This window comes from Rhinoderma darwinii, chromosome 13, assembly GCF_050947455.1.
Source record: "Rhinoderma darwinii isolate aRhiDar2 chromosome 13, aRhiDar2.hap1, whole genome shotgun sequence".
In the NCBI taxonomy this organism is placed as follows: Eukaryota; Metazoa; Chordata; class Amphibia; order Anura; family Rhinodermatidae; genus Rhinoderma; species Rhinoderma darwinii.
In genome coordinates this window covers 20255595-20327683 of record NC_134699.1, presented here as the reverse complement: position 1 = coordinate 20327683, position 72089 = coordinate 20255595, and the positions used below count along the sequence as shown (strand labels likewise).

Genomic DNA, 72089 nt, shown 5'->3' with positions numbered 1-72089 from the left:
TGGGTGGTGCCAGAAAGCCCTTTGGAATTTTACCGGTTCCTTCTTTACATGCCAAGTAACAGCAGAAATTTCTCATTGGTCTGCTGGAATGATCACTTTTCTTTATCTGCCCTCGAAATTACTTTTGACACTAAGCAAACAGACAACATTTTTCTCCTAAAAGTTCAGACAAAAGAGTTGATTCAGACCCAGGTGGGGATGGAGGGAGGGGGTGAGGCTGTAGGATCTGAGCAAATATCTCAGTGATTATGTATAGTGCAGATTTCACTTTCCACTTTAACCCTTTTATCCCCAGATTGCAATACAATGTGAACTTTACATGGTAAAGTAAGGTAACTACAGGATAGCACGATATAAAGACACGGGGACAAAAAAAAGTGTCTAATATAATAAAAATAAAAAAGTAATTATAATATAATAAAGACTACACTTGAAATGCCTGTTCCCAAAATCTGTAACAGAACTCCCCCCCCCCCCCCCCCACTAGCAGGTGCCATTTATAATACTGGTGTCTTCTCATGTAGCAGAGGGGTCTCTGAGCCCCCACAGGCAACAGTGGCCAAGTGTGGTGACTATCTATACACCCCCTATAGCTATCTGGGACACAGGTATCAGAGCTCACTCTTGTAGCAAGCTGTGAACCTGTATCACTTAATATTTTTATTCACTAACTGCAAGCAGAGATATTGAAAATGGTAAGAGATTGAAAAACAAGTAGAATAGAAAGTTGCAGGAATTTAAAGGGTAGCTAAACTTTCAAAAAACTTCTGACATGTCATAGGGAGATGTCAGAATTTTTGATCGATGGGGTCTGAGCACTGAGACCACCACCGATCGCTAAAACGAAGCGGCATAAGCGGTTAGGGGTATCGCTGAGCCGATAAGTTTCTGATCGTTTTTTCTCGGAAAGCCGAGCAATTGGTGCGCGGACTGAAAGACTTTCTATTGGGTCCGTACACTGATTCCTCTGCTTTCTAAGAAAAGTGGATCAGAAACTAAGTGGCTCACTCGAGCGCTTCTGCAGCTTCGTTTTAGCGATTGGTGAGGGTCTCAGTGCTCGGACCCCCACCGATCAAAACTTCTGACATGTCACTATGACATGTCAGAAGTTTTTTGATAGTTTAGTTGCCATTTCAATTATACAATGACTAAAGAGCATCTCTCACATGACAGTGCTCTATATTTTAAGGTATCTATACCCTAATAGAGGGGAGTCAGTGGGTACACCAGCACCCACTAAATGCCTCTCTCCATCAGGAGTAGCATATGTATATATGTGTGTGTATTGATAGATTATTGACCATGGGTTGTGTCTGGTATTGCAGATCAGTACCAGTCACGTGTTTTCCAATCTCTTACCTTTGAACTGTAACAATAAGAAGGTGTATCCCACTCCATTGTTTCCATTGTTCTACATTGTTTCTGTATATACATAGGCAGCTGACAGGATAAAAATTCTTATAGCAAATATCAATCCCATTCTTGCAGAGAAGCCGATAAGACGATAGTGTATCTTATCATGATCCAAGTGCACTTTTAATTACCTTTACTACAGATACTAAAGGCCCTTTTGATCTCATGAATCAATCCAACGCTCATACCCGATCATTGCCCTGTGTAAACAGGGCAAAGATCAGCCGATAAACGAGTAAATGATCGTTCATCGGCGGATCGCATGTTTTTTGCGGTTAAAAAACAGTCGCTAGTCGGCATCACATCTCTCTTTGTAAACAGGGAGATGTGCTGCCGACATGATGGAAATGAATAGGGACGACCGATCGAAGTAACGATCGTTCGTTCCCAAACATAACCGATCACTGTTCCGCTTGAAGGGAGCAAACGAGTGCCGATCGACAAGCTATATTGTGGATCAGTGCTTGTTGTATGTAGTAAACATGGGACATATGAAGAAATCTACCTGTATTAAATCACCTTTATTAATCTTTATGACATACTGGGTCTGGAAGGCTTAAAAAGTGTAAAGCTGTCCATAAAAATTTGTATAAAGTTGTCCAAACATGCCAATTTTGTCTGGGTGGGCCAATGATCTAATGTATATTTGGGTTTCCGGAATGTCCCCTCGAGATGTTAGGGTTAAAGGGCATTTCCAATCCTTTGTTTCTATAGGAGATAAGCCGCTTCGAGCAGGGTCTAATTAGGGACAATTGTACAAGAAATAAAATTTGTCTATTCCTATTATTGGGGGGTTTCTCTTCTAGCCCTATACTGCAATTGCAGGGGAAAAGATCAATGTCAGAGGAAATCATTTCACCCGTTTTCTTGGATACAATCATTTTGCACATTTCCAGATAGCAATTATTGCAATGATTAGTCATTCTTTATAAGATTTATCGAAAAAATCTCTGCGTGAGAAGTACCTGAGGGTTTCTTCAATGTTTTTTTTTCTCATAGAAGTGGGTACATGTGCTTTCCTAAGTGTCAGACCCATTCAACACCCGTGTATGAGCTACATGACTGGAGTAATACATGTATCTAAAATAGGTGCTATGTTGAATTTGACTCATGGAAACTTCATTCAACTCAAGGTCCAAGGGCGGGGACTTTACCATTCTGAATAGATTTTTTTAAGCGCAATTTCCCTTTAAATGGGGTTTTCCATCAGGGACATTTATGGCATATCCACAGGAAATGCCATAAATGTCAGATAGATGCGTGTCCCACCTCTGCGACCCGCACCTATCTCTAGAATGGGGCCCCCTAAACCCCCCTCTACCTTTCCGTATTCCCGCCGCAACCTGTGATTTCCGACCATGTAAGAAGAAAACAGTGTAACTCGCTAAGCTTCGCTGTTTCCGTAACTCACATAGTAGCGAATGGCAGTTATGGAAGCAGCGTAGCATGCGAGTTACACTGTTTTCTTCTAACATGGTCGGAAATCGCAACAGCAGCGGGAACACAGAAAGGTAGAGCGGGGCTTTGGGGGCCCCGTTCTAGAGATAGGTGCGGATCGCAGAGGTGGGACCCACATCTATCTGACATTTATGGCATATCCTGTGGATATGCCATAAATGTCCTTGATGGGAAAACCCATTTAAAAATTAACCCAGATAATATAAAAGCCAGACTAAAAAGCACATAGGGTAGTATGTAGAAAACGTGTATTGTACAATATGTACTCATTATTGGAGGGGGCATCTGATGCAAGAACTAGTCTGTGGAAAATGTAGACATAAGCTAATACAGCAATATCTATCACAAAAGTCAGGGAGTGGTATATCAGGGTTAGGAGAAGAAGATGGCAGCCAGGATTTACTGAGCAGCCAAGAGTGGGGCGTGAACCTATGAAATTATAATGTGACTATGAAAGCAGGAATAGGAGCTGCTAAAGGGCCCATGTCTAAGGGGGCTACCTTCTCTGGTAATGGACTGTTGGATGCAGGGGTGTAGCTGTAGGGCGGGCCAGAGGTAGCAGTCGCACCCAGGACCTGGTGCCTGAGGAGGCCCAAAGGCTCCTCTTTCACATAAGAAGACACCAATACTATAAAAGACACGTGATAGTTAGAGAAATCTGTTAAAGATTTTGCGTAGGAGGTCTGATATAGGTGTGTATTTGTTTAGGGATCTGGTCTGGAGTCTGTTTTAGTTTAGTGGCCAATGATATGTATCACCAAGCAAGGTGGCAAATCTTCCGTATCGAAGGTAAAGATTTCCTGTCAAAACCACCCCAGAGGAACCACATGCATGATTATAATCCCATGTGGATCCCTCCTAAGGGATCATTTACTTGCTCCCCAACAGGTTTAGATATCTCCTTCACAGCGGAAATGTCATTTAAACCAATAATCAGATTTTTTTTCTATAGCATTGAAGTTTATTCCGAAGCAAAGTTGGGTCTATGTGGAGGAAAAAGAGTCTAATGGTCTTTCTTATTCCAGAACTGCAAGGAACTGAATAGCCGGAGGAATAGTAATATCTTTATCTGTATCCCAGATGATGAAATTGTCATGTGAAATCTGTAGATCCATCAATTTGGTATCTAATGATATTCTTTACTTTTCGGATAGTCGATTAAAAGCCTGAAGAGAAACAACCATAAAGTTTAGCCTTGAGATGGCCTATTATTGCTTTTGGTAAATTCTTTTTGGAGAGTGAAGAACCAATGAGGGCTACACTCTGAAGCTCCTACATCAATGGTGGAGAAGTTGTTGAAATGTAGGTTGTTTTCTGTATTGTCATGTCAAATTCATGTGAAGTATGCTCTTCGAGCAGAGAAAGTCTCTTCAATGGTCCGTCTCATTGGTTACTGGCCATTACATTGAAATGTAATGAGCACTATATCAGAAAACGTCTATATTCTTCTTTCTGAGATAGAAAGTTGTGTCACTTCATAAATCCCATCCTCTCCTCAACCATTCACACCCGGACTCCTATCACACTAAAACGCAAACCAACACAATAATTACTGCAAGAGTTAAAGGACCCCTACACAAAAAGTCATGTCCCCTTTTGCATAGTCATCTAAGGGGTCTAGACCAGAAGTGGTGCACAAATATGTCAGGGGAATAGCTATAGAGGGTGCAGAGGCAGCAGTCGCACCCGGGCTCTGGTACCTGAGGGGGCCAAATACCACTCTGCCACAAGTATTATAAATAGTACATGGTAGGTGGCGGACTTTGTTACAGATTTTGCAATGGGCCCCCGGAGCCCATATTTACACCTCTGAAAGAGGTTATTGCAGTGATCCTCTAAATATATATTTTTATATATATATATATATATATATATATATATATATATATACACATGCATGCAGCACACAAGAAAAATAAAAAAACATCCCCAGATATATGTAGGCCCAGTCCCAGTTCTGGGTGTATGTGCAGAGTAGGTCCCCACCTATGGAGGTTGCCTTTTTTAAGTAGATTTAGCATGTAATGCATATTTATTTATATTTAGTGGTTTATGTTACATTAGTGTTCGCAGTGTGCTGTCGCCATTTTTTTGTGTGCTGTATATTTGCAGTCACAGGCGTTCTTGCACCTGCATGTACGTTTTGATTTATTTTGTTGGAATGTACCGTTCAAACTTTTGTGTTGTTTGTGTGATCTATATATATATATATAAAATCCAGACGTTCTGCTGATAGAGGTTATATTCAACACTATGCAGACATGTTTATATTTCATAGAGCAATAAGATATACAGACTCTTAAAGGGTCAGGACAGACCCTTTCTAAATACCCTATTAGGAGCGTAACCAGAGAACACTGCAGAGAGCAACTCCCACTCTAGTGGGCTGAATTCCACCATGTCTTACATGATCACCTATTCACTTGAATAGGCACCATGTAACCCTGCAGTGTTTTAGGAGCTGACCGCAAGGGGTTACAGAGGCTGGACCTTGTTCACCTTATTTCCAGGAAAGCCTAGTTCTAAGAAGGGGTTCTCCGAACTGGCAATTCTAAGTCTTCTGAATAAGACATATATTTATATTGATACTACATTCTATGGGCTACTGAAGGAAATATAAAATGCTACTCAAAGCAAAGTTTTCTATACTACATAATATTGAAGTACCCACAGAGAACCCTCTCTGACCGATTGTGGTTTTGTATTCTTCTACGAAGTTGATAGATGTCTGTGAATTCCTTACCCTCGGAGATGAGAGCCGTGGAGCTGAAATTATTAATTCTGCTTCCTGGAGTGAATCTGACACATAGGTGCGGGTTGAATATAGGCATGAGTTGCATGTGTCATGAATAGTCTTGGGCCTCATACCAGATTGTTCCATATCAGTTGGGCCACAAGCAGATTCTAATATCAGCATGGGCTTCCTAAGAAGGTGGAGATCTGAAGGACTTTCTCCTTGCAAGGTTGCACTGGGTAGATTTGTTGAGATTAGTGATGCTTCCCATTATCCTTTACCTGGAGACCGTGGGAGAAATGGGAATCTAAGGAGTGTGGGGTGTAATTTTTAGGGCTGTACTGGTAGAAATGCCAGCTTGGCACCCACTGAAACTCTACATAAACAGTATGGGCATCGTTGGATGGGGCAATGCCTCTGTTATGTCATGGCACGTGTAGATGGTAATGATGTCGCCTTCTGATGGTTTTTCTGCCATAGTGCAAGAGTCCATGTAGAGATGTGACTTGGTGGTAAGGTCAGATGCTAAGGGCAAAACTAGAATAAATAGAGTTTTAAGTGCTGGGGTTATTGGTTGCATAGCAGATTGATGTTATTGCTGGTCACAATTTGATTTTGAGAGCCATGGTGTTGAGGGTATGTTCACACGAGGGCGTCCGTCACGGCTGAAATTACGGGGATGTTTCAGCCTGAAAGCATCCCCGTAATTTCAGCCGTAACGGCATGTGCAGGCGCTTGAACGCCGCGTCCATTACGGACGTAATTGGCGCTGCTATTCATTGGAGTCAATGAATAACGGCTCCAATTACGGCCAAAGAAGTGACAGGTCACTTCTTTGACGCGGGTGTCTATTTACGCGCCGTCATTTGACAGCGGCGCGTAAATTACCCCTCGTGTGAAGACAAACGTCTGCCCATTGCTTTCAATGGGCAGATGTTTGTCAACGCTATTGAGGCGCTATTTTCGGACGTAAATCGGGGCAAAAACGCCCGAATTACGTCCGTAATTAGTGCGTGTAAACATACCCTAAATATGCCCTATGGCCGCCGCTGAGGTGGTGTCCTGGAGTTCAGGTGCCCTTGATGGTTTACCTGGTATAAATGGGGGTGGTATTTTAAGCTCTTCTGGTTTGCCCCATTTAATATCCTTGAAAAAAATGATGTCATCGTATGCAGCAGTCTTCCACTTTGTTCATCGGATATTCCTCAATGATGCCTTGAGCTAATGATGTTGAGTTAACAAATATTTTACCCTTGGAGCTGTGCAGTCGTGTTGTTAGGGGCTGTCACATCTGCGTCGGAGGCTCTGTTAGGGGCTTCCGTCACAGATTCCGTTGTTTTTGCCGGACAAAATAGTTCAGCTACTTTATTATGTCCGGCGCAATGACAGGCGCCATTGGTTTCTATCATGCAACGGATCCCGAGCTTTCGGTATTCTCGATGTTCTGCTCTTATGACATAGCAGAACAACGGAACCCGGGAACGCAGATGTGAACGAGCCCTTAATTTGGAAAATGACAACATCAAAAGAAAACTAGTCAGCGGCAACATTGTATTTATGCTCTGCAATTACTTCTGGGTGAATGTAACTAGGGGTCCCGGCATTCCCTTAAACTTCCTCTGTTTATAACCGCTAGTCCAAAATATGGAATTTTATGTGGCCAGCACTGCCAATGAGAATATTTGCTGGTTTAATATCTCGGTGGATGAAGCTCTTTGCATGGAGAAACTGAAGGCCTGATGTTATTTCTGCAGCATAGAGTGTGGCAGTGGCAATTGGTAGGCACCCTTGTTGCTTTAGATGGTAACGAAGATCTCACCAAGAGGCATCGTCCATTACTAAATACCATTGCTTCTTGGTCTGAAATGATAGGCAGCTATGGACTAAGACTGGTTTTACACGGACAGATATCGCCCGTGTTTACCACCTTTAAAACAAGCACCGATCAACAATACAGCTTGTTGACCGGCGCTCATTTGCTCCCTACAAACAGAGCAATGATTCCTTACTACGATCCCCATGCCTTTGCATCATGTCGGCAGCACATCTCCCTGTTTACACAAAGAAATGCGCTGTCGACGATCAGCCGATGAAGGAGCGTTTGCTCGTTCATCGGCTGATCTGTGCCCTGTTTACACAGGGGAACGAGTGTGTGTATGAACACTGCTTCACCCTTCATTGGTCCATTTAAAAGGACGTCCTGAAGTCAGTTGAAGGTTCCTATTTTCTAGATTTATCCTTTTCTAAAGGCCTTTTTACAATAGCCGACACTCGGCCGGTGCAGCGAGAGCCGATCAACGAGATATCGTAATCGGCGCTCGCTTGCTCCTGTCACACGGAGCTATGGATAGGGACGAGCGGTCGCTACTACGATAGCTCGACCCCATAAGTTATCGTGTCGGTAGGGTAGCGCGTCTCCCTGTTTACACACCAAGATGTGCTGCCGACAACGATAATATTTTACTTTTATAAAACGATATGAACAGCAAATAATCGAGCGTTTGCTCGTTCATCTGCTGATCGCTGCCCTTTTTACACAGGGCGATTATCGTCAATGAGTGTTATATGAATGCTTGTCTGCCCGATAATCGCCCAGTGTTAAACCCCCTTTGCTGAAGATCCTTTCATTACAATTTTTACTGCTAGAGCTTTCTCAGTGATGTTATCCTACACCTTTACCACCTTTCCATAGCTGCCCTGGCCTATGACATGCCCAAGTGTAATGGACATTGGGATTCCACTATCAGGGCGGCTCTGATAAGCATTGCTGGGTCCTGGTCTGGGCTCCTTATCTTCCTTTCACCCACACTTCCTAATCTTCTCAGGGCCATTCAAGTGTTTACTGATCTTTTTATCTTTTTTCGTCTTATTCTTCCTCATTGCCGTGCTCCATCTCAGGACATGGCTTCTCATTTAGCGGCTCTGATGATTCCTGTTTTCCTTTTTTTACCTCCTTTTGGTTTTAGGTCTTCATTATTTCTCTTGCATCACACTATAACTTACATTCACGTCTGATCATCGCAATCGCCACTGTAACAGTGAACGGCATTTTTGCCTGGATCAGAATCATATATAAAAAAAAGAACATGTTGATGCCAGTAGTCTTTGCTGGTAGACCAACATGGCCAATATGACAAGTTTGATGTCAACACATAAGGCCTCATTTATCAAAACTGTCTAACAGAAATAAAGGCCCTGTTTCCCATAGCAAACAATCAGAGTTCAGCTTACATTTCTTAAACTGCTCTGGAAAAATGAAAGCTGCTCTGGGATTTGCTGCTATGGGCAACAAGGCCAGGGCATGATTGTTCTTCCAGAAACCAGTATGGATATTAGCCTTTTTTCAACAGTTAACCTCATATCACTATATGATTTGTGTGTGAGATTTTGCTTCACCAGGAATTACGCCATAATATGTTCTCAGACCGTGCGCCTGTCCATCACCATCAATAGGACGAAACACTGTAGACCTCATTTATGAAAACTGTCTAACCTGAAAATTGGCCTTAGCAACCAATGACAGCACAGCTTTCATTACAACAGGCAAGTTTTAGAAATGAAAGCTGAGCTCTGATTGGTTGCTATGGACTGTTGGTTGTAAGGCCAGTTTTCAGTTAGTTTCTATAAATCTCCCTCATATTATTAATATTCTCCCAGTAATATAATGATGAATGCTGAACTACATGTATCTTCCTATACTACAGAAAGAGCGTATAACCGATACACCCGCTGAAAAGGAAAAATGCATTATGGGAATGGAAATTCATATTTGATATTCACTTACATGCTTCAAGTTAAATGCTGCGTTTTCAGACAACTAAAATAAAGCACACACAAAATGCAATAAAAACACCCTGCGAGAAGTTTAAAGGAACACCAGAGCAGCGCATGTCACAGAGAAATAAATTGTGTCATGCCCCGCCCCCTCAGGTTTTACACAAGGCATAAGGCCCCATGCACACGAGCGTATTTTTCATCCGTAAATATGGACCGTAATTATGGATCGTAATTACGGACCAATTAATTTCTATGGGCTACGGACACCTTTCCGTATTTTTGAGTATGGGTGTCCGTAAAATATAGAACATGTCCTATTCTTGTCCGTAATTATGGCACAGACTCCCCATAGAAGTCTATGGGAGCTTCCGTTATTACGGACGGCTACGGATGTGCACCCGCAGCTGTTCGTAATTATGGAAGCGTTGCTAAGCGATACCAGGTTTGGAGATGTTGCACATGATTTGTGGTTTTCTTCTTCTTTGGCGTGAACGAGAAAATTATCCTTGACTGGATTTATGTTATGGCAACGCCTCTCTCTACTATATACACCCCTTTCTATTTTCTATATACATTGTGGTGAAGAAGTGAATGTTGTATATGAGGAAATTACTTTTTTAGTTGCCCTAACAAAACATTTTACAGGACAAGTTCTCACGCTTTTGAAATAAAACAAAGTATTATATAGAGTGTTTATGTGAACTGACCAGGAAGGTTTATTGTACTGGACTATGTAACCAGATCCTAGGGGTTATCACATGAAGGGGAGGACGCATGACCTTTTTTTGCAACTTCAGAGGTTGGAAAACTGTTTATCCAAACTAATGAGCCATACTGAGAAGAATAGAGCGACATCGCACTATTTAATAGGTTTAACACTTCAATAAGGGTGGTCCTTGAATTCTCTAAAGAATCCATAGCCTTTCTGTGTTAACCTTCTCACTGCTGGAGAGCAGTGTGTGTGCTTGGGGTTGCCACCCTGCCAGTATACCACCGGTGCCGGTAAAAGTGCAGACGATCTACAGATGGCATTGTGTAGGGCACTGTCTATAGATGGCACTGTGTGGAGAACCATGTACAGATGGCACTGTGTGGAGCACTATCTACATATGGCACTGTGTGGAGAACTATGTTCAGATGGCACTATGTGTAGCACTATCTACATATGGCACTGTGTGTGGCACTATATACATGGGGCACTGTGTGGGCCACTATCTACAGATGGCACTATGATAGGCACTATCTACAGATGTCACTGTGTGTGGCACTGTCTACAAGGAGCACTGTGTGTGGCACTGTCTACAAGGAGCACTGTGTGTGGCACTGTCTACAGGGGGCACTGTGTGTGGCACTGTCTACAGGGTGCACTGTGTGTGGCAGGGTCTACAGAGTGCACCATGTGTGGCACTGTCTACAAAGGGCATTGTGTATGTCACTTTCTACAGGGTGTACTATTATTTGTATGAGGCACAGCCTTTAGCATTATTTTCATAGGGCACAGCATGTGGTGCTATTTTTCTGAGGCACTGTGTATGTGTGAGACGATTGTATTCAGGGGCACAGTGCGTGTGTGAGATGGGGGTTTGGCCGACAGTCATCTAATGTGTATGGCCGCCTTTAACAAAAAGGAATTTAATCTCCACGTATAACGCCACGCCCCCAAACCCTACACCCACTTTTCCACAAACTAGCTGGTATTTTTGGGTGGGAAAAGTGGCAGTCCTATGTGTGCTGGGGATTTTTCAACCCAGAATTCGGTAGGTGATGGCAGCAATTTGTGTATCTGGGTAGAAGATGACTGCAAGATTAATTGAGGGGAAATTGATTAACCCCTTGCGGTCGCACCCAGTGCTGTGAAGATGTGTACATGACAACTATCTTGGCAGTATATGGCAGTATGATCATATTCTACAAGCTGAAATTATGATAACTTCTACAAATGAAAAGCGGAGGGCCCTACTTTGCTTGTTGCTCAGGGCACCATTTTCCATAAAACCGGCCCTCAGGAGGTGGTCTGCTACGCCTCTGGGGACATTGCATTGTGCGCTGTATTACAATATGAAGCAGAGGACTCGTGTTTGACAGAATGCACTGGAACCCTATATGGGAATGATCTTCTCTGTGGAATAGGGCCAAATATTATTTGTCTATGGTCATGGTTCCCAGTAATCTCAGACTGTTCCACTGAACACAGAATGAATAAATGAACGCTATATTCATCTTTGACTATATTAAACAGGAACAAATTCTGAATTTCTGTAGTCGTCCACTGACAACATATAGATTTGTTTTGTATTTTTTGATCTTTTTCAGAGTGATGGGCTCTATGACAAGCACCTCGCTCTCATCAAGTAGTTAGAGTGTAAGGGCCCCATATACTGTTCCTGGGCTACCTATGGGGGCACCCAATCATAGACACATAGGGGCAGATTTACTAAGACTATCATTTCTTAGCTTTCTGCTCCGCTGGAGTAAGATGCAACAGATTTATTAGGAGGTCCATGCCTTTTAATAAATTTGTCGCATCTTTACGCTGGCCGTGCGCCACAAATGTGGCGTAACGACCGCTGCCGTATGCTAACCATTTCCCCTCCCCTCGGACATAAAATAAGAAAAAAATATTCTCACCTCAACGCTCCTCTTTGCTTCTTCCCTCTGGGTCCTATCAGCATCGTGCGTCACATACAACGCCCCGGCGCTGCCCGGTGTCAGTACGTTGTATGAGCCGTGGCATGCTGAAAATGTAGACTTTTGCTTCTTTTTGCACTATAGAAAACTGGGGTAGAAAGGTTAATAAATTGCCCCCATAGATTACAGAGGGGGCCTGGCCGTATTTAATAATGAGACTTTATTGATAGGTGACCTACAGTATATTATATTAAATAATGTAAATAAAACACAATCATTGTGTCGTGAAGAGATGATTTTGTATATACTTGGTTAAATTCTTCACTATTATCAAGATCTATGCTTGCTGTCAGTGGATGTAAACATCCGTGTTTACGGAAAATCTGCCTTAACCTAATACAGAGAGTGTGCTACGATAGTTTCTAGTTCAAACAATCCTATATGAGCTAAATGCATAAGCAGCATACTGTGCATCTTTATCTTGTCCTGATAGTTGGTTACAATGTATCGGTTTAGGTGAAATATATCAGTCTGGGGTCTCACAGAGGATGGTCTAGACTAGATAGAACTGTAGCAAACTGTCAGTTGTGATACATATTAGGTCTGTACAGGTTTTCAACATCTGTGTGTAAACAAGAATGTTCCTATTCACTGACAGCATGCAGAGATCTTGAAAATGGTGAGGAATTGAAGTACAAAGTATGTTAAAAAGTTGCAGAACCTTTCATTATAAAGGGATTAAGCTTCATGTACATAAAACTGGAAAATATGACGGTTCACAGTTGTGTGCCAGCCAGCCTGAGTCTCCCGATAAAGAAGCTGTTCCCTTTTATGGTTTCCCAAGATGTTAGGAAAAGTCCAAAGGTTTATTTTCGATCAGCAAGTCCCAAGGGATTCTGCTAAGCCGCCTGCAATCATGTAACTGGGATTTCCTAACTTACAGTGATAAACTGAAAATGTATTAGGGCTTGTCTACCACTTAACGGAATTGCTGCAGAAAATTTCTGCAGCAATTCCGTTGAAAGTAGCAGACATTCCGCTGCGGAAAAAACGGTTTTGATTGCAGTAAATTTGATACGTTTTTCTCAATGTTGGGGGATGGTGACATCTCCTCTGAAAAACGCAGCAATTCAGTCTATTTCCGCAGCAGGAATTGACATGCTGCAGTCCAAAAAATACGCACCGCAGGTCAATTTCCGATCAGAATATTTTACGCAGCGCGTGGATGACATTTGTTAAATCTCACCCACTTTGCTGCTACTGCATTCTGCTGTAGTTTTTCCGTCCGCAATTCCGGATGGAAAAAACGAAGCAATTCCGTTATGTGTGGACGAGCCCATACTGTACAACTGGTATATTGTGTAGCACAGAGTAAATGTACACCATAGTAAAGGAGTCCTCTAAGGGCGAAAAGGGTTTTCCGGAGAGAGAAAATATCTAATCGGTGGGGGTCCGTCTCTTGGCACCCCCGCTGATCAGCTATTTTGATTGGGCCGCGGCGCTCGGGCAAGAGCTGCTTTTCTTTCATTACATTTACTGCTCAAATACCAACACACTTGTAGTGTGTCTTTTACAGATGTAATTGGAGCTGTTCTTCATTGGAGTCAATGAAAAACGGCTCCAATTACGTCCCAAGAAGTGTCCTGCACTTCTGTGACGCGGGCGTAATTTTTTGACAGCGACGCGTAAAATTACAGCTCGTCTGCACAAAACATCGTAAAACCCATTGCAAGCAATGGGCAGATTTCCTGACGTATTGGAGCCGTCTTTTCAGGCGTAATTCGAGGCGTAAACCGCCTCCATTAAGTCTGAAAATAGGTCGTGTACACATACACTAATTGTCCAATGATATAATTTAAAAATGAAGTCCCTGAGCTAGGGGCTTGCTAAAAAACGTGCCACATAGCCCTTGGAATGTGGTCCTCATCAGCCAAGAGCACCACCAGTAGAAGGCCATGATTATGTGTTCTTCATAACCTCCTCTCTCAAATTTCTCTATCACCTGGATATGACCTGCCCACTAGAAGATCCTCTGAAGGACCCAAAATCTGACACAATAATAGGACCCAAAGGTCCAGCAGTAGACAACCCCATTTGGAGCCAATCGCTAGGGTCTATTTCTTAGGCTGGATTCACACATCGCGTATTTGTTTTTTCCGGATTTGTGGCAAATTTTTGAGCCACAGCCAGAAGTGGATCCAGGAGGAAGGAGATATATAAGTTCTATATAATATATATTTCTATGTACACAGCTCTCTTCATATACAACCCATGCACAAGCTGCCTGCACAGACATCTATGTATGTATGTAGGTCCATACAGCTTACCTCGCAACCGTCCCAGATCCAGCATTCCAGGTGCTGACCCGCTGTCCCGGCTGGCCAGAGGCATGTCCTGTTTTCAACTGCATCCTCAGGACGCAGATACAGTTGAAACCAATGGTGGAGAAGTGAGCCGTCAGCTCCCTGCTCCATCATTCACATGCCGAGGCCATGAGAGTCTCGGCACAGACCGGCGTGATCCAGTGACGTAATCGCAGGCATCATACAGTCAGATAATATAATCTCTTTCTTGATTCCTGATTCCTTCCTATGCGAGTTAAGCAGCTAGTGAAATAGGATGAATCATTTTATTTTCCCATAAATATTGATAGTGGACGGGATGGTTTGATTAAAGAGGTTTTCCGGTTTTATGTAAATATAGCTGAATCATTGTATAATAGATCTCTGCTTGCTGCCAGTGAATAGGAAGATTCATTGTTTACATTTAAAGAGGACCTGTCCCTAGGTCCTAAAAAGTGAAAAAACGGTCTCCCTTTACTACCGCTGTCTCCACACCTGCTTACCATATTTGGCACCCAAACAACCGGGAGAAATATCTCAGGAACAGGGGGCCTAGAAATAAAACTAAAGCACCGCTGGAGTCTAGGAGACAGCGGTAGTAAGGGTAGACTGATGGTTCCATTTTTAGGACCTAGTGATAGGTCTTCTTTAAAGCCTGATCATATCCAACTGACATAGCTGCAGGGCTAGTACATCTGTATTCCAATGCATTATAAAGAAAAAATAAAATGTAAAAGTAAGATATGTTCATACGCTGCGTAAAAGCACACCGTGTATCCGCCCTGGTCGCCGTAGGTAGGGAAAGCCGGCCGAAAAACCACACAAAATTGTGGTGCAGTCTTTCAGACGGAATTTCAGCTCGGAAAACCGCATGTAAAAAAATGTCATACCTACCCGTAACTTACATTTCAAGTTTCATACTTACCCGTAGCCATGGCGACGTGTCCCTCTGCCGTCCACCAGCCAGGCCACCTGGGATGAGGTTTCATCCCATGAGACCCCTGCAGCCAATCACAGAAGCACAGAATTCTGGGTAAGTACAAGATATTTTTGTCCCGCCACAAACATCTGCTATTTGTTGCTGGTTTTACCTCCCCTTTAAATTCACAGTATGCCGTACACCGCATAATAAGCAATAACATCCAGCTTATCGGTGCGGAGTCCGGGAGTCTGATCCGTACCGATGATATATTGATGACCTATCCGCTGGATAGGTCATCAGTTTTTCGGTAGTGGACAACCCATTTAAGGCAAAAACGGAAAAATGAGCTTCGTCCTGAAGGTCAAAATGATCCACGTCCTTAAGGGGTTAATGTGTACTGAAGTTCCCTCTTGTAAGGAGCTGTGGACATGTGACCCAGTTTCTGGCTGTTTCAGGGGGGTAGGGGGCACCAACAAGCCACTCTGCCTTGGCTTTGGTATTTAGATTGCAGGGTAGGGCAGTGAACTGAATCTTTGCCCCTCTCCAAATAAACAGAATAATAAACTCTGCATAGAAGACTAAAAAGCAGAAGGCAGTAAACTGGCTCAATCCCAAATCCTGTTCCACCCTTGTTCCTCCCCACGACCTCTGGTTCCCAGCATGGCTTGGTATGTGTTACCATAGAGAGGATTAGCCTGTTGAGATAAATACGTCTGTCACATCTAAGACGAGGCTGTGCTAGAAAACGTCAAGGCTTTATAGTGTTTTGTTCTTTTTGATTTGCGTTTGTGCATTTTTTCGTTTTCTCATAACAAAGTTGGTATTTCGAAAATCTGATGGTAACAATGTGAAAGCAGGTGGAACAGATGTAAACAGTTTCAGTATGTTTAACCCCTAAAGGACACGGGCTGGTTAAGGATGCTGCGGTTTTGTTTTTTCGTTTTTTCATTTCTGCATTCCAAAAGTCATAACTTTTTTATTTTTCCGTTATCCTGCCATTGCTTTTTTGGCTTTTGTTTTTACGGTGTTGACCGTGCGTTATAAATAACATGATAACTTTGTTCTCTGGGTGAGTGCCGCGATCACCATGCAGGATAAATGACGTGATCGTTCTATAGTTTGGGTTGTTACGGATGCGGCGTTACCAATTATGTGAATTTCTTTATTTTTTATTTACAAACTCTTCAGTCCGAATATGGGAATTGAAAATTGATCGCTTCAATAATACACTCCAATACCTAAGATTGCGTCGCAAGGGCACCGATGGGCTTACAAAGGGAGTATCTAAGGGGTTATACGGCCGTCCTTGATCCACATCTATGTTCAATGCAATTCATACAATGTGTACCTAATTCTGTCTGGCCATAGATTTCCTATGTTTACTTCTAGATAAGTGGTGTTGGTAGCATCTGGCAGCCCCTTATTCCCCTCCCTAGTGGGCGGAGCTTTGGTTTTCCGATATAGAGCTCCAAGAAGCTTACTGCATACTACTAAGGGTTCACACATAGCGTAAACACTGAGGATTTTCTGCATCGGATTTCATTGCGGAAAATCCACAGCGTAATACAGGAGCAGCAAAGTGGATGACATTTGAACAAATCTCATCCTCAGCCATAGCTACAGGTTAGTATGATTTTTTTTTTTTATTGATTTTTTTTTTTTATTGATTTTTTTTACCTGCTATTTTCCTCAGCGGACATTCCGGACGGAAAACTGCACCATAATTTAGTGCGTTTTTTAGGCCGGAATTCCCTGTGGCGTCCAGGGCAGATACACTGCGTGCTTCTACGCAGTGTATCTGCCCTGTGTGAACTTACCCTTATACATTGAACTCACTAATAAAACAGTATGCAGTAAGCTCCAACGCTCCCTCTAGTGGTGGCTGCAGGCAGCCAGAATGTTAACGATAAAATATCGATCTATGTAGGGAATTTGGAGCTCTGTATCAGGAAACAGGAGCTCCAGTTACTAAAATGACATATCATGAAATGATTCAGCATAGAATACTGGACCTGCACATAACACTGTTTTAAAAAGTAGACATTCACTTCAAGGCTGAGTTCACACGGGTCGGATACAATGCATAATAGCACGCAGCGCCGCCGCAGGGAATTCCTGGTGAAAAATAGCGCACCAAACTGTGGTGGAGTTTTTCACCCGGAATGTCCGCAGCGAAAAACTGCAGCGCTTAACCAGCATGCCGGCCTCCTGGGATAACGTCTCATCCCAGCAGACCACTGCAGCCTGTGATTGGCTGCAGCGGCGGTCACATGGATAAAGCGTCCTCCCAGGAGGATGAAACACAGACTCCTAGGTATGTTTAATATTTTTTTTATTTTCTGAGTTACGTTTTTTGCAGCAGAATCACTGTGAATGCGCCACAAAAACGGAACAATTGTTATTTGAGGGCGGATTTACATCCCATTGAATTCAAATCCCGCAACATATAAGCAGTGTTAACGTAAAGACAAGTGACATGCTGCGGAATGGAATTCCGTACTGCAGGTCAAATTCTGATCGGTATTTCCGCTCATTATTTACGCAGCGTGTGAATGAGATTTGTTTTATCTCATCCACTTTGCTGCTACCGTTTTTGCTGCGGATTTTCCGCAACAAATTCCAGTGCGGAAAATCCGCAGTATTTACGCAACGTGTGAACTTGACCTAAGTCGCCAATATTAAGCAGGGGGCTACATATAAGGCTGTGTTCACATCAGCGTTGATCTCCGTTCATCGGTTCCGTTAGACGTTTCTGTCACAGGAACCCATGAACGGAAACTCGAATGGAAACCATAGGTTCCGTTTGCATTACCATTGATTTCACTGGTAATACTTCTGGTTTCCATTTGTTTCCGTCCCGCAAGGTTTACATTTTTTTAGCGGAAACAATAGTGCAGTCGACTGCGCTATTGATTCCGTAAAAAAAAACGAAAACCTTACGGTTTGGAAACAAACGAAAACCATTTGCAATGGAAACATTACCATTGGAATGTGAACAGGCCCTAATAAGTGAAGGAATCAGTCCAGGGGGCAGGTATACTTTATTTTATATTCTCTTACAGCCAAATATAAAATAAATAGCGCAATAAAACAGTTTGGTTTGAGGCAGGAACTATGTAATATAAATGATCTCATCCAGCTCATGTTGTTGACTTACGAGCACCTGCTTTATTAACAGGCAAACCGGCTAGACAAGGTACGACTCCAGAGATGACTTTATGTCCCTCTTTGTGACACGGGATGGGTCTATACACTATGAAAAATACATCATTGTCTTCTTACTTTCCTTCCCTTTGGCGATGGATTGAGAACTGAAACTGGTTGAATCAGCCAAAGATATTCTCATTAGTTTACATAAAAGACAACTTTGTCAGGTGCACTTCACATTGTCGAATGGCGGGATGCAGGAACGGACATAGATCGGAGACAACCCTGGGCAAGGGCAGTATATGGGCACATTGCAACTTGGTGGGAGTGGGAACCAAGTCATTGACCACCAGTAATTGAATGCCATAGATGGAGATTGTAAGTGTAGTCCTTTATGGACTATCCAATACACAGTAATATTTTATTCAATTATCAGGCAAACAAACGGTTATATGAACGCTGGTCCCTGATCCTTACCCTGTGTAAACAGGGCAACGTTTAGCCCATGAACAAGCAAACGGTGGTTCATTGGCTGATTTTATTGTTTATGCTGCATGAAACATTATCGTTGCCAGCATCGCATCTCCCTGTGTAAATAGGGACACACGTTGCCGACATGATAGAAATGTATGGGGACGAGTGATCGGAATAAAGTTCGCTCGTCCTCATACATAGCTCCTTGTGAAAGGAGCAAACGAGACAGCTTGTTGATCGGCGCTCGTTTGCTTCTTTCACAAGGAGCTATGTATGAGGACGAGCGAACGTTACTCCGATCACTCGTCCCATGTCGAGCCGTGTAAGAGGACCCTAAGGTAGCAATGACTGCAGGGCTCCCGTGCCGCCGCACATATGGTGCATCTAGCTGGATGAATAGGACTATTCTTTGGGTGCAATAAAAGATAACTACCCAAATTAACAAATTCTACTATAACCAAATTATGGAAAACTCGCACTTGGCTTGCATTAACTTGGTTGGCATTTTGTGAAGCATGTTTTTTGAGAGGGTCTCATTACAAAAATTAATATGGTCTACCCACATCTACCACCAAATATAGGCTCATTTCTGGTCCATCCATCATGCAAAGTGTTGAGTCAGGGGAGGGCTATTCAATTCTTTAACGCAGCCCTGCGTGGCAGGAGACGCCCCAAGATAACTGCAGTCCATTCTCTAACTTTGATTGCTCCATAAATATAGTAAAGTTATACTGGACTGTACCATGACCAAATCAGCAGATGCATCATCCAGGTGTGGTCTTACCGTCTGCCATATTGCATGGGCCTAAATCCCCAGTTGGGTCTTAAGCATTACTGTGAGAGCTTACTGGAAGGTTGTGCTTTGGAAATTGTATAGTCCTAAAAATCTGATTGGGAATTTTAATAAAAAGCCTGGTAAAATATTATATGAATATGTATGAAAAATAAACCTTAATAAAAAGGAACAATAAACCAGCGGAAACAGATGACTAAATATTTTTTTGATCATGGTGCACACTGTTGTCTCCAGAGGATTTGGCTCAGGAAGTTCTTCTACAAATATTTCCTGTCTATGAAAAAAAATGTCTTTCCAGTATTCAGGAAGCACATTGTTTTGCTTACTGCCAGTGAAGAGTGAGAAATGTCTGCCCCATACAAAAAAATAATAATCCCAAAAATGGTAACATAAGATGTTTTACAGTTAACTAATATATTTTACCTTATGACAACATCTCTAACATTATATTGCCTCTTATCATGGTGATTAAAGAAAAGTTGGGAGGAAACACAGCTGTAAAGACAGGACAGCGGCTATAGTGGTTAGACACGGAAGAAAGAGAGGAAATAGAAAGACATAACAAAGGCAGGAAAAGTAGAAAAAAAGGGAAGGAGAGGGAGGAAAGAGATCCCGGACACGGCAGTAATAAATGTGGTACAAGGATAAAAAAGAAGCAGGGCAGGGAAGTATCAGAGGTGGGACAAGGACAAAAGAGACAAGATAGGGAAGTATCAGAGGTGGGACAAGGACAAAAAAAGAGGCAGGACAGGGATGTAACAGAGGTGGGACAAGGACAAAAAAAGAGGCAGGATAGGGAAGTAACAGAGGTGGGACAAAGAGGAAAGAGAGACAGTGTAAGGAAGTAACAGATGTGGGACCAGGAAGAAAGAGAGACAGTATAGGGAAGTAACAGAGGTGGGACAAGGAAGAAAGAGAGGCAGGACAGGGTGGTACAGAGGCATAATTTAAAGCTCCTGGGCCCCAATGCAAAATCTATAACAGGGCCTCCACCTACCATATATCACTTATATTATTGGTGTCTTCTTATGCGGCTAAGGAGCTTTGGGCCCCCTCAGGCTCCAGGGCCATGGTGTGACTCATTCCTCTGCACTCCCTATAGTTGGGCCCCTGGGGTGGTAACAGAGGTGGGACAAGGAGGAAAGAGAGACAGGATAGGGAAGTAACAGATGCTGGACAAGGAGGAAAGAGAGACAAGAAAGGGAAGTAAGAACAATGGAATAAATGAAGGGCAGAGACAGGAAAGAACAGGGAAGTAACAGATATGGAACAAGAAGAGAAGATCATGAGATAAGAAACAAAATGAAGAAATACAGGTGGGGCAAGGAGTTGGTGAAGGATCATACAACACTACAGGTCATTGATTCTCAACCTTATTACCATAGGGGAACACTTTAAAAATGTTTCCACTCCCAGGGAACCCCTTCTTCTCTTTTATCTCAGTGTGTGGGGGCAGGTAAATCAAAGTCAAACATATACTAGTTCTTCTCAGTGAATTAGAATATCATCAAAAAGTTAATTTATTTCCGTAATTCTATTCAAAAGTGAAACTCATATATTCTATAGATTCATTACACACAGAGTGATCTATTTCCAGCATTATTTTTCTTTTAATGTTGATGATTATGAATAACAGTTAATGAAAACCCAAAATTTAGTGTCTGATTTTTAATACCGAAATGTTGGCCTACTGAAAAGTATGTACAGTACATGCATGCAATACTTGGTCTTGGCTGTGACTCTGCATGAATTACTGCATCAATGCAGCGTGGCATGGAGGTGATCAGCCTGTGGTACTGCTGAGTTGTTATCAATGCGGCGTAGTATGGAGGTGATCAGCCTGTGGCACTGCTGAGGTGTCATCAATGCAGCGTGGCATGGAGGCGATCAGCCTGTGGCACTGCTGAGGTTTTATCAATGCAGCGTGGCATGGAGGTGATCAGCCTGTGGCACCGCTGAGGTGTTATCAATGCAGCGTGGCATGGAGGTGATTAGCCTGTGGCACCGCTGAGGTTTTATCAATGCGGCGTAGCATGGAGGCGATCAGCCTGTGGCACTGCTGAGGTGTTATCAACGTGGCGTGGCATGGAGGCGATCAGCCTGTGGCACTGCTGAGGTGTTATCAATGCGGCGTTGCATGGAGGCGATCAGCCTTTGGCACTGCTGAGGTGTTATCAATGCGGCGTGGCATGAAGGCGATCAGCCTGTGGCACTTCTGAGGTGTTAATGCGGCGTGGCTTGGAGGCGATCAGCCTGTGGCACTGCTGAGGTGTTAACAATGCGGCGTGGCATGGGGGCGATCAGCCTGTGGCACTGCTGAGGTGTTATGGAAGCCCAGGTTGCTTTGATATCGGCCTTCAGCTCGTCTGCATTGTTGGGTCTGGTGTCATCTTCCTCTTGACAATACCCTATAGATTCTCTATGGGGTTTAGGTCAGGCGAGTTTGCTGGCCAATCAAGCGCAGTGATACTGTGGTTATTACACCAGGTATTGGTACTTTTGGCAGTGTGGGCAGGTGCCAAGTCCTGCTGGAAAATGAAATCCACATCTCCATAAAGCTCGTCAGCAGAGGGAAGCATGAAGTGCTCGAAAATTTCTTGTGGAAACTTCGCACTGGACCACAAGACACTTGGAGTGATGCCTCTCCACTCTTCCTCCAGACTCCGGGACCTTGATTTCCCAATGAAATGCAAAATTTACTTTCATCTGAAAACAGGACTTTGGACCACTGAGCAACAGTGTTGGTCCACTGTGTTATATCAAGTCCAGAGTCAACGCAGCCGTCTAGCAGGACATTTTCAATTTTCGATTTATGATTCTTTATGATTCTTTCTATTTCCAAAAATTTCCAGTAGTGTTCAGAAACATTACACTGACCTACTTAATGAAACTAGAGGATAAAATTGTGATGTACCCGTGTGCAAAGGGGTCATAAAAATCCTAATTAACTTTGTAATCCCATAAGACATGTTGGGTATGTAGCACATAAGTAACAGTTACCATAGGTCATATGAAACTGATGGTGGGGGAACATGTCTGAATTTATAAATGGATTGTACATGGCAGATTTTTGTTTTTTGTACAGGCACCACTATTAGGAGCTTTTGGATAACCCCTTTAACAACAGGGGGTAAACAACAAAATAGTTTTGCATCAGCGTCCTCCATAGAGGAAAGTGATGCCTAAAAAGTAGAAACCCAGAAGTTTAATGGATCAGGAGGAATGAAATATAACTTTTTGAAATAATTTTATTTTATAAAGTCTAATAGTTCAAGAGTTTTTGGGGGTTTTCAATGAATGGCCTATCCTTACAATAGTGCATTTAGATATAATCATAAGGGCCGACCACCAGGACCACTATGATCAGCAGAATAGCCCCTTGAACAACCCAAAAAATGGCAGATGGCTCCTTCACTTCAGTATCCAGCGCAGCGACGTCCACATGGCTGTGCTTAGCCTCAAACATATATAAGTTCACTTGACTGGGCTGAGCTACAGTACCGGGCACAACCAAACTCATTTGGACATCACTCTGCTAGGTACTGCAGTGTAGGGCCATTGGGGCCCACTTTGTTGTGCTGATCGGTGGGGTTTCCAGTGGTTGGACCCCCACCGATCATACATTGATGGCCTATGTTAAGGATAGGTATAAAATTAGATGCCAGCGAGGGAAGGGTAGAGCTTTTACATCTTTCTGTCATCTGTTTACAATTTTTAGGAAAAAAACACAATTACACAAAAACTTTGTGTGCGAAATGTAATTAGACACAAATTACTACATAAAGATAGTGCAAATGGTGCCAAAATGTAGAAAAAAAACAATCAATGGAAAAGAGGTCCTAGTATAAATGGTAAAGGGTCGGGCTCAAGGCTTAATTGGTTTATATAAAAGATGGACCTATGGGCTTACACATGATAAAAAGCGCAGTATTCTGTCCAGTCCAGGCAGTTTTAGACATAGTTTTTCAAGGTTCTTCTGTGTTCTGAAGAGGAAAAAATCAAAGTATGTAAATAATGTATATATAATTTTTTCTGGATACCTATCAGTTATCAAAGCTGCCCCGTACATGCTTTCAGATTAATAATTCAAGAAGCAGAACTGTAACTAAGCTGATTGGCCAGAATCTGGGTTAGATGTGGGACAATTAGGAACAACCTGAGGGATGTGCTACCTGGGCTGCCACCCCTGCTGAGGAGAACACCACCAATAGACTAGTAATTGAGGTTTTCGACTATCAACAATCCTATTATATAGACATTATATAGCGCTGTTATTAGATTATTCGATCATTTTTTGTGTGGAGCTATTATTTAGTCATTGTATGTTATTATTATTTGAGCACTGTATGGTGATATTAACTACATTGTGTGGCACGGAGTCTTCTTAAATTTTTATTTAGGCCACTGTGTAGAAGTGTTATTTGGACAACACATGGCATGGTTATTTGGGCACTGTATGGCGCTTGTAATTAGGCACTCTATGGTATGGTTATTTGTACACTGTATGGGCAGTACATTATATGGGGGAGACACAAGCAGAAGGTACCTCATAGAGCACCATCAAAAATAAGAGCATCCCATATGGAAGCTGAAATGACTGTCTATTATTACTAAGAAACAAGTCTCTTTGTTTAAGATAACCCTGACCAAAGGCGTATTGGATGAGCAAAGTCCAGGTTAAAGGGTTTTTCAAGGACTTTTATATTGACTGCCTATCTTTAGGATAGGTCAATAATATAAGATTGGTTGGGGTCCGACTCCCGGCACCACAGCCAATCAGCTGACTAAAGAGCCAGATTACAGGAACAGTGCTGTACACTTCTGTAGTGGCTGTGCCTGGGATTGCAGTTCCGGTCCCATTCAAGTGAATGGGACTGAGCTGCAATGGAAGTGTACGGCGCTGTGCCTGGTAAGCACCTAAGAGTCCGTGACGACAAACGTTGCAGTCCCTTCAGTCAACTAATCAGTGGGGGTGCCGGGAATCAAACCCCCACCAATCTTATATTGATGACCTGTCCTAAGGACAGGCCGTCAATATAAAAGACCCTGAAAAACACTTTAAGCTCCATTTTTGGTGCTTTAATGTTCTTACCAAAATTTCCAAAAGCCATCCTTTAGAGTTGGGTAGGGTATATGGATATAGCCTTTAAAAAGGCTCTACCTAATTCTATGTTTGCAAAAATATGGTTATTATGGCAGTAAAAGATAGCGAGTGGCCTCCTTGTCCCTTCTTTGCCTACTCTTATGTGACAATTCTACCTTGGGCTGAAGGTACTAGAGATCTGCTTCCTGACAACTCAATTGAAAAGACTATGGTTGTTATGGTGTGTATACCTAGCAACCAGACTGTCAGACAGGACTTAGATGGTCAGCTCAGAGCTGGACTGCCATTGTATTTACAGCAGAAAGGAGGAAAAAAGGGTAAAGTTGCCGTAAAAAGTCGCATTATTATTATTATAATATCACATTATAATGTCCCATTTATATTGATCTACCCCTGAGGTCACAGACATTCTGGAGCATACCTACCACTATGTAAGATCTACGATATTGAAATGTATAAAAAAAAAAAAGACCACAACATGTCCTATCTATGCCTTCCTAGTCAAAACTTGTATGTGAAGCTAGGCCTTGAAGAAAACCATATGTGGAACACAAAGTCCAAAAGCCGGTCCTTCCGACCACCCCCAGTATGACAGTATTACTCACTATGTATCCACAATCCAGCTCTGGGCCCTGGCAGCTACCTTTCACTACCAGGTAATTGGGGCCAGAAGTGCTGGAGACAGTTATGAATTGGTGCCACCAGCACTTCTACTCGATAAGGGAATCAATGCCACATTTCCACTAGAGTATAGAGATCAGATGTTGCCACCCATTGGTATGAATCTGTGGTCCAAACATATTCAGACCGCTGTTCACAAAACGGAGAGCCTCAAAAATTATTCATCCAAATAAATGATTACAATGGGAGCCTTGTACTAGACCTTTACAGAACTCAAGTGCTTATGGTCAAATGGAATCCCATCCCAAGACAAGAGGTCTACAATCTCAAGCCTATAACCTACTATAGAAATAAAATTGTCCTCCATAGGACACTGTACATTCATACAAGAACTGTACCTTGTTATTTGTGGGAGTAACCGGTACACCAAGGACAAAATTGTGGAGGCAATAAAAAATGAGAAGAAAATCAATGCAGGTGCGAAGTTGTAGAAGAATATTGTCAACCTCGTGTTGTTTTCAGACAATTCTGGTTGATTGTGGCTTGCTACACGTATACTCCCTCCAAGGCCAGGGTTTATGTTCTTAAGAATAGTTTGAGCTATAGCTGATTATTATCTTGCCTTTAGCTACATTGTGTAGTCATCTTTTGTTTGTCTAAAAATGAACTTTGTGTTATTTGCTTTTATTTTTAATGTTTTTCAAGGATTCGCATGTGTTCTTTAACAACTTCTTCTGGCCATGGATCTTATTCAGTTGGGAACGGAGGAAATATAATGCTACTGAACATGGATCCTTCAATAAGAATCTACAATCCTGATTTATATGCTATTCTTATGTCGCGGCGGTGCACCAGAATTTGTAAATTTGCCCCAGTGTGCTTCTCATTGCACTCCCAAAGGACAAGACTGTCACCGTTTACAACAGCCTGATTCTGTGAATGATTTTCTCATTAGGACTGTCACATTGGCCATCACCAGATTAACACCGTTTATAGTATCCTGCTGATGGTGCCTGAGGGGACTAACCCTAAAGCTGGCCATACACGTGCAATAGCTGTCGGCCGAATGCTTCTTAAAGAGGCTCTGTCACCAGATTTTGCAACCCCTATCTGCTATTGCAGCAGATAGGCGCTGCAATGTAGATTACAGTAACGTTTTTATTTTTAAAAAACGAGCATTTTTGGCCAAGTTATGACCATTTTTGTAGTTATGCAAATGAGGCTTGCAAAAGTCCAAGTGGGTGTGTTTAAAAGTAAAAGTCCAAGTGGGCGTGTATTATGTGCGTACATCGGGGCGTTTTTAATACTTTTACTAGCTGGGCGCTCTGACGAGAAGTATCATCCACTTCTCTTCAGAACGCCCAGCTTCTGCCTGATCACTGCTGTGACGTCACTCACAGGTCCTGCATCGTGTCGGACACATCGGCACCAGAGGCTTCAGTTGATTCTGCAGCAGCATCGGCGTTAGCAGGTAAGTCAATGTAGCTACTTACATGCAAACGCTGATGCTGCTGCAGAATCATCTGTAGGCTCTGGTGCCGATGTGTCCTCGCTCGTCTGACACGATGCAGGACCTGTGAGTGACGTCACAGATCTGCACTGTCAGAAGCTGGGCGTTCTGAAGAGAAGTGGATGATACTTCTCATCAGAACGCCCAGCTAGTAAAAGTATTAAAAACGCCCCGATGTACGCACATAATACACGCCCACTTGGACTTTTACTTTTAAACACACCCACTTGGACTTTTGCAAGCCTCATTTGCATAACTACAAAAATGGTCATAACTTGGCCAAAAATGCTCGTTTTTAAAAAATAAAAACGTTACTGTAATCCACATTGCAGCGCCTATCTGCTGCAATAGCAGATAGGGGTTGCAAAATCTGGTGACAGAGCCTCTTTAAGTCAACAGATATTTCTGTTAAATCCACCATAAACATGCACATTCGGCTGGAAGAGCATACATGCTTATTTCAATGGGGGAGAGGAATAAGTTGCTTCCATATAGCTCTCGCAGTGGGTAATGTCCCGAGGGAATAAAGGATCGGTCATGTTAGAGTCTTCAACATCTGTCATCGGGGGAAAGCCAGGAGCCCCCCATATGTGCCATTCAGTATCTGTGGAAAACTAGGTGACAGTCCCAATGGACTCTGTAATGAAGAAGACCAAGAAAACTTCATAATGGCTGAATACAATTTTAAAAATCATGCATTAAGACAACATATTCTATATTTCCTAATTATTTTGTGTTTTGTTTTTTATTGTTAGGTGTATTTATTTTTTAACAAATGGTAAAAAGGTGTAACATCATTTCTTAGTTCCAGGTTTTACACCACAAAGACCTGCAATACCAATAAGGGCGTGTAGACTTTTTTTATCTCCACTGTTTCAAATATTAACATAAAGATAGTCCGCATCCAATATAGAACTATTGATCGGTGGTGGGAGGTATCGCACAACCATTGCTCATTCCTTTCACTCGTAATTAGGAAAGTGTCGATAAGGACAGTCTAGTCTACGATAAGATTGACAGTCACAGGTAACTCTAGCTCTACTTTTCTATGGTTTGTTTACCTGGGAAGTAATCTATGTGGGAATAGTGTTATGCTTCTAGTGAGATTTCTAGCTAATCCCTGAACGTTCATAATGGGGCCAGGAAGAGAATGTATTCTGTTGCCGATGAGCAAATACAGCAAGATCTGAATAGGTGCAATATCCAGAATAATAGAAAAATACATGGTGGGCAGAAGATACCAGCCATAGATATATAATGATTATCGGATACTATGGCCACCAGTTAAAATGGCAAATTCCAATTTGGACCATGGCTGGGTGAGCTGTAGTGATGATACACAACGTAACAATCATACAATGACTTGACAAATCCAAAAATTGTGGCAAGATCCTCAACACAACTTAGTGTGGATAGATCCTTTCTTGTGTCTTACCTCAATGGAGCATGTCAACTCTATGCAGCACTAAATGAGTCTTGGAGAACCTGCAGATACTGGGCACCTTCCTGTCCACCCGATATAGGGCTGGCTCCTCACATGGATCTTACCTTCTCCACCAAGTGGATCCCAATCTCGTTCATTATCCTCGTAGCCACCAACCTTACCAAGGACCCAGCTGTGTCCACAAGTTCCACCACCTCTCTTTACCCTTAGCTGGATTCAGATAATTGGAGCTTCCCACCATGCCCTCTCCACACAGAACCACCTTTTCTCTCAGCCCCCTGGGTCCAGATGTTGACCTCCGACTCCACGCTGCACCAGTTCTGTGGTCTAAATGATGGGCGCCACCAGGTTTCCACCCGCTGATAGCAGTGCCTGTTACGAAGCAGCATCCATATTTATTTAGTGGGCTACCTAGTAACAGTCACTACTGTTGGGAAGTAGGTACCCACCCAATGTAGTTCACTTCAGACTAGAAATATGATACAGCCCCCCAGAACTTCAGCTCACCTAATATTTCATAGAAGAATATGGTAGCTGGTCCCCAGGTTTTTTATTTTATTTTTAGTATTATGGCTTTATTGGGGCTGTTGGGGGCACTAGTCCTGCCAAAAGTTCTTGAATTGTTTGAAAAAAAATTATTATTAGAATTTATATAGGGATTTTTATTTTTTTAGTTCAATTGCAAATACCCTTCAAGATTATTATTTGGTTTGGGATTATTTTTTTAATTATTTTATCATGGCATACTATTGGATTTAGGCTGGAATCATAGTTTTTGATGCAGTGTTTTTTTTTTTACCTAAATCCAGAAGCGTAACTAAGGTCTGTGCCGTAACGCGTTTAATATCCTGACACGGGCAGCTTTAGGACGTTATATGCGACACAGCACATGGCGTCCTGACACTGCCTGACACGAGGATTTTGTATGTGCTGAAGACGCGGATACAGTTAAAAGCAATAGTTGACCGCGGATTCGAGGCAGGTTACCTCCTACTCCGGGCTAAAGCCAGAAGTGGATACAAAAGTAATGGGAAGTATAAAAGAAGGACTTTTCCTTCTTCTTGGATCCACTTCTGGCTGTGGCTAAAAAAAAACAGCAACTCGAACTGCATCAAAAACTGCATGTGTGATTTCAGCCTTAGGCTATGTTCACACGGAGTATTTTGGGGGAGGAATATCTGCCTCAAAGCTCCAAACGGAATTTTGAGGCAGATATTCCTCCCCCAAAATACTCCGTGTGAATAGCAATTATCGCGCCGTTTTTCGCCCGCGGCCATTGAGCGCCGCGGGCATAAAACACGCTTTCTCCTGCCTCCCATTGAAGTCAATGGGAGGTCGGAGGCGGAAGCGCCCGAAGATAGGGCATGTCGCTTCTTTTTCCCGCGAGGCAGTTTTACTGCTCGCGGGAAAAAGACGCCGACGCCTCCCATTGAAATCAATGGGAGGCGTTCTCGGGCCGTTTCTGCCGAGTTTTGCGACGCGGTTTCCGCGTCAAAAAACTCGGCAAAAGACCCCGTGTGAACATAGCCTTAAAGAGGTTCTGTCACATTATAAGTGGCCTATATTGTACATGATGGGATCAGCGCTATAATGTAGATTACAGCAGTGTTTTTTATTTAGAAAATTACCTATATTAGCTTTATGCTAATGAGTTTCTCAATGGACAACTGGGCGTGCTTTACTATATGACCAAGTGGGCGTTGTACAGAGGAGTGTATGACGCTGACAAATCAGTGACCAATCAGCGCCATACACTTCTCCCCATTCATTTACACTGCAGATAGCGATAAAGCTATATCGCTATGTGCAATCACATAAACACACTATAACGCTACTCATGTGTCATGATAATGAATATACATTACCTCCAGCCAGGACGTGATATGTATTCATTCTCCTGACTACTTCTGTAGCGTCTCTGTGATTTACAGCACAGCACAGCGAGATCTCTTACAGTGTAATCTCGCGAGACTACGCCTGCTATGCTGTAACTCACAGAGACGCTACAGATGTGGTCAGGAGAATGAATACACATCACGTCCCAGCTGGAGGTAATGTATATTCATTATCATGACACATGAGTAGCGTTATAGTGTGTCTATGTGATTGCACATAGCGATATAGCTATATCGCTATCTGCAGTGTAAATGAATGGAGAGAAGTGTATGGCGCTGATTGGTTGCTGATTGGTCCGCGTCATACACTCCTCTGTACAACGCACACTTGGTCATATAGTAAAACACACCCAGTTGTCCATTGAGAAACTCATTAGCATAAAGCTAATATAGGTCATAACTCCATCAAAAATTATCGGTTTTCTAAATAAAAAACACTGCTGTAATCTACATTACAGCGCCGATCACATCATGTACAATATAGGCCACTTATAATGTGGTGACAGAGCCTCTTTAAGGAACGTCACTGTTTGCAGCAAGCTTAGCAGAACCTCCAGCAATCATTGTGATCTATTACTGTAGACGTTATTAGCGTCCTGCCCTGTAATGAGTCTATTTACCTTTCATCTAGATATGTTTGATTCTATAATACAATGTCAAGCTGCGGTCTCCAGTGCTGTATGCCAGGTCCTACTGCGGGCAGAGTTCATGGTCTCCTTGCTTTATTCATTGTGTCAGCATTATCTCGGGTTAATCATTTCCCAATCTCCTCTCCTGTATTGTCAAAGCCAAGATAAAATGTTTGTCTATGTCTAGAAGAATTGCTTAATATTCTGTGCCTGACCCATTGCCAAAAACTCCCGGGGAGCTCATGCCAACCTTCCTTGTTTGGGAATAACTTCGGAGTTACTTCTTGTGTTGTTAACACTTTCAGCAGTTTCTTGTCACGTGGAAATAACACATTCTGTTTCCATGCACAAGGGAAAAGTGAAATACTGGTGCCAGATTATCAAATATTCTGGATTACCAGATGGTCATAGAAAAGTAGATACAATTTATCTTTGAGGGTAAAGGTCTGAGTATGTCTTCTGGTCTGGTCTTGTGAGATTCCACATTACCTTGTAGATCTGTGCTGGAAAAAGGGATGGACTGTTAGAACATCTGGACTATTGAATTTGACTATACTCATGATACATTTAAAGGGCCAGTGTCTTAAAAAAAAAAAAAGAGCTGCAAATATAATTCACACATATGTACATGAATGTCTGTAGAGGTTCACTGAACTGCAAGCTAGGTATTCCTCAGTATTGACAGGGGGTTGTCTGACGAGAAGCAGCTTCCTTTTTTACTCATAGAGGAGGGTTTCTGAGCAGGGGACCCCCCCAAGGGACCCCCCCCCCAATAATATGCATAGGCCCTAGTACGGGAGTTGTCATTGTGGAACAAGCTCCAAACCTGGACCAATATCCAGGGCTGAGTGGGTGGAGGAGTGGATTCTGCGAGGCATGTCTTGCGCCGCTTATCTCTGAGTTGAAAAATAATGATACAACAAGAATAGAAAATCGTATTTATTCCTTGTTCCCCATAATGTCATGTTAGATGATAGCTGTAGGTATGAACAGGATCTCATCTTCATAATTTAAATAGTCAGGTTTCCAGTCACTGACAATAAACAGAGATCTTGGGGAAATGTAAGGAATTGATACGCAAAGGATATTAGAAAGTTGCAGATATTATGCAATGTCTAAGCTACATTTACATAAAAATGGAAACCGCCTTTAAGTTTATTGTTGAAGTTACATCTCGGACAGTTAACCACAGGAGCATAGCCGAGAGCCGTAATAATAACATGAAAAGAAATAACCGCGGATATAAAAGCACAGGAGGAATCTTAGAAAAAATAAGCATCATGGGAGACCAGCGGGGGTCCTACAATGTCAACTATTGTTAAGACCTCTAACATTGCAATATAGGCTTTTTAAAGTTCAGTCCCCGAGCGCCGTATAGAGCAACGGCAAGGGGGGGAGGGTAACTATTTGTGTACTTCTGTATTAAAATCCCTGTGTGTGGACAGTACCACAATACCACTCTGACTTGAGCCGTGCGCCATTACATAAAGACAAATGCAACCAAAGTTGTCCATACATATTACATTAATGATGGCTACAATCTAACGTGTATGGGGTCCTCCAGGGTGTCGAGAGCAAATGCTCATGGGGAGGTCAAGTGAACGGGTCTCTCTCTCTTTCTCTCTTCTCTCTCTTTCTCTCTCTCTTTTTTCTCTTACTCTCTCTCATCAATGACCAACATGTAGGATGCAGATACAAATAAATACTATAGGCTGAAGGCCACGTTAGGCCTGCAGCCTATAAGGCGCTGGGAAGACTCCCTGCGCAGGCTGGCGTGATGATGTCAATGCATCAGGCTGGTCTGTGCAAGCGTCCCGCCCGCAAGGCTGTGCAGCACTCCGTCCGTCGCAGGAACGGGGCAAGGTAAGTACAATATTTTTTTAGGGGGGCTATGTGGCAATAGACACAGGGGGACTGCTGCGTAGCACTATATACACTGGTGGGATTGCTGTGTAGCACTATATACAAGGGGTAGCTGTGTGGTACTATATACAAGAGAGGGGGGCTGTGTGGCACTTTACGCAAGGGGAGGGCTGTGTGGAACGATATACAAGGGGGGCTCTGTGGCACTATATACAAGAGAGGGGCTGTGGGGCACTATATACAAGGGGGGGCTCCGTGGCACTATATACAAGGGGGGGCTGTGTGGTACTATATACAAGGGGTGTCTGTGTGGCACTATATACAAGGGGGGCTGTGTGGCACTATATACAAGGGGGGGCCATGTGGCAGTATATACAAGGGGGGCCTGTGGCAGTATATACAGTGAAGGAAATAAGTATTTGGTGCCTTGCTGATTTTGTAAGTTTGCCCACTGTCAAAGACATGAACAGTCTAGAATTTTTAGGCTAGGTTAATTTTACCAGTGAGAGATAGATTATATAAAAAAAAAAAAAAGAAAATCACATTGTCAAAATTATATATATTTATTTGCATTGTGCACAGAGAAATAAGTATTTGATCCCTTTGGCAAACAAGACTTAATACTTGGTGGCAAAACCGTTGTTGGCAAGCACAGCAGTCAGACGTTTTTTGTAGTTGATAATGAGGTTTGCACACATGTTAGATGGAATTTTGGCCCACTCCTCTTTGCAGATCATCTGTAAATCATTAATATTTTGGGGCTGTCGCTTGGCAACTCGGATCTTCAGCTCCCTCCATAAGTTTTCGATGGGATTAAGGTCTGGAGACTGGCTAGGCCACTCCATGACCTTAATGTGCTTCTTTTTGAGCCACTCCTTTGTTGCCTTGGCTGTATGTTTCGGGTCATTGTCGTGCTGGAAGACCCAGCCACGAGCCATTTTTAATGTCCTGGTGGAGGGAAGGAGGTTGTCACTCAGGATTTGACGGTACATGGCTCCATCCATTCTCCCATTGATGCGGTGAAGTAGTCCTGTGCCCTTAGCAGAGAAACACCCCCAAAACATAAAGTTTCCACCTCCATGCTTGACAGTGGGGACGGTGTTCTTTGGGTCATAGGCAGCATTTCTCTTCCTCCAAACACGGCAAGTTGAGTTAATGCCAAAGAGCTCAATTTTAGTCTCATCTGACCACAGCACCTTCTCCCAATCACTCTCAGAATCATCCAAATGTTCATTTGCAAACTTCAGACGGGCCTGTACATGTGCCTTCTTGAGCAGGGGGACCTTGCGGGCACTGCAGGATTTTAATCCATTACGGTGTAATGTGTTACCAATGGTTTTCTTGGTGACTGTGGTCCCAGCTGCCTTGAGATCATTAACAAGTTCCCCCCGTGTAGTTTTCGGCTGAGCTCTCACCTTCCTCAGGATCAAGGATACCCCACGAGGTGAGATTTTGCATGGAGCCCCAGGTCGATGTCGATTGACAGTCATTTTGTATGTCTTCCATTTTCTTACTATTGCACCAACAGTTGTCTCCTTCTCACCCAGCGTCTTACTTATGGTTTTGTAGCCCATTCCAGCCTTGTGCAGGTCTATGATCTTGTCCCTGACATCCTTAGAAAGCTCTTTGGTCTTGCCCATGTTGTAGAGGTTAGAGTCAGACTGATTCATTGAGTCTGTGGACAGGAGTCTTTTATACAGGTGACCATGTAAGACAGCTGTCTTTAATGCAGGCACCAAGATGATTTGGAGCGTGTAACTGGTCTGGAGGAGGCTGAACTCTTAATGGTTGGTAGGGGATCAAATACTTATTTCTCTGTGCACAATGCAAATAAATATATATAATTTTGACTATGTGATTTTCTTTTCTTTTTTATATATAATCTATCTCTCACTGGTAAAATTAACCTAGCCTAAAAATTCTAGACTGTTCATGTCTTTGACAGTGGGCAAACTTACAAAATCAGCAAGGGATCAAATACTTATTTCCTTCACTGTATAAGGGGGGCTGTGTGGCAGTATATACAAGGGGGGATGTGTGGTACTATTTAAAAGAGGGGGAGGGCTGTTTGGCACTATCTACAGGGGGTCTGTGTGTGGCGCTATCTACAGGGAGTCTGTGGCGCTATCTATAGGGGCAGTGGTATAATGAAGGATTCTTTCATTGATCCCCATAATTGGTGTTTATAAAGGTCTATTTTACTGGTGGACATGTAATATTATAGTAATTAAAAAAGTAATTAAAACTAATTTAAAATAAGTTTCCTTATTCTCTTATTTAGTCGCTATATTAGCGTTTACTGGGGGTATTACTTTTGGTCATCAGATCACCCATCATTGATTTGACTTGCCCTGCTCCCTAACTGCCCCGCTCAAGACATAGGGCACATTGACACGAACACATGTATTTCAATGGAGCCGTTCACACGACCGATGTTTCAACGGAGCATGTGAATGGTGCGTTGAAAAATAGGACGTCCTATCTTACTGCGTGTCACGCATCCCTCCATAGAATCTAGTCTGTTGGGGTTCCGTGACAACGCGTCCCGCACGGGTCCACCTCGGATGTGGAAAATGGCCGTTTTTCGTGTCCGAGGTGGGCTACGTTGGTGTGAATGTAGCCTTAGAGGGAACATTGCCGTGCACCACACCTACTGATATTACTATACAGAATAGAAGGTGTGATAATAACAGAGGGCGCAGAGTATTCAACCTCGTCTTTCGCACACTAGCAGTAACTTGTGTATTCGGGCACTCCCTTATAGAAGCTTATCTCTTGAAAGGAGCATTTCAAACACCATTCAGTATAAAATATGAGACTTAAGGCCACAGATAATGTCATGTAGAAAGTATTTTTGGTTTTGGAAAAATTGTGAATGTCAGTCAATGCAATAGATTTCCTATGTAAATGTATAAGCCGGGGATTGGAGGTTAAGAACGTGGCATGAAGGTGCAAAGATCCATAAGAGGAGAAGGATCTATAAATCACCTCGCTGTATAAAAACGTAACAGCGCAGTAAACGCAAACTCAAAATCTGGAACCTGTCACCAGGATATCTTCACTTTAGAAAATTACATCTCGTTATGGGCCAAAAATAAGTTACCCCGACCCGACAAGAAAGTTCTCAGTTACTCAGGGTTGCAGGAAAGTATTTGTGGGCTCTTCCCAGAGGCGTAAATCAAAGCTCCTCGGCTCCGATGCAAAATTTGTAACTGGGCCCCCCAACTATTGGGCATCTTTCATAGAACTGATCTCCTCATATGGGGCAGAGGGATCTATAGGGTCCCCTTAGGCTCCAGGACTTTGGAGCGATTGCAACCGCTAGGCTCCCCATAGTTACTCCCCTGGCGCTTCTCATTCCGAAAAAATCTAAGGAGTAATGTTCCCTTCTAGTGGACCCCTAGCTGGTACTTTTAGGGAACTTATAGGTTATTTGGCTTCCCATGAAATTGTCCATACACATGAGCTCTGGGGAACCTGCTGATTTCGGGAGAGGAGGTTTGAGCATGTTGGATTTCAACTTTGTTTTGTGGGAGATAAGCGGGGCCAGAGGTGTCTGACAGGCTTATTTCTTTCTCCCCATTGAAGTAACCATAAATACTTGTCTGAGCCTAGTCTGCGTGTTGGTGGGGGGGGGCACTCTCATGGGAAATATTGGTGTCTGAGAAAGGGAAATCCGATTTTGAGCCCCCTTGGGGGGCAGGAACTGATGTGAATAGTGACAACTGTTGAGCGCTGCGGAATATGTTGGCACTTTATAAGCAACAGAGAATAAATATATACATTCTAGTAAAAGTCCATTAATCAGGCACGCACTATTCAGAAATTCAACCTAATGCAGAATGGTAAAAAAAAAATCTTCCTCTCCCAACATCCCTGCCTCTTAATTCTTACAGATATTGAATTTCTTCAATTCAGCATCAATGAGACCTGATATGTGCTGGATTATCAAATATTCTGGAGTATCAGATGGTCAAGGCCAAATAAATACTGTGCTGAAAACAAGCGCTGGATTAGCACATTTTCTGGATTATCAGATGCTGGATTAAAGGAAATACACTTCTATAACCTATGTGCGGCATTAATAGTTGTAGAGGCAGCGGTCATGATGGAGTTAATAACTGACTAGTAACTGCAATAGATTTAATGCATTTTAGTAAACCATTCATCATAAGGAATGTTCTGCAACACGTCCGACACTTTATTGTATTCATGGTTTTGTTGTATTGTGTATTTTCCCTATTGACATGATCACGGTTTTCGTGATAAAACAACCGATTTAAGATTTTCCACCTCGGATTTTGCCGCAAATCTGCATGTATTACAAGTGATATTCCGCAGTATGCCCTGAATTATGCCCAGAATAATTTTTTGTCTACATGCATTTCATAACTCCATCCACATATATTGTACTATAAATTGACTGGGACAAATCTGCGACATCTAAACACACCCTAGTAGAGAGGTCCCATACATAGGACTCGGATCTATAAGACAGAGGTTACAAAGATCAGCTCTCGCTCTGGAGGACCCGACATGACCATGCATTACATGGGCAGTCTTTTAGTTTCAATGGTAATCATGTAATGCTCGATTTCCCCTGTGGTGGCACTGCAGGGGAATTGAACACTTGCTGACAGGATTCCCCACATATTATTGTTGATCGCTGGGGATCTCAGCAGCAGGACACCATCCTTGTAACAAAAAAGGATTGTTCAGACTGGATGACCCCCAAAAATATTTACAACAAAGGTGTTTAGCTGAAAAAAACTGCCAGGAGCTATTGTGCATCTGAAATCTCCTGTTTATTAGAATAGACATTGATACGGGGCTAAGCACTGGAGGACCTCCTCAAAGGGGGAGCTGCTAGGGTCACCTGATACATAGCATAAAGTGAATCATCCTTACTGTGCAGTATGTAGACCCTATTAGGGCATATAAATTCCCACATTAGTCCATGCAAAGAGTAGTTCTACATCTGAAGAACCCGGATTGATTCAAGGGACACCTTGTAATACTTCAATGCAGCAGGTGGAATCAGAAGTCGCCAGCTGCTTCCCCGTGGCTGAGCGGGGGCGGTCCCGGCAGTAGGACAACCCATGATCAGTTCATTGCCAGGCGACCTGCTATGTTGTAAGACGTTATTCTAACCGGACAAGCCCTTTAAATTTCTGTCATCATTGTAGCACCATATACAGCATAATATAAGGACCTGATATCAATTATTATTTCATGTTAATCTTGCACTTCACAATGTTGGTTTCGGATAAATTATTATGGCAAAGTGACGGATCCCTGAATATTACTGAACATATAATATTTACTCTATATTAACCATAATATGGTGCTCCTGGGCCCCAATCCAAAACCTGCAACAGTTCTTCCAGATACCATAGTACTGGTGTCTCCGTATGTGGCAAAGGAGCCTTTCGACCCCCTAAGGCACCAGGGATGGGTGTGAATGCTACCACTGCACTTCCCTACGACCCTGTAAATTTATTACAGGGAGGCCAGTGATGTCTTTATAGGCATTGTTAGCATGAGTGCAAGGTTCCCTATTAAAAGGATGTCACACTGGGGATAAAGCGCACACTTGGTCATCTACAGGGTTTATAGAGAGCACATCCCTCCCTTCACAACAAGCAAATAAAGGATTTTCAACCTCAATAAATCCTCTGACCGAGGTAGTTAAAAGTTCATTGTAAGTGGAATCTCCCACATTCCAAGCATCTCACATCACTGTGCGGGAATGAGCAGAGGCGGGGCAGTAGATTTACCTGCATTGTAACAGCTCCCCCTACAGGTAAAAAGCAGAACTGCATGACAAAAGCTAGTTCTCAGGAGTGGAGTGAAGCTCCTGGGCCCAAGGCAAAATCTATAACAGCCCCCCTACCAGGTGCCATTTATAATACTGGTGTTTTCTTAGGTGGTAGAGAGGCGTTTGGGCCAATGTACGACTGCCACCTCTGCTACCCGGTAGTGATGTCATGACTGTGCTATATGGAGCTATCTCACTATACAAATCAAAACTTCATCTCTGTCATTTATAGATCCCGACAGCATTATATCATCACATATGCACAGACGTGTCATATTCTGTATGATCCAGGTAACAGATTTGCATAGGGGATAACCCTATTGCAAGTATCTTATAAAATTGGGGATGACACCCTAAATGTACACAGACCCTAAATTAGATATAAATCCGTATTATTATCCAGAGCTACATCTTCACGGTTACTGCTTTTTCCTATTTGTGTCAGTCTTTACTATTTCTAGCATTCTATTCATGATCCAGGCAGCTTAGAATGAACTGTAATCTTTATCCCTGTCAGATAAAGCAGTGTGACAGTGCAAAGACTTATACTGTAATCCCCTGAAAATCCTTTAATATTTATTGAATACGGGATATATACACAATACAGGTGTTTTACTATTACGATTCATGACATCAGTCCGTGCCTCTTCATTGGCTGCACAACTACAAGTCTCAGCATGTGTGTACGTGTGTTAGATTCTATGCTGTTCAATAGCCATGAATTGCCGAGCTCTTAGGCCCCATGCACACGACCGTCAATACGGCCGTAATTATGGCCCCATTCAGTTCTATTGGCCGCTGATACCTTTCTGTATCGCTATGGATATGGGTGTCCGTGCCGTAAAACTGTGCCGGGGATTATGCAGCATGTCCGTTTTTTACGGGCCGTGCTCCTTTACTTTGAATGTGAGCACGGCTCAAAAATGTGGGTGCCATGAACTTCGGTGATAATTGCATGGCACCGAAACCAATATTTTAATTTAGTACATTACTCACACAATAGTAGTAACTTGTTTCCAAATTATTTAAGATTGATTGGAGTTGATTAGAATTTGCCTATGGAAATTTATACCGTAACTATGTCATGTCTGGAATCTACCACTAGAGGGCCTCAGACACAAAATGAAATTATTCGCAGCAGACACAAATAAGATACAAATAAGACTGAATTTCCTACCGGTCACTAAACCTGGTGCATAGCTATAGGGGGTGCAGCAGTAGCAGTCGCACCCAGGCTCTGTGCTTGAGGGGTCCCAAGGCCCCTCTGCTGAATGAGAAGACACCAGAAGTATAAATGGCACATGTTAAGTTGGTGTCCTCTAATAGATTTTGACCAGCGTCTGGGCCCCAAGTTAAGCCTCTGCACCACGCTATGTTTACTCAGCTCCTCCTAATTGATGATTGACCTTCAGCATAAACTATTATTTTCTCACTTGGTTCTTATGTTACTACTTCATTGCAATAAAAGCCTTGCATTGTGAAAATAGATGCATGGGTGCGATGCTCTGCTGACTTACAAAGTTCAAGGGCATGCAATGTCACAACCTTCTGCGTTTTCCCAGAACAAGGATGGACTAAGAGTGATCTTAGGCTCTAAGTGACCAAGAGGCTCCTCTGGCCTTCGGGCACTACCTTAAAAGGTAACTAAATGTTCAAAAAACTTCTGACATGTCATAGTGACATTTCAGAAGTCTTGCTTTCTGTTCGGCTATTCCCGGACAGCCGAGCAGTTGGTGTACGGACTCAGTAGAAAGTCTATGTGGCTCAGCGGTCACACGGGCGCTTCTGCCGCTTCGTTTTAGGGATCGGTGGGGGTCTTAGTGCTTAGAGCCCCAGCGATCAAAACTTCTGACTTGTCATTATGACATGTCAGAAGTTTGTTGGATGTTTAGTTACTCTTTAAAGGCTATGTACAACTTCGAAAGCAATTTTTACAACAAATAAAAATGTGTATCCGTGTGATTTCTGCAACTTTCTAATTAGTTTTTATTAAAAATTATTTTTACTTTTTGAGATACAGCTGCTTTGTGATCTGTATACAGAGCAGCTGTATTGTGTGCTGAGACCTGAACCCGTCCGTCCCGCTGACCTGACGGATTTAGGTCTCAGCGCTAGATACAGCTGTTCTGTATACAGATTACAAAGCAGCTGTATCTCAAAAAGTAAAAATTTTTTTTAATAAAAACTAATTAGAAAGTTGCACCAAACACACTGATAGACATTTTTATTAATAAAAATCTATTTAGAAGTTGTAGCCTTTAATGCCCGAATGGTTACACAATACCATGAAATATAGAAATTATTTTCTATCCAAGGAAGTACCCTCAATGCCCTCATGGTGAACACATACTGGCATAAGCCTGAGCATTGCAGTGGCATGAAATTGGTGACCATATAACAATTTTTGGAAAAAGGAGGGTCCAAATTGTGCACCATGTTGGAGAATACATCACACGCTACACTAGTATTATACCATGGCATACCCCTACTAGTATTATACACTGTGTATGTCTCTCTATCTGTGAAAACGATGGTTCACAATGCAAACAGCTGCGTACAGTGATCTCCCTACACAGGACTGTGGCATAAAATTTCCAGTAGTTTCAACATCAATCCCATAGTGAGCAAACAGCAGTGTAAACACTGGGGACCACCATATCATCACATCCACTGCACGTTTGTCCTGAAAGTACGTCATGAATGTTGTCACATGGTGAGGTAGCCCGAAAGGGGGTCCAGGGCACCATCATGCACCCATCACTGATTGTCACTGTCTATAGTTTTTGCATCCGTCCTTACTACTATATGCTGTAAAAAGTGCTCCCATTAGTGTTAATGTAGAAAAGACACAAATGTCCCGTTGATTTATTGAGATGTCCGTCTGTTTAGAGTCAAAATCTTATCTGTCCCCCTAAAAAACTGGAGAAAAGAATAAATACACCTGAGACAAGAATACCTTGCAAAAAATAAAAGATTTATTGACCACCATAAAAGTCGGAGAAACACCCTGTAACTAATATTCTTGTATGTGAAGAGACACGGGGGACAGGGGGTATACAGCGGGGATGCAGTATAAAACTGGTTGTGTCACTAGGCCACTGCTATGCCGGGTTCTGTCGGGGGTTTAGGCTCAGCGGACTTTTGTAGTAGCTGTAGGGAGAAGAAGGAGTGATGTTATTTTTCATTTTAGTATGCGCATTCATATTTTGCATTTTATTTTACATTCACAACTCTGGAAATTAGCTGTAATTATTGTATAATTAAAGCTGGACATACAGGACCCAATTTTTTGGTCGGAAACCTACAGTCGGGCAAGGATCAGAGACTGTATGGGTATGATAACGCCAGCTTCCAACCAAGAGCGTACCATAGAGGCTGCAATAGGGCCCATGGAGCATGGGGCAAACTCAGGTTAGCCCTCTTGCCTCCTCAAATGGCAGTGGGAATCATAGGAGGGGGCAAGCTCAGGCCATCGTGTTCTTCGATGGGGGGATGAATGGTACCATGACCCAACATAGAGGAAGGCTCAATCTCTTCTCTTATATGGACGCCCCAATCATGAGTCAATCACAGACCTTTTCTGTCCTTTCTTTTTTCCATAGAAAAAGGAGAGATCACATCTCTAGGCCCTTTTATACGGGCCAATGATTGGGCGAACGAACTCTCGTATGAATGCCCGTTCCCGATCATTGCCCTGTGTAAACATGGCAGCGATCAGCCGATGAACGAGCAAATGCTCATTCATCGGCTGATCGCATATTTTATACGGCCAAAAGAATGAACGCTTGTCGGCGGCACATCTCCCCGTGTAAACAATGGATTTGCTGCCGACAAGATGAACAAAACCTTCGTCCCCATACATTTCAACCATTGCTCCATGTAAATGTAGCTAAACGAGCGCCAATCAATGTGCTTTATTATCGATCGGCGGTCGTTACCAGTCAATAAATTTCCTGCCCGTGTATAACCACCATTACATGTCAGCAAATAAATGACAGGGTTGTCTGAGTTTAGTAAAAAGGGTGTACTAAAAAAATAGTGCCACTCTTGCCTAGGGGCTGTGTCTGGTATTGCAACTCAGCCCAATTCACTTGAATGGAGCTGAGCTGCAATACCATACACAGCCTGTAGACAAGAGTGGCACTGTTTCTGGGAAAATAACAAACAACCCTTTTGAGAGATAATATCTTGTATTAATATATTGCCATCTTCTTCTTTGTTGATGGTTTTAGACACATATATTGTCTATAAAGTGACACTTACATGTAGTGGAAGTGGTTGTGACTGTAGTTGATGAAGATCCGCCAGCTGTAGGAATCCTGGAAAGCAATATGTAACGTTAACATACAGAAATAATACATGGGGAGTGTCTCGTACTGTAGGAAAAGTTATAGGGGGATCTGTACTTAGATTGTAGAATACTCGATGGGGATTGGGGGATGAGCGGGTGGTAGAAAGGCATAAAAAAAACAAAGTTAAGCAGGGGTGGTGACTTATTCTATCAGCTTAGGTAAAAGTACCCCATCCCCCTCCACATGCCTTATGATGTCATAATATTACTATATATTTTATGGTTGTATTTTAAGGGTATGTTCACATGGCTTATTTTCAGCTGTTTTTCGGGCCGTAAACGCCTCAAAAAACGGCTGAAAATACTGAAGCTGAACGCCTCCAAATGTCTGCCCATTGATTTAAATGGAAAAAAGGGTTTTTCGTTCCGACGGGGCATCTTTTACCGGGCCGTTTGTAAAAACGGCTCGTAAAAAAACGCCCCGTAAAAAGAAGTGCATGTCATTTCTTGAGCCGTTTTTGGAGCCGTTTTTCATTGGGTCAATAGAAAAACAGCTCCAAAAACTGCCTGCAAAAAACGCCTCAAAAAACGCTTGATGCTTAAAAAACGGCTGAAAATCAGAGGCTCATTTCCCTTGATAACAGCTCCATATTTTACAGCCGTTTTTAGTTTGCCCTAAGTCTTCCTTGTTCTACTGTGGTTGTTATAGCCATGTCATGGCATGTGGTGGCCCTTGCCCAGCGAAGTGTCAGCAAAAAAAAGTATATCTAAATGCCATCTGCTGACAAGTGGCGAGCATAATGGTGGCATCTCCCTGGATCTGAATTGGATTTGTCCCTCGAAATGGACTATAATGTGGTATTACTAGACATGTATGGTCATGCATTAATGTAATATAATCTTCAGTAGGTGAATACTTTTGCATTCACTTCCATGGTGCCCCAGCTATTATACACTACAGACCCCAGTGGTGGTTACTATACAGGCCTCAAGTTTACAATGCAGGCCTCAATATGGCGGCTAGTATGGAATAGAAGATAAATGAGCAGCTAATATCAGAAGACAATTGTTCTGACACCTCATGGACATTGCGCCTCATCGTCCAGGACTTACTTCATGTCTTGACCATCCAACAGGTCTCTGTATTTGGCAATCTCTTGTTCCAGACGGGTCTTAACGTCCAAAAGCATCTTGTATTCGCTGCTCTGGAGCTCCAGCTGGCTTCTGATGTCTTGAAGTTCACACTGGATCTTGGATATAACCTCCTGAAGTTGTGACAACTGTGCGCAGTAACGTCCTTCTGTTTCCGCCAAGGAGGACTCAAGGGCTGATTTCTGTGCATGACAAAGATGGTTTATTAGGGAATTCTAGGCCTACAGAATCAAGTCTTGTAATATCAATGCCTTCTGAGAATCATATTGTACACGTGATCTAGTAGTGTCCTACAAAGGTTTACCTATATGGTCACAGTGGCATCAATTCACAATTAAAAAATAATCTTCCACACCCCCTATAGTCTGACCCCTAATAAAAAGCTTACAGATATGTCTCCTGAAATACTCCTACCCGACTGGCCACACATGTCCATATAACATGCACATATAATAAATACAAATCAACCCGTGTCCTCTGTTCTTCACCTCTGCCATCTCCAGAATGGCTTCTGCATCTACTGTTCTGAAAGGGTGTATAGCAACTTTAAGTGTTAGCAATATATTAATTGTTGTAGGCACTTGTATATGTTCTCTATATGGCACTATTATATAGGCACGGCATGGTGATGTATGGCACTACTATATGTTCACTGTATGGCACTTTTATATACATTAAGTGTTGTATGATACATTAAATGTTTTATGACACTAGTATATATACTCTGGATGGCACTATTACTATTATATAGGCACTGCCTGGAGATATATTAAGTGTTGTATGGCACTATTATATATTCATTGTATGGCACTATTATATACACTAAGTGTTGCATGATACATTAATTGTATGGCATTATTATATATTCACTGTATGGCACTATTATATAGGCACTGCATGGTGATATATTAAGTATTGTATGGCACTATTATATGTTCACTGTATGGCACTATTATTTACGTTAAGTGTTGTATGGCACTATTATATGTTCACTGTATGGCACTATTATTTACGTTGTGTTGTATGGCACTACCATATATTCACTGTATGGCACTATTATATAGACACTGCAATGTGATATATTAAGTGTTGAATGGCACTATTATATATTCACTGTATAGCACTAATATATAGGCACAGCAATATGTTAAAGAGGTTCTCCGCTTTGACAATAAGATCACAAAGTGTCCCCCATCTGGGACCCCCAACAATTAGCTGTAATCTGTGGAGAAACATGGCGGTAAGTGTTAAAGTTCCCTACAGTGCCAACACAGGGAAAATTGAAGCATTACACACTGCTTATTCATATATATTAGTTGTGTGTTATGCAGAACAGGACAGGTCCTCCAGAGAGAGACGCTCTTTGTAGCCGTTCTCCAGTCTGAGGATCCTGAATACGTAACCCCCTCTATTAAGTCAGAATTTCCTAATAGGGTGTATGAGAATGGGTTTTCTAAACTGAACAACCCCTTTAAGTGTTATATGGCACTGTTATATGTTCACTGTATGGTACTACCAAATAGGTCCTGTATGGGGATATATTAAGTGTTATATGGCACTATTATATGTACACTGTATGACACTATTATATAGTCACTGTATGGTGATATCTTAAATGTTGTTTGGCACTATTATTTGTACACTGTATGGCACTGTTATATAGGCACTGTATGGTGATATTTTAAGCGTCGTATGGCACTATTATTTATGTAGTATTATGGCAGTTTCATTCTCTGTTTCCCTTATCACAAAAAAAGACCCCAATGCATATGTTGCAGAAGGGCTTCCACAGACTGTCTTCGAGTCCTGCCCCATGCTAGCATAATTCAGTAAAACTATGAATACACACTAGATTGTTTTGCTATATTATTCTTTTTTTATCAAGACATTTTGGTGAGTGTTCAAATGTGTGGAAAAAAACAATCACATCCAATTCTATTAGGTGATTTCTACAAAACGTTGATGTGAATGGCAACAGTCATTTGTGCTACAGGTTAATGCATATAGATAAACCCAAGGTAAGATACCAACCTTCTGAAGGACTATTCAGATTATGAATCAGTTACTGTCCAAATGGGTTAGATTTTGATATTAGCAAATATCGGTCAAGGTTAACATAGGTTTGAGTTATACGGATGCGGATTGTCTTCAGTGGAGTCAACTATACTTCTTCACTTACCATACTGAGCTGAGACTGCAACTCTATCTCCAAACTCTGTAGTGTGTGCTTCAGGTTTGTGATTTCTGATTTAGACGTTTGGACCTCTTGACTTCCACTGACAACCTGTACTTGCAGTTCCCTCGTCTAAAACATAAAATAACATAAAAAGAAGATTATTACTGATCTGACATTCATTTGAGCACCTACGGGATTAACATAAATAGAAGGGATTACAATAAACTGTTTGAAATCTCTAAAGTTGCTACCTGATATGCAACTATTAGTAATTGTTGTTCAACCGACCTTAGAAAAAAAGTATTTATGGATTATTTATTTAGGTAGATCGTAATTGAAACCTGAAGGAATCAATGTCTTAGTTACATCACCTAGTGCCATTTCTAACACAAGGTAGGACATGTTCCCCATACAATCTAGATTTGCTTTTTAGTTCTCCAAGCTCACCTGGGCCAGGAACCGTTCTTCAGCTTCTTGCTGGTATTTGGCAGACAACTTCTCATAATCAGCTCTCATGTCAGTCAGAACCTTGCTTAGATCAATACCAGGAGCAGCGTTCATCTCAACGTTGACCGTTCCACTGACTTGGCCTTGCAATCCCTTCATCTCCTATAAGATAATTCCATAATTTGGTCTACTGGATTCCATCATCTACATTACAATGCTGTAAGAACAATGACTTGGTATCTCACCTCCTCATGGTTCTTCTTCAGGTAGGCAAGTTCTTCAGTTAGGCTTTCAATCTGACTCTCAAGGTCAGACTTGGACAAGGTCAGCTCATCAAGGACCCTGCGGAGGCCATTGATATCAGCTTCCACACTCTGGCGGAGAACCAGCTCATTCTCATACCTGCAAACCAACAAAAGTTGTAGAGACTGAATAGATATATCAGTATTCACAAACTATAGTAAGTCGTGTACTTGATTAAAGCTACAAATATGTTTATTGGTCTGAGAACTCAACTTTTAATGGGACTTTGTTATGGAGCCCATATGGGAACCAAATTTGGAAATGTCATACCAACAAGGTGCATAGAACTACAAAAGCATACTTTGGACTTGAAGTTGTCTAAATTGGCCTGGAATACATGACCAATACTTACTTGAGTCTGAAGTCATCTGTCGTAAGTCTTGTGTTGTCGATGGCCAAGATCACTTTGTGATTGTCAATTTGGGCAGCGAGGATCTGTAGATTGTAATATAATAACCTTGAGTAACCACATTGTAACATATGATACACTTATAGTATTAGTGTTGTAACATGATGTTATAAAATAAATAAGAACATGACTTCAATGTATTTCAATGTGATCATGAGAGAAGATGTCATCTGCTCATCAGGCAGTGTACCCAAAAACCAAACAATCGGATATTTTCTCACTTATAATAGTATTTGGAAACCTTATTGGCACATTTGAGTTATTTTTGTATGTCATCTAACTTGTAGTTTAGGTTTTAGCTCATTTTAATCCATATTTTTCATGCGTGCATGCAATGGCAGGAGTAATAAATACCTATTGTCTCTATCAAATACAGGTAAATAAGTAAAATACCATGTCTGTAATAGTAAGCTCCTTCTTGGAAAGTTTTAGTTCTCAGGCTGCTAACGTATCAAAATTGCCTTTAACTGCTATACTGTTTTACTGCCTTAAGGACATGAGGGATGGGTTGTCACACGATCGGCCAATTTTTGTGCTACGACAAAAAGAGAACCTTAAGCCTGGTCTCATATTACACAATACATTTTTTTCATACCTACACAAAGTTTATTTTTATATTACATTTGTAGCCCTTGGTACCCAGGTTATATATACAACTGTGGATGAGTACTATGGAAGTTGTAGACCAGACAATGGACATGTCTTACTTAATTTTTTACCCACAAATCTTCTGTTTCTTCTAATGTATAAAGTGTTTAGACACCTCCAATGCCAGTGGCGTAGCTATGGGAAGCTGGTAGGGCATGAGCTGGATGCCAGGAGGGTGCCAACAAGCCACTCTGACTTGGCCGGAGTATGTAAATATAGGGCTGGGACAGAAAAACTGAATATATGCCCCAGGTAAAGGAAATCCGAGCTATGGCTCTGCCAATGGTGTAAATGCCATACCTGTGGCTCCTACTGGATCCAGTGAGCTGGGGGCTAACCTCAGCTCCTTCCTTCTTGGTCATATGAACCTAAGGAGGCTTCTCCTAATCCTCAGACATTGTACCTCAAGTAAACAAGTAAGGGTTGGTCTGATCTAAGGGTCACAAAGATTCTTCAGAAATGCTAGTGTGAACCAGTACCAGAAAGGGAGTCCAATTTCGAGTTTTGCTATAGGGCACGTTCTCCTCTGTATAAGCCTCTGGACATTGCACTTGACAGAGTACAACACTATCATAATGCATTGCAAAAAGGTGTGTTTGATACTTCACCCCGCAAGGCACAATTTCTCAATAGAATCATTTGTACTCTTTGAAAGGTATGGCAAATTTATTGCCAGATTGGGCTCTGTTCCATCTTGTTTCAGATTGACTGCAGCTAATATCTACAGAAGTGTAAACTCTTTTAATATCGCCAGTTTATGTTGCACTTGATCTTCATTCCTTCAAGGGTTTGTAAAATGTTGCCTATAATCTTCGAGCACAGAAAAATATAGCACCATAACTTAGTCAACCTGAATTGATGAAACTCAGAAGATTTGGGATGAAGGAATCTCTTACCATAGTTTAGTTTTAATTGTATCATTATATTGATACAGATGGAGACAGAAAATGTGACCACAGTTTCCATGTTGTATCATTGGAGCATTGACACATAACTATTGATACCAGTGCTGAAGTACTGAAAGTGTTAATAGTTCAGAACATAGTTATTGAAGAATGAAATCAGAATCAACAAGCTTCTTTGTTTGACCTCTCCTAAGACTTATTCTTCCGTTGTGCATATTCAGGATGCTAGATGTGGCCCTAAGATGCCAGGCGTACCATGTGGAAAATGTATAGGGCCAAATTTGGAAAAACAAATCTGTTTAACTGGATAAAATAAGAACATTGTACATATAGAAGACAGTTCAAACTTATTTCTTCTACAAGGAATAGATCTTTCAAGGTGAACAGGACAACCTACCTTAGCACGAAGATCTTCGATGGTCTTAAAGTATTGGCTGTAGTCTGCTTCCTTGCTAACGGGGCTCTGCTTATCATACCATTCCCGAATCTTTTTCTCCAGTTCCGCATTAGATTCTTCCAAAGCGTGCACCTTGTCCAGATAGTTGGCCAAACGATCATTTAGGTTCTGCATGGTCATCTTCTCATTGCCAGAAAGAAGGCCCTCTCCTTGGTTAAAGCCTCCACCAAAGCCAGCTCCACCACCAAAACTAGCTCCACCACCAAAGCCAGCACCACCACCATAGTTAGCCCCACCACCATAGCCAGCACCACCACCATAGCCAGCACCACCACCATAGCCAGCACCACCACCATAGCCAGCTCCACCACCATAGCCAGCCCCACCACCAAAGCCAGCTCCTGCTGCACCACCATAGCCACCATCAAAACCAGCACCTAAATTGCCACCACCAAAATCTCCAACCTGGCAGAAACCTGCATTTCCACCACCATAATTTCCCCCTGCTCCACTTGAAGCATATTTAGAAAAAGACACAGAGTTCTTTGAGCCAACTCCCCGTCCACCAGCTACAGACCCAGTTGATGCCCTATAGGAAGATGATGAAGAGTTATAAGCCATGACTACAAGCAGTAGATGATCCAAAGCCAATGAACTAGTGACTAACACAGCCTGTTCTAGCAGATCATGTCCTGCACCCCACTAGTCTCCTTATAAATAGTTTTCAATGGGTGTCACCTTACAGATCCTAATTAATATTCACTACGTGTCTGCCAGGAGTGAAGTACATGCCAATAATGAATTGATTGGTCTCATGTTTTTTTCTGCAATATTTTCCTTCTTGGATACAGTTGACAGACAACTTTCACGGTCGATGTTTTTTTTTTTCTTTTGTTTATTTTCACAAACCTATAATTTAGGTAGGGAGGATTCCTGCAGGTACTGACGGCTACGTATCACACAATGACATCTCACTGAACTTCTCCGAAGGATCAATCCACCCACATCACTAACTCAGCAGAGAGCAGAATAAACTCAAGCAATCTTAATAGTAATACACCTTAGAAGAATACCTGGTGTATAAATGTAAAGGGTAAATGTACCTTTAATGGACTTACACTAATATATATGGACATGATTGGAATTGCTCCCAATACATAGCTAGACGGAAGTCAAATAACCAGCTATTGCCCTGCAACAGCAAAATTTAGAATTTAAAATATTGGCATGAAGAATATAAAAGGGATACCTGATACCTGGTTTTTGAAAAAAAACTATCTTAAATACCCTATTTATGCATTTTGAGTTAATAGTGTGGGGGGGGGGACAAATTCAGAATCTCCATCACTTAGCCAGAGCAGTGAGCAGCTACAAAAGAGAATCTCTCTCTGGAGGACCCAGCACAGCTCATTGACTTCAATAGGTACCATGCAATGCTTAATTTCTCCTGCTGTGGTGCTGTTGGGGAATTGAACACTTGCTGCCGGGCTCCGCTGCAGGTTATGAGCTGTTATCGTCATATTTTTGGGGTCCCTTCTAACAATAAGGCATTGTCCAAAGCAGACAACCCCTTTAAGTTCTGTATAACACCCACACACAGCTGAGGAAATTATTTTGGAGCCCAAACTACTTACTTTTAAATAATTTCCCTAGATCCAATGACATCACTGAGGAGTAAAATTAATAAAAGAATAAGGAGTCAATGAATTTACCGGGGATCAGTCACATCCACAATGTCCTTTGTGCCTCGATGATGTCACTGGTCCTCCTGACTTCCCAGAAAATGTCATCAGCACTTTATTGAATAACGGCTGTGCTCCTCTCATCAGGGGCGGACATATACCTGTAATATGTGTAACCAGTGAAGCTGCACAGGTGCCCTTCAGGCAAGGTTTCCCACCGCAATAGTGCTTCCTACTGTCTACTGGGTCACATGTAAGGAGCTACACTCATTCCCATCCATGCCATTCATATTAGCAATTTTCTAGATTGCCATGAATGAGGTGGTCTATGGCTGGCACCCCACTGTCATCAAAACAAGGGACCTTAGAGTGTTCTTGCACAGGGGCCCTCTTTTGTCAGTGTCGGCCCCTGGATCTCATGGTTACTACCATATACTGCTGTAATAATACCAACATATAGTAACCAAATAATAGTTTATACACAAAGTAATCTAATACCAGTGCTATACAATGTAAAAATTATACTGTCATGGTGGTCGCAGACCTCACGTTCTAGGCTACCAGTGGGCTCCTTTTCAGCAGAGACAGGAGCACAGGTTGCCCACCTATAAGTCCAGCCCTGAGTGGATGGTGGCGAGAACTACAACTCTTAGCATGCCGGGAGTACGTGCTGGAAGTAGTTTTGCCACGTCTAGGGAGCCACAGGTTGGAGACTTTTGCTTCTACACCTTACATGGTTCTTTTTGCAAACATCCAGCTATAGTGTTTATGGACTTACCAAATACTTCTTGGGATCCTTCAGCTACTATAAATTTGTATTATAGGAATGAACAAGACTTACAGTGTCATATTTGCCTCCTGGCTGTTACGTTATAATCAGATAATTTCCTTCTTTCATCTCCTCTCACATTACATTCTCCAGGAATAAGAGGAGCCACATGGATAATAAGCAGTGGAAGCTCAGATTTTTCCTATTGAATGAGGGTTGGAAGAATTAAAGAGGCTCTGTCACCAGATTTTGCCACCCCTATCTGCTATTGCAGCAGATAGGCGCTGCAATGTAAATTACAGTAACGTTTTTATTTTTAAAAAACAAGCATCTTTGGCCAAGTTATGACCATTTTTGTATTTATGCAAATGAGGCTTGCAAAAGTCCAAGTGGGCGTGTTTAAAGTAAAAGTCCAACTGGGCGTGTATTATGTGCGTACATCGGGGCGTTTTTAATACTTTTACTAGCTGGGCGTTGTGTATAGAAGTATCATCCACTTCTCTTCAGAACTCCCAGCTTCTGGCAGTGCAGACACACAGCGTGTTCTCGAGAGATCACGCTGTGACGTCACTCACAGGTCCTGCATCGTGTCGGACGAGCCAGGACAGATCGGCACCAGAGGCTACAGTTGATTCTGCAGCAGAATCAGCGTTTGCAGGTAAGTCGATGTAGCTACTTACCTGCAAACGCTGATGCTGCTGCAGAATCAACTGTAGCCTCTGGTGCCGATGTGGCCGACACGATGCAGGACCTGGAGCCGGAAGTGAGTGACGTCACAGCGTGATCTCTCGAGAACACGCTGTGTCTGCACTGCCAGAAGCTGGGCGTTGTGTAGAGAAGTGGATGATACTTCTCGTCAGAACGCCCAGCTAGTAAAAGTAGTAAACATGCCCGATGTACGCACATAATACACGCCCAGTTGGACTTTTACTTTAAACACGCCCACTTGGACTTTTGCATCCCTCATTTGCATAAATACAAAAATGGTCATAACTTGGCCAAAAATGCTCGTTTTTTAAAAATAAAAACGTTACTGTAATCTACATTGCAGCGCCGATCTGCTGCAATAGCAGATAGGGGTTGCAAAATCTGGTGACAGAGCCTCTTTAACTAACGCAGGTCCTAACCCCAAAACAGCCATAATCTGGAAAGACAAAGCATCAAAACAAACAGTCCTCTATCAGAGTATCTGTCTTATACTCTGTTCACATCCAAAGCTGCATTCAACATTTGGAAGGTATCCTGTTGCATGCACTCATGTTTCTGCAGGCTTCTTTGCATTTGGTGTCTATTTAACACATGATCTGCTATGGTGCATTCTGTGAGTTTACTCCAAACACTTTACGGTGGTCTGAGGTGGGAAAAAGCATTCAGCACCTGAGTGTAGTGCATTAAAAAAAAAAATGGCCTACACCTTTGGAAAGAATCCCAAATGATGGGACCTTCAAAATCCCTGATGCTTTGTGAATACTGCACTTTACTGTTTTGTACGAATTTCATATATTTTCTTCCATTTACTGTATATTTATAGCTGCTTACAAATTCTGCCGGTTACCATTGGAAACAGACAGCAGTTTATCTCCACTCCGCTGTCAGACATGTGACCCAACAGCTTAGCTCTAACGGTGTAACTATTATCTGACCTCCCACAATGCACTGCTCACTTGTAACAGGAAACGAGTAAAAATTCTGAATCTAGCTGTAAATATGAATGGCAAAATAAGAAAAAGCTGCTACCATAATGGTCGGGGGGCCAAGTTTGATCTTCGGTATCGGGTTTTCTCCTCTTGACAGCCTCTTTCTATGTGTCCTAATTACAAAGACCTTGGTCATTATTAGACTATGTTCACACAGTAAACGAAAAACGGATGTAAAATATGGAGCTGTGTTCAAGGGAAAACAGTCTCTGATTTTCAGCCGTTGTTTATGCATCAAGCGTTTTTTGATGCGTTTTTTATGGACGTTTTTGGAGCTGTTTTTCTATTGAAACAATGAAAAACGGCTCAAAAAAATGGCTGAAGAAGTGACATGCACTTCTTTTTTACGGGGAGTTTTCTTACGCGCCGTTTTTACAAACGACGTAACAAAACGCCCATGAGAAAGAAACGCCATTTTTCCCATTGAAATCAATTGGCAGATGTTTGTAGATGTCCAGCCTCCGTATTTTTAGACATTTTTCGAGACGTTTCCCCCCCGAAAAACAGCTGAAAATAGGCCGTGTGAACATACCCTTATACCTACTACACATATAGCACCCCTTACCACATGACAGAGTGCATATATCTCCCGTCCTATTTTATGAGCAGTTGTGGACAACCATTGAACAGGATATGCTTCAATCTCATAGGTCATTGTCCCTGTCATGAATTTTTTTTTAATCATATTTCTTTTAATATGATATTAACATAAATTTTATTTATTTGTGTTCTCATGTTCTACTTTTTACATTGTTCTTACTTTTACGTCTCTATGGGGCTGCCATTTTTTTTTCATCTCTGTATTTGTCGATTAACGACACATACAGAGATGGAATACGGCACATACAACCCCATAGAGAATGCGAACGGGAGCCGTTCCATTCTCAGAAGCGTACGCCGTCCGTGTGGGAACGGTGCATGCGCCGCTCCAACACAGACCAAAATGAAGCTCGTTCGCAGAGCCAAATCCGGCGCCATTTTCATGTGGACCGGAAGCCGCTGCTGGACAGTCAGATGACTACTTCCGGCCAGGGCTTCCGGCCATATGTTCAGGCGCAAGGAATAGGAGCGTAGACCAGCGGAGGCGGCAGGTAATTTATGTTCGTGTATGTGAGGTGTGTATTATGATTATGTATGTTCGTGTGATACTGTCTGCTGAGCCCTGTATCTAATCCACCTACACTGTGCAGTCGCTCAGAAAATGGCGGCACACAGTGTAGAAGGTTTGAAGATTCAAACCCTTCCTTCTCCTGGCATTAGCCAGAAGAAGGGAGGGGGGATTGTGTGAGGACACTAGAGAGAGTGTGTCCACCCCAAATTTGCAGCATAAAGCAATGAGGTTCCTTTACCACAGTGACCATGCTGCAATTTTGGGAACTGCTCCCTCTAGTGCCCAGCACATGGAAATGTTATAAATTAGAATCTAATTTATAATATTTCCTGACTTGTTAAAAAATTGAAAAAATTAAAACAATGTGTAATCACTTAAATAATAATTGTTTAACTGAGAAAAAAAAATTTCTAGCGACACATTCCCTTTAAGGGAACTTTTGTCTGGCAAACAGCAAAGGCCCATGTGCCCTCTTGATACATGAGCATGCACTGTCTGACAGAAACCTGATCGCCTACATGCAAAGGTGTAGCTATGAGGTGTTCAGAAGTAGCGGTCGCACCCAGTCATGGTCACTGAGGGGGGTCATAGACCCCTCTACCACAAAAGAAAACACCAGTATTTTAAATGGCACATAATAGGTGGTCGGCCTATCCATTGGGGCCCAGCAGCTCCTTGCCACATTTGTTACCTTGCTCTCTCGAGAACCTAAGTAAATAGCCTTGGCTTCTTCATTTGATGGGTAACAAGGAACATCTTACCCTCTCAGCAAATCCTAAGCCTAGGCTTTCCTTGTTTCTATCCTGCAGTGAGTTCATTGTGGTCAGACTACTGTCAATGAGGCCATTGTGTTGCAGTATGAGTCAGCCTGTATGATATAATGGCTGCAGAACTTGCTCTGCACTGACAAATCTCACAGTCATCTAGCAAAAAAGTGTGCAATATTAATCTCAATGCAACTTGTACGTTTCCTGAGTGACTCTTGACAACCTAAGTACAATAAATTTCCATACACATAGTCAGGGGTGGATTGATTTGACGGACAATAGGGTGGTCAGTGCCTGAAGGTCTCAAAATAGTAGGAGGGCCACAAGATCCTCAAAACCTGTCAGGCAATGTACCACTGAAACTGATCTTGGAACAGAAAATCTTTTGCTCCACTATCAGTCATTGAGCAGACAACACTCTTGATGCTTAAGAGCACTGGATGTCACCATGAAACCACCACCACAACGTCTTAGTCACCTGAGTCCAGCAGAAGGACACTAGTCATAGCTTTATTCTCCTTCCACATCACCTTCTGGAGACCAGAGAGACTCATAATGCACCATAACTGTAAAAATGACAGTACCCCCTAACAGTGTAAGCTACAGTGCCCTTATAGCAAAATAGGTAGCTTCTCCTTTCTGTATCGTATGGCATGGAGTGGTCTTCCCGGTAAAAGGGATCTATGGTTGGTCACTTCTGTGGTAGTCTACCCACCACCTCAACCATAGGCATTACAGAATATTACCAGTTCCCTAGTGGACATCATCAAATGCTGTCTATCACTATATACCCTATTGGAGACCTGGGAATAATATCTATGCCGACTAGACATCAGGGAGTATACCCTAAGCCCTTCTGTGCCTACTCTTTGAACACCCCCCCCCCCCCCCATTCATCGGACAACATGACATATTACCTACCTCAATCCTAACTCTAAACTTGACTCCACACATTATCACTAACAACTTGGTGCAGCTTTTTCTATAATGTTTTTAAGTCATGTAGAGATATTTCACTAGAGTCCAGACTATACATACAAATTATATCTATATATACAGAAATCAGAATAAATGAATTGGAAAATGATCATTTTAAACTATGGAATGACGTATGTTTCAGACATAATTATTTCACACTACCTAGTACAAGGGTGTATGTACTATAGAGCAGGGGCCTATATCAGGGGGCTACTCAGGCATGTGTCCCAGGTGGTGGGAGTCACATGGGTGCCAACAGGCCTCTTTGCCTTGGGTAGGGTATTTAGATACAGGGCTAGGGCAGCAAACGAAACCTTTGCCCCCCGGTGAAGTAAAGCCTAACTATGGCTCTGTGTCTGCTGTGCTGCCCTTGAAGACCATTGCTTAGGTTAGCTCCAGCTTTATATTTGCATACATATATACAAGGATCCCCTCCATAGACACCAAGATGTGTTAAAACAAGAATGGGGAGGGGGTAAGGCCAAGAGTCAACCTGCCCTTCCCTACCAAACTGGATTGGATCAAGTAGAGCCCGTCCTAAAATGGAATGGGCGAGAGTGAGGGGGTATAAAGGAGGGTGCCAAGAGTGGGCCCTGTTTTGTCTATGTTGTGGGGCCACTTCTCCTGATACCTCAACTAAATTATTTATGTTTTGTATCTAAACTGTCCTACAGTATGGCGTCATCTGGCATTACGTTACTGCACCCTCTTCTTGTGCACCAGAAGTTGCTGAGAAAATGCCTTCACAGAAAGGTAAACAATAATGTATTACCATTCAGATCCAAGGCCGAGTTCTGTTACTATGATCTTCCTTGTGTCTAGTGAAATACATATCAGTTTAATTTAATCTTGGTACATTAGTAAAATAAACAGTAGCTCTATGACTCGGAGAATGATGAGTGCTCTCAGGATGGAAATGTGACTGTACAATAGAACTAAGTTTACCCTGAAGCTCTCTTTCAGCCAATTTATGTTCCCATGTTAAGGAAGAGTTGACAGGCATTAACAAAACTGAAGACAATAAGGGAGAGGTTCTACACAGGTGTGTGTTTGGCAACGGGATGAGTATTAATCATGTTGCATCAACCTCAAGGAATTTCTTCGAGACTAACACCCAAACCTCTGATTTTCTTTGATAGAACTTCAATTTGGTTCTCTCAAGACCTCTGAGAGTATGTGCTCTCTGTATTACCGGGTACAAACTCAGAATCTATGCGGATGTATATTAAGAGCCCATCATGTACCCATACCCATGTATGTTCTCTTAGTCTGGACAGTATCTTACGTGTAAGATCAGCAGTTTGTGCTTCAGCCCTTGTTATACTTTTGTAACTGGTGACAAGAAATTGCAACCATTGTCAGCCATTTTGGAAATTATGTTATTGGTCACCCGGTCACTGAGCATATACTAAGATTCTACAGACCATATATGTAAAGGGAGGGTGCTGCCACTTCTGATAAGAACATTACCATACTCTGTTCCAGCACAACTGCTATAGGTGAACCTCTTTCCTATTGTATTCACATTTGACCAACAAATCCATGTTTTACATGCCGTAGAAAGCACCATTTTCCATTTTTGCTATTTCGCTCTCTTCTTGTCGGTCAGTCTTGTCTATGGTACTCCTACAGACCACATGTCTGTGATTTCTATGCCTGCTTGCATTATTACAAAAGGAGAGGTGCCCTTACATTTGGGTAAAAATGCTCACAGCCGACCGTTGGAGCTAGCAATGCAATTCCTTCCTATTATAGTCTCCAAGTCTCCATGGAAATAGACATCAAGGAAAAAAACCCAGATAAAATAATGTGATAAAATGCCTGTTTTATATAAAGAAAATTTTACAACTTCTCTTATTTTACATAGATTGTATGAGATTAAAAAAGGTCTGTTTGTTTTTCACAAACAGCGCCACTCTTGTCCATGGGCTGTGTGTGGTATTACAGCTCTTTTCCATGTAAGTGGCGATGTTTCTGGAAATAACTTTTTTGTAATCTCCGACATTAAACACTTTAAAATACTGATGGAACTGCAAATAACAGTTATGTAACACTGCAAACCCTACATTTTTCCCATTATAGAACTGAAACTAGAGCTAGCCCTGAAAGTAAATGAATATAGACCAGTATGACTTCTTTCAAGAAACACAACTGCAGTCAATGTAAATATTTTAACCCCTACAAAAGTCATATTGCCCACTTATGTATTTCCCCATGTGACTTGCATCACAACATTGAGGCAGATTTACTAATATTGTCTTAAATTCAGACAGCTTAGAATTAGTGGCACATGCTAGATAATAAATTTGGCGCACCTTTGGAAAGTTGTGTCTAACTTTGTTTGCTTATTTTAATCCACTTCTTTTGCACCAAAAATTTGTCACAATTCAGTTCATCTTAAGCCACGCTTCCTTATTCACTAAACCATACTTATCGGGCGAGTCGCAAACATCTGTTTTTTTGGGCGCGTTTCATTGATAAATTTGTCTAAAATTATTTGCGCCAAGAAAAAACAGTGCAAATTCTGTCGCAACACCAACAGTAAATCTGCTTAAAAAAAAGTTCAAAAGAGCTAGCTAGCCAAAAAGGTCACATAGGACCAGATAATTAAAAAAATTACATAATTATATAAAAATATCACCCTTAATCTTTCTTTTCTTTAGGTTAAATACATTTAGTTTTTACAACCTTTCTTCATAACTGAGATCTTCAATATCTCATATTAATTTGGTTGACCTTCTTTGAACTTTCCCCAACTCTCGGATATTTTTTTTATGGGCTGGTGCCCAAAACAGGACTGCATACTCAAGATTTGGCCACACTAATGCTTCATAATGTGGTAAGATAATGCTTTATTTTCTATAAGCCATGCCTTTCCTTATACAATGCAATATATTATTAGCTTTTGATACAGCAGACTGGCATTGAGTGCTATAATTTAATTTATTATTAATAATTACACCTAAATTCTTCTTCATTGTAGATTCAACCAATAGTGATCTATTCAGTTTATATTTTTTGTCCTAAAATGTATAACTTTACATTGGCTTATTAATTTGGAGTTTATTGGTCTGTAAGTGGTATTTTAAAGATGTTGGTAGTTTGAATCAATTCTATCTAGCAGCACTTTTAGGCTGGGTTCCAACATAGCGTAAATGTTGTGGAAGTTAGGCAATGGAAATCAGTGCGGAGATTTAAAGCAGAAAAGTCATGCCGAATGTGTTCTATGGTCTTTCAATTCCGCTGCATGTCAATTTATGCTCTGGGCTCTGTGCAGAGAGGCTGCGTGATTGGCCTGTAGACTTCTGTGACTAAATTACCTGCGTTTTTTTGAGATTCTGCTGCAGATTTTCGGTTGCAGTAATTCAGCAGCATATCTTGTGTGTGGGACCATACTCTTAAGCTGGGTTCCCATGGATCGGATACTGTGCAGTGTGTCCGACCTAGAAACCGCAGCACATTCTGTTTAAATATCCGCATTACATTGGGGTGCGCTTTTTCGGGCGTAATTTCTGCTGTGGAAAGCAGCGCTAGAAAAAACATTAAACATTTATACTTCCCCCAGGCCATAGTCATAGTGACGCGTCCCTCCATTGTCTGTGCAGTCCGTACTCCTGGGATGACGCTGCAGTCCGTGAGACCGCTGTAGCAGTCACATGAGATGAAATGTCATCTCAGGAGGCCGGTCTGGAAGAAGAACAGAAGAAAGCGTCACTATGACAACACCCGGGTGGTAAGTATAAGATTTTTTTATTAATTTTAAACCAAAAAAAGCTTTTTGTTTTTGTTTTCTGAATTGCAATTTTTGTGTCGGAATAGCAGCGTTTCCGCCACAAAAGTCACACCACTTGGCTATTTGTTGCAGGTTTTACTTCCCCATTGAATTCAATGGGGAAAACCCACAACAGAAAAGCGTTTACTGGTTAAAGACACAGAAACTGGCATGGTGATAGCATACCCTATAGTCAACTAACTAAATACATGTTTTCTATCTGATCACGCACTGCTGACATCAGCACCAGGTAGACTTGGCAGAGATACGATGCCAATAGTTTTTGGAAATAGGAATTGATTGAATCCTATGGCAGACAGAGTAATCCCTATGCGTCACTGTGGGTTCAGTGTGTTCTCCTCATCATGGCTGGTCCATGACTCAACAACATGCCTAAACAGTCTTAGTTTAGATTTGATTAAATCACAGAATTCGGCTATTTCCAGCTGTCAGCCAATTTACAATGAATATTTCAATCATCACTAATTGCAACACAGTAAAAATGATTGTCATTTATTGATGTATTCAGAGCGGTAATATATGCAGCTATGTGTCTCAGGCTGGAGAAGATGATAATCCAGTACAAATATTTCCATACATAATGCTCCTGGATATTAGATGTAATTTACATGTCTTGTATAACGCTACATGTATTCCACCATCAGAACTATCTGAGCCCGATATGGGCAAACGATCATGGCTCCTGAACTCACTATTATGTCCATCAACCATATAACGCCCCTTCATTTTATTAGTGAAACTTTGCAGCTCCCATGCAGAGATTGTTGAGTAGAGGGTTGGGTGCATGGGTGTAGCTTTAGGGGGTGCTGAGATGCCACTTGCAACAGGGCCCCGGTGTCTAAAGAGGTACAAAGACACATCTGCCACATAAGAAGATGCCAGTATTATAAATGGCACATGGTAGGTGGGAGCCCTGTTACGGATGTTTGGGGCCCAGGAGCTTTAGGTTGAGTGGGTGGCAGCTTACAGGTGAGTTTGGGCACCTTAATTGCATTATAGCAGTAAAACCTCTACTGCGCTGATGGAGGCCCTAAATCTGGGGACACAATAATGTGAAGGCGACTTAGTAAATTCTTACTGAAAACCTTTAGTTGTCCTATTTAAGAGGTTACCACTTAGTTCTGCTAAGCCTACTTGCCCCTTCTTGGCAATTCTGTCTTGAACTGAAGACCTAAGTTATTTAGGACAGACTAGTTGCTAAGGACTTTCTACCTATAGACTGTGGTTGTTAGGTATTGTATCCCTATCAACATGTTCATCTCACGTAGCTCAGCTATTCTGCTCAAAGTTGGATTGGCACTGTGCTCACAAGGAGGAACGTAGTTTAGTACCAGTCAACCAATGCCATACCTCAACTCAGTCTTGGTTAATTAATTGTATAATTATATTTTAATGGAGAACCTCTTTAGAATGTGTAGGCACACCCTTGTATGGTTTGATCGAGTCATCCACATATAGTGCATGCTCATCTACAGATATTGGTCGTGGTCAGCTTTGAAGCTTCACAATTCAGTACTCGTAATCAATATCTTGGGCAAGATCAAGATGGACCTTACAAGAACAGTAGGTAGATGAGACACTAGTCTACCAAACTTAAAGAACAAATAAGCCCGGTAATGGTCTTTAATTTCACATGATATGAACCATGAGTAGATGCAGATCATATAGTATTACAGTATTCTACCATTGTTTTTTATTTAATTTACAGCACTTGTCTCCTTTTGGTCCAGTAAAAATATATAACCCTATGGACCCAAAAATAAGGTTGTAACAGGTGGGAGAGGGTTTAGGATGGATACTGTCCCGCAGAGGAAATTGCACAGCAAGAACTTCAGATGACACAGGTATAAGATGCTAAACAGAACCTTACTCCAACAGAGGCACAATCTTCATGGTTACAATATTTGGTACATAAACTTGACTGTTTCACTAAACTATACTTGGCAGTTTCTGATTTAGCTGGTGAGAACGGGACATCGTGTTGGCTAATGGTTCAGAATCAAGTTAAACTTGTGGTGCCTAGCAATGCAAAGTCTTTTTGGTGGATCAGTCACTTGGTAGCTTGCACCCTACCTGACAATCTCAACTGGCAGCTCTCGCCCTGCCCAGCTATCCAATCTGGCAGCTCTTGTTCCAAAGTTGGACTCGGTAGTGGAGAAGGCTGCTATTTAGTCCAGTAGCCTGTCTGAGCATAGGGGTTTTCCATCTAATTTAGTCTGGTTACATCAGCCGCCCATTTGCCTCAGCCTATCCTGCCGAGTACGCCAAAATGTAACAGGTGGGAGGGGGTTTAGGATGGTTACTGTCCTGCAGAGGAAATTGCACAGAAAGAACTTCAGACGACACAGGTATAAGATGCTAAACAGAACTTTACTCCAACAGAGGCACAATCTTCATGGTTACAAAATATGGTAGATAAGCTTGACTGTTTTACTAATAAATCGGCACTATACGTATCAGTTTCTGATTTAAATGGCGAGAACAGGACATCATGTTGACGAATGGTTCAGTCTCAAGTTAAACTTGTGGTGCAGGGGATGATTGTTCTCATATGAAGTGCTGAGCTAGCGATACGCCATTCAGCCTAGCAATACAACGTTTTTAAGGTGAATCAGTCACTTGGTAGCTTGCGCCCTACCTGCCAATCTCAACTGGCAGCTGTCGCCCTGCCTAGCTATACAATCTGGCAGTTGTCGTCCTGTCCGGCTATCCAATCTGGCAGCTCTCGCCCTGCCTGGCTATACAACAGTGCCTCACGCTCCGCTCGGCAAATCCACCCACACTGTACTGATTTTTTTCTCCCTCTCCTGCTTATCCCACACACATCACTCCTTCTGTCCCTCTCCTCCATCACTCACTAACTGTCACTATATCAAAATCGTTATTATTTTTTTAAATACTTGGCTCCTCCCATTTTTTGTAATTACATTTTATTTTTTTTAAAGGGGCCGCACGCCACAACTGACCTCTGATGCTAATGTGCCTTCACAAAGTCCCGTTTGTACAAAATATATATAGTGCTCTATGGAAAATTACCTTTTCTGCCAATACAAATACAGTTGCATTACATAACATAAGGCGCTTAACATACATGCATAAGTGGGCACGGGGCGCACCCCACAAGGTGCCAAAGGTCTTTTCATTTAATGTCCTCTTTTCTTTCTCAATCAACCTGAGGCCTCATGCGCACTATAAACCAATGTGCATGGAGCCTGTACAGTTACATATTATGAAGCAACAGGCATAACTATAAGTGGTGCAAACTTCGCTATCATACCCAGGCCCTGCTAGACAAAAAGGAGCTCTCTGTGACAAGAGACTACACCAGTATTAAAAATTGGACATTTTAGGTAAGTGGGGGGCCCTGTTACAGATTTTGCATTGGAGCTTGAAGTTATGTCAATGCATAGTGCCTCCTTAAAGGGGTTTTCCGAGTTACCATCATATATAAAAAAAATGTTTCATACATTTCCCCTTATACAGACAACATCAATAAACCAGTATATGTAAAAAATAAATCCACTTATCCCATATTTTCTTTGAATTTTGCGCCGTTTGTTTACATGCACTCCAGGTCCGGTTTGTTGATGTTTCCTTCTGATAATACTTATTTTCCCTGCATGCATTGCAGGCTGTAATGAGCGTGCATGTAGATCCTACCAAGAGTTCATGTGCATTGTCCTTGCTCGTCCCCGCTGACATCCTTCCCTGTACTGCGGTTTCGTTGATAGCATTCTTCAAGCATGGTAACAAAATGTTATCCCCCATTCCGTTTACACACATATTACACTTGTTTATTCTTTCCCTTTTCAAGTTTATAAACCTGTTCCTGTCTACCCTAACCCTCGGCAACCCTCTTCTATCTCCTGTCTATCTCCACTCACGTCCCCTCCGCTATTGCAAAGCATCTAGTTTGCGACACACCTCTGAAACGAAATGGCCGTGCTTTATCTCTGCCGGATTCCGCTCCCTCGGGGAGCTACAATAGCGCTAGGTACAGGTGGGGGAGGGGGAGTATGACATCTACGGAGGTGGTGGATGATATCTACGGAGGTGGGGGTGCAAAAAAAAAATCCTCCTCCTGACATGCACTTTTTTGCACCTCCACACCTCTGTAGATGTCATCCCCCACCTCCATAGATGTCACACTCCCCCTCCCCCACCTGTACCTAGCGCTATTCTATCTCCCCGAAGGAGCGGAATCCCACTGTGGTCATGGATTCCACTCCTGAACGGATTGCTTGATGTCTCAAGAAATCACCAGGTTCATAATGCGCATGCGCCGTCCAAAATCACTGTGAACACGCACAGGTGCGCTCATAGTGAACAACTAGATAGGCTGCGCGGGCACTAAAGAACAAGCCGCCGCAGAAACGAGACGTCATCAGTGAAGTGTCGTATACCCTCTGTGGTATCTCTGGTCCGAGATCATGTGATCGGTATACGACATGACGGTGGAGGAGGCTCAAAACGTGACATCGGAGGTCATGTGATGAGCAGGAAGGAGCAGGCAGAGCGGAGAACCAAAGCAAGATTGCAATGGTAAATATATTAAGATATTGTATACATGTGCAATGTGGTTATAAAAGTGAAAAAAAAAAAATCTCGGAGAACCCCTTTAAGGCACTCTATTGGCACCAAGAAGCAGTTCTTCAAGCTGAAGGTATCTTTATAATATGGCATTCTGTAGAGCATACCCCATTTGAAATCGGAGGCATATGGTGGTACAGTATGGACCCATAGATTTCTATGGGAACCATATCACAACTCCATACTACAACCATGTGTATTAATCCCTTACTTATATCCATACATTTTACATAAATGTGCTGCGTGAAGGTGAACTTAGCTGTTAATGGCACTACATTAATTTTTTGGGCTATCAGCATATTCATAACTATATAATCCAGGTTCTTCATTACTCACTCTGAGCTGTGGGTAGGGAGTGTTCAATACTAATAGCCAAAAACGACACCTTATTCATAACATGTATAAGGTGTAACTGATCCATTGTTTAACCACATCTCTGAATCCAGTTTGGGAGCCGAAAGCTCTTATGTGAATAGACAATACTATGATCATGACCGTGTGTAAACTCGTAATTCTAATATACATAATCATAGATGTGTAGTTTACTATTCAGTTTATGAACTACTGAGAAGTTCTGCAGCTCAAGTAGAGGAAGGTAATACTGAATGATATAAAGTTATCAATGGTACAGAAGATCTATCAAGTTATAATTGTCTCATTCTGAAGACCCACCTCCAATGAGATCAGTGCTTCCAGCCTAGTCGTGGATCATTTTCTGCTCTAGATATAGGAAAAGGGCAGCTAACTAAATCTTTGCCATTTGAGTGAAGGAATGCCTAGCAACGAGGCTGAAGCAGTGAAAACTCTTTGACACGACTACCCAAAATTGAAGTGAAAAAATGGTCTTCTATAGAGGTCTTAAAGAAGAGGGCCAATATAGAAGGGAGAAGGAAGGATAGAAGGGAATTTAAGATCTACCACCACAAAATCTGGCCTAGATGATGGGTGGTCTTCTTGAAGGGGTGGTCTTTTGTAGAGGTCTCAATGTATAGTATATATGTTCATATACCACAAACTAATCACTGGGAATCTGTTAGTAAACAGTCAGTTCAGGCAGTCATCATGCCCAGTATACTGCAATTGCCCTCCACCTTGCTAAAGCTAATGACTAAATGAGCAGATGCATGAGTATGGGAAGATACAGATAAGCTAGGAGGAGCTGAAAGTAATCCTGACTCCTGAGATTATAGACATGATGACCAGTATGAAAGGGGCCATATAAACATCAGAATTCTGGTCCTTTGAAATCAATTTTGCTTTTAACTGGTTGCACATGGCTGTTTATCGCACCTTAAAGGGGTGTTCCCATCTTAAAGGGTACTTAACCTTACAGGTGACTTCAGAATAAGCTGTCATAATTCACAATTCAGCATTGGGTGAGATATAACACTTACTAGAAGCTGCAGCAGCGTCTCCGTGTGCCTCTCTCTCTCTTAATCTGCTCCCTTCTCCTCCTCCCTTCTAGACTTTTATGTGCAGCATGTAATCAGTGATAGTTCGTCTTGTCTTGTGGAGCCAGAAAAAGAAGTGAATTCAGAGTGAGTAAACATTTAGGCGAAGGGGAGCCTGATAAGTGAAGAAAGAGGCATTTATTCCTCTAATAATGCAACCCTCAGACCCACTTTGATAGTGGTAGCTGTAATATGTAAGCTTGACACGTATAACAATGCGGGATATTGGGTGGGACACTAAGATAGCCCGGACTATTCCATATTGTTGTGTATTTGTATTCCATATTGTTGTGTTATTGTATTTGACCTTTTAACTCAATCCACGATCCAAACCCCCTGGGTGTCTGCCTAAATAGAAAATGCCATTAGAGAGCGGGCATTTGGTACCTAATGTGTTTCCTGAATTGTAGCCCTGGAAGGACATTCATTTGTATAATTTCTGCACGAATGTAATGTTAGTCTAATAACCTGGTTTAATGAATGTTGTACTGTACAAAGAGAATGGAGAAAGATTGAAAAGTCAAGGGGAAGACAAATCCGCTCTTTTAGGTCACCTCTATTCATGGGTTTAACTACCATTATATCAGGCATAGCTGCTACTTTATGGCCCTACCATTGCAGTGGTCCAACTTCACTATGAAAGGAGATGCAGAGGTGAGAAGAAGCTAGGGAGCACTTTGAATGATGGAGGGAGTAATAGGGATCGTGTAGAGAATTGGATTGAGAGTTGTTGTTCAAGGCATTGAAGAGAGCAGAAGACCATAGTCATCATTACCATTCCATTTCCTGCATATGGTGATCATTGGGACCCCAGTTCAAGTTTTGCTATGGGACTTTGTGGACACTTGTTACACCACTGCCCCTGTTAAATGGTAAATTGAAGACAACAAACTTGCTAACAATATCATACAGATGATACATTTTAGTCCTTTAATTGAGAATACTCATAAAGTGCTTCAGGGAGATAAACTCAGGATTAACTTGGAGGGCGGAGGGAGTGGATGATAACCCGGTCATACTTGCTTTGGATTGTTGCATGAAAGATTCCATTGTGCCGGGATATGTTCTACCTGTTCTATCACGATGCTAAAAGCCCCAGAGGTGCATTATTATTAGATAAAACATCATTAAGACAAACCCGAACACTACATCTACTCCCTCCATGAGATACACACTTGTCCTCAGAGGCGTTGAGAGATTGTGGGATCTTCAGGAAAACTTTCTGTTGTCCATTGTTTCACCAGCTTGTCATATCAGTTCTGAAGATTTCATTCCTTTCCTCAACTTATAGCCCCTCTTGCTCTTCTTCTAATTGTTGTCTATATGTTTTTCTTATGTTATATCACAATATTTTCCTTGACCATTTCTAAAAGGTTTCCCATGTTAATCTTGCATTCTTGCATACACGTCTTTCTGAGGAGCTACATAAGACTACAGCAAAAGGCAGTCCATGCCACATGTAGTATTTTTGCTAGACCTTCAACTGGACTGAAGTTAGAGAATCATGAATCCCAATGGAGATCTAAGTTCAGCTCAGTAGAACCATGCATAATCTGGTGCTTTAGCCATAATAGGGACCCTATAATGCAGCCATATTGCAGCTATCTGAAACTGGCCTCCAGATCTACATGTACATGCAAAATCAGGGGTAGGCAACCTTTTTTTTGTGGCATGCCGATAAAAAATATAAAAATCAGAGATTAAGTACCCAGTGTACCACACTACTAAACACCTGTTTAGGGGAGGTGGGGTGCACATAGGAGGGACCGCAGCTACTGAACTCCAGCTTAGGGGAGGGGGGATGCACATGGGAGAGACTGCAGCTACTGAACACCAGCTTAGTTGAGAAGGGGTGCACATAGGAGAGACCACAGCTACTAAACACCAGCTTTGGGGGGGGGAGTGCACATAGGAGAGACAGCAGCTACTGAACACCAGCTTTGGGAGGGGAGTGCACATAGGAGAGACGGCAGCTACTGAACACCAAGTTTGGGGGGGAAGCTGCACATAGAAGAGACCGCGGCTACTGAACACCAGCTTAGGGGAGGAGTGAGAACAGCCAGAGGTCCCTGGGTGGTTGCATATAAGAGAAAGCTGACAGAGATTTCCTTAGTGGACGGGGTCATATACAGGGGAAAGAGCTTCCAGACATTTCCTTTTGGGGGACAAAGAAGCTTGAAATCTTTGCCACAGTGGAATTAAGTGACCTTAACTTACTTTTGCAGAGTCCAGTGGTGGCGTCGGCACTAATCACCAGGAGAGACCACAGCGATTAATTACACGCTTGTCAGCGCTGGCAAACGCCACCCAGTGTTCAGCATCAAGAAACACAGGATAAAGTGCCAGTCTGCTCTCCTATTTATCAGTCATCAGTAAGTTCAAGCTAAAGTGCTGCTCTGCTCTCTTAAGGAAGCAACGCTCTTTTCTCTCCCCCTGTGTTCAGTGCTGCAGCATACAATGGCCCAGGACACTGGGAGAGGGAAGAGTGCCAGACATCAAGGCCCCACGTGCCAGCTGTGGCATGGGTGCCACAGGTTGCCGGCCTCTGTGCTAGATGGTCCTGTAAATGTATTAATCCAGATTAGACTTAATTCCCGGGCATGGCCTATCTTTGGAATTTTACTCGAAGTACAATAAAGTATGAACCAGTATTATAAACTATAGTTTGGCCTACATAAAAGTTTAGGGCTGCGGGCCTCTGGGTTTGGCTCTTTTTGGTCTTCACGACTCCTCCGTTCCTACATTCACAGTTTTATATTGCACAAGATCAAAGGGATATATGAGATTACTGGCAAACAGCCTAAACCATGAAGATGAGGTAAATTCATCACCACATTAAATGCTGTAATCGGACTATTGGATGAAATTCACATAGCAAAGCTTTATTAAAGACTTCAAAAAGACTCATGCATGCCAAAAGAAGTATACATAGCTACGAACCGTTCAGCCGAACAGACAATGTGGTATTGCGTTATGAAACAACTGTGGGTGAAAGATTATATATGTGTAGGTGTGTATATATCTATATAATATGTGTAGGTTTGGTTTTATAATGTTTTTGGTTTTTCAAAAAGATCTTAACCTGATGCATTGATCATCTTAACTTGAGGAAACATCTTTTTGGTCCTCAACTCAAACATATAGTTGGTTTCTTGACTGACTTGGAGAACGGTACATTTATAAGACTAGAGCTTAGAAATTATGCAGGCCTGGGAGCGGAAACAATTCAATTTCTATATCCAGATTGGTAGTGTTGGTCACGTGTGTTGATCACTTTCCCATCACCATGGTAGGAGCCACCTAGATTGCATAAAAAACACAAGGTTTCCCTGAGTTTAGCATCTTCACAGACAATCAGCTTAATTTTGAGTCAATATTCATCCCCAAACCTTTATGAACAGTCTCCCAATTGTTCATTATATTTGCTAAAACAATATAATTAGAAAACTATTATAAATTAGGTCAGTAGAGAAGAAAATAGCTGCTATACACAGAAGAAATCTTGACCAATAAAGTCTATATATTGACCCTGTAAGATGACACGCAGAGTCCCTATGGCTCTTATTACGGCGCTGTAGCACTTTATGTGCCACCATATGGAGCTTCTGGCACCGTATTACTGATGTATTCTCCCTCAGAAGCAATGGAGCATTGTATACCTTGAGATTAAAGCTACAGTATGGCCCTATAGACTTCTATAGGTGTCATATTACGGCTCTGTACAACTCAGAGCTTGTATAGAGCCATAATACAGCCATGTGCAAAAGCCCTAATGCCCCTCTACCCTCCAGTTTTTATATTTCAGCAGCTGGGAACTTTAGGGCCATGCTCATCCAATGCTTCTACAATGTGGTTAGATGGTGGTTAGATGGTGGTATGATAACATTGGGAAACTCAAAGCTCTGAAACACCAAGTTGTTCTTTTACTACTGCAGGAATGTAATCTGACGTGTCCTCTATTGACTCTGCTTAATACAGTCCCTCCTATATATAAACATGAGAACTTCATAGATAGCTAGTCAAATTTACACCGATAAGGTTGATTCCAGGCAAATTTGGGGAAACACTTGGTTTAGCCCATGACATTGAGGATAATAGAAAGAAGGCTTTCCATCTTAATCTAGTTTCACAAAACCTGTTTCAGATGGCCGTAATTACTCAAACATCTCTGTGGTTTTACTGAACCAAACTTAGCTCTTCCTAGGGGTCTATAGTGATCTAGGTTTGGTTCTCTAAAACCGTGGGTGGTCACTGTATTACGGCCATCGGCAACAGGCCTAATTCCTATCTTGATAGACAGGGTCTTATAGGTTTCCCCACCATTTTTATCTCCTTGGTAGATGCTTCATACCTTGTCTATCTGAATGGGAACCTGATGATGAATAATTAGTGGAGGAGGAAGAGGAGACACCTTTGGGAGATCTGTAAAAAAAGAAACACGTTTGTTATTTACATCAATGGGTGATCATCAAACATATGAAACATATGTCAACTCTACATGACATAAACCACCATCAGTATGCATCTAGAAATTACCCTGTGATGTCAATTGCAACCAATTCTTTCATGGGTTCTTGGATTTAATTCTACTAAACCATGGTATTTTTGCTTAGGTCCTACCTAGAGGGGTAGCTAGGGAGGAGGCTTAGGGAGCATTTGCTCCAGGTGCTGAGTACTGGGGGTGGGGGTGCCAAAAAAACACTGCCTTGCCAGGGTATTTACAAAGCTAGGGGCAGTGAACTGAGTATTTGCCCTGGGCAAAAGAAAGCTCTATGGCCAATCCTTGTATGCTTAGTGGTAGGTCAGATAAGGTAATTTGCCCTATTAGAGCATATGGACATCATAGAGGGGGTGTCCGCGCTCGGGATCCCCTCTATGCGCCGGAATGGCAAGCTGCTTTCTGAGTGCTGCTCTGGCGGACATGTATTACCTGGAGAGCCCTTAATCTGAATGACTGCCATGTAAAAGTACATCTCCTCTACAATGGCTGCTTCAGGTGAAATGTTTGGTTTGGCTGGTGTTCAGTGCGCTGCCCATTCACTGAGCCATATCATGAGCAGACAATTTTTGTATTCAACATACTCGGTTCCCTGGCCATCCAGAAGGCTACGGTAAGTGTTGATCTCTTGTTCCAGACGAGACTTGATGTCCAGCAGATTCTTGTACTCCTGGCTTTGGTTTCCAATCTCACAGCGGATATCTGCTAGTTCCGACTCCACTCTTTGGATGATATCCTGGAGTTTTGCAAGTTGCATGCAGTACCGTCCCTCTGTCTCCGCCAGGGTGCCTTCTAAAGCAGCTTTCTGAAATGAAAATATTTTTAGGTCTCTTAAAAGAAATGCACAATATAGAATATCTGTCATTCTCCTGGATGCTTTTGTAGTGTTATATAGTTCATTGATTAGCTATATAAATTAATAATGTGATCTAGTAGTCACATCGACAGCCTAAGCTGGTGCTTTTTAAACTGTGAGGTGGGCCTGACCGGTGATGTGGCCCATCATAAAGTTTTTGCATTCTTTGGTTTAGTAAGATAATTGCCTGCTTTTTTTTGTTGCTCATCTTAAGTTTGACCACTGAGTAACTGTTCTGACTGGTGAGGCCCCATTTGTAAATGTTTAAGAAGCCCTGGTCTCAATTTATGAAATGAACCATCATGTGGGATGTCGGTGTACCTTTAGGAGAGTCACGTACCGTACTGATCTGTGCCTGGAGTTCAATTTCAAGACTCTGGATAGTGCGCCTTAACTCTGTGACTTCGGTCTTAGTTGTCTTAAATTCATTGGAGTCCTTGGTCATCTTCTGGCTCAGCTCATTAGTCTAAAGTATAACACCATTATTTCTGTAGATGAATTAAACATATATTCTGTACGTGGGAAATCTAGAACAACTTACCTGATCATGATACCAATTCTCAATTTCCTTCTGGTTCTTGGCAATGAGTGACT

The 72089-nt window shown here is 42.2% G+C and overlaps 2 protein-coding genes across 2 annotated transcripts in view; both read right to left on the bottom strand.

Moving 5' to 3' along the window:
• Window positions 1-41562: 41562 nt before the first annotated feature.
• Window positions 41563-49924, bottom strand: LOC142666029 (keratin, type I cytoskeletal 19-like). Its single transcript, XM_075845897.1, has 8 exons — window positions 49304-49924; window positions 47297-47379; window positions 46887-47043; window positions 46642-46803; window positions 46198-46323; window positions 43980-44200; window positions 42839-42894; window positions 41563-41725 (listed from the first exon to the last, which is right to left on the bottom strand). The coding sequence occupies exons 1-8, from the start codon at window positions 49922-49924 to the stop codon at window positions 41706-41708; spliced, it is 1446 nt and encodes a 481-aa protein (XP_075702012.1). The 3' UTR covers window positions 41563-41705.
• A 19153-nt stretch (window positions 49925-69077) lies between these two features.
• LOC142665752 (keratin, type I cytoskeletal 19-like) overlaps window positions 69078-72089 on the bottom strand; it is a 5427-nt gene continuing 2415 nt past the window's right edge. The window contains exons 4-8 of the mRNA XM_075845502.1: window positions 72037-72089; window positions 71836-71961; window positions 71224-71444; window positions 70493-70563; window positions 69078-69441 (exon numbers count right to left, since the gene is read on the bottom strand). The exon at window positions 72037-72089 is cut by the window's right edge and continues 109 nt beyond it. Coding sequence (XP_075701617.1) covers window positions 69368-69441; window positions 70493-70563; window positions 71224-71444; window positions 71836-71961; window positions 72037-72089 — 545 coding nt within the window. The 3' untranslated portion in view covers window positions 69078-69367. The remainder of the gene's footprint in view (window positions 69442-70492; window positions 70564-71223; window positions 71445-71835; window positions 71962-72036) is intronic.

What these genes read in the sequence shown, in the direction of transcription:
- LOC142666029 (XM_075845897.1), bottom strand. Translation starts at nt 49,924, where the DNA reads ATGGCTTATAACTCTTCATCATCTTCCTATAGGGCATCAACTGGGTCT. An exon ending in ACAGATGACTTCAGACTCAA is followed by an intron (nt 47,044 to 47,296) that starts GTAAGTATTGGT and finishes GTTGGTTTGCAG; the next exon opens with GTATGAGAATGAGCTGGTTC. An exon ending in CACAACCACTTCCACTACAT is followed by an intron (nt 41,726 to 42,838) that starts GTAAGTGTCACT and finishes TTCTCCCTACAG; the next exon opens with CTACTACAAAAGTCCGCTGA.